The following is a 72089-nucleotide window of genomic DNA, read 5'->3' on the forward strand; positions in this document are numbered from 1 at the left end:
TCAAGAGATACATGAAAACTTTTAAGGGTTATGTCCGGAATCGCAACTATCCTGAGGGTTGTATAGTGGAGAGTTATATTGCGGAAGAAGCATAGAATTTTGTGCAGAATACATGTCAACCACGAATGCAGTTGGGGTTCCACTTGGACATGTGCAAAACCTATCAAAAGATAAGCCATTGTATGGTGGGAAAGTGGTACAAATTCCTCCACATTTACTATATCAAGCGCACCTGTACATCTTGCATAACACGCAAGACGTGGTACTATACATTAGGTAATTTGGTTAATTTCTTCTAGTCAAATCTATATAATTTATTTCTATAATTTTTAGTCTAACTTTTTCATGTTCTAGATCTTTAGTGACCATATGCAATGGCTTAAAACATGTTATCCATATCAAAATGACAAATGGTTGCAAGAAGAACACAATTGTAAATTTGCTGATTGGCTAACTGATAAGGTTGAAGCATGTGTATAATTAATTTTCACAAGGAAATCTCAACTTTTTTTTTTCACTTAGTAAAGATGTTTACTTTTCTTTCTTGTCTTGTTAGGTATATGACTTAATTGAAAAGGGTGATCACGTATCAGATACTTTGCATTGGTTATTACATGGGCCTCTTCCTTTTGTAACTAAACATAATGGTTATGACATTAATGGTTTCCATTTTGTTACACAAGATCGAGACTTAAATCAAGTAACTCAAAAATAGTGGAGTGAGTGTAGGTGATTCTGAAATATGTGATATGACATATTATGGAGTTATAGATGAGATTTTAGTACTTGACTATCATTTGTTGAAAGTCCCTGTGTTGAAGTGTAATTGGGTTCAAAGTAGTTGCGTCAACAAGGATGAGCTTGGATTCATCTTAGTGGACTTAAACCGATTATGATATAAATCTGATCCATTTATATTGGCTTCTCAAGCCAAACAAGTATTTTATGTAAAGGATCATATTAAAAAAACGTGGTTTATTGTATGTCATATGCCTACTAAAATTAATCCTAATCAAATAAATGAAGATGAGGTCAATAATGTAACAGAATATCCTTCCTTCACCATAGAATTTCCAACTAATGATTTGTTATGTTCCGCAAATGGCGATCGAGCAATCTATACAAAAAATAGCAAGGAGGGAATTTGGGTTACCAATTGATTAACTTTTTTGCAGTAAATGTTTATTTAATTATTCACTATCTATTTTACAAACTGATATGATAATAATTATATATTAGCTTCTTATTCTTATAGCTGATTGATTCTTATATAGCTTCATATTATCATTTAACTAATATAATTTAATTTACTTATTTTAGGTGCAATAATATGCCTAAGGGAAAACATGTTGTGGCTGATGTTGCTTCTGATCAGGACGCTTATTTAAAAGATGATTACCATGAATTATTTGCTGATAATGCTAATTTAGAAGATGCAGAAGACGATGTTGATTTTGATGGTGCTGAGATGGAAGGTGTTAAGTTTGATGGAGGTGATAATGATGGTGCTGATTTGGATAGAGGTGATTTGGATAGTACTGAGAGAGATGGTGTTAATTTCGTTGCTCCTAATGTTGATGTAAGGTTCCAATGGGCGTAAGGTTCCGCTAGAGACAAAGGAACGTTTGTGGAAATATGTTCTGGTAATTCTTAAAAATCCACTGCATTCTACTTAAACATTTTCGTGTCATTTTTTCAATTTTTATTAGTTATATGATTTGAATTTTTATTAACTGCCACTTAAAACAATTTTTATTATTCATCCTAGAAGTAAGAAGCAGGTGATACAATCAATTGGAACATCATTTCGAAACTTCAAGTATATACTGGCCAAAAACTATATCTTAAAGTTCAGAAATGATAAAAAGAAATTGTATGGACCCCCAATTGAGTACCCTCAAATAAAGCGTCTTGTTTGGATAAAGTTTGTCGACCAACGTTTGTCGGAATCTTTTGAAGTAAGTATTTTCAAGTTAGGAAAAGTAATATGTTAGTAATTACATTATATTTACCTTGTGTTATAACTAATCTAATTATGCAGAAAATTAGTCGTGTCAATAAGAACAGTAGAGCTTTGAACAAGTGCAATCACCGCCTTAGTCCAAAAGAATACGTTGGATTGATGAAAGAAATTGTAAGTATGTTAAATATTTAAATTTTTAATGAAAAAAATTATATATCAGTTAACTATTAAATTTTTTGCTTTGTTAAATATTTATTAAAGGTTTAGTTAACTACTAATTTTTTAACTGTTAACTAATCTAATTTCTTTATCAAACTAGCATGCAGAATCGGGTCTTTATGAAGACTTAATTGACAAGAGTGAATTATGGAAGAGAGCTCAGATGCTAAAGAATGAAGGATACCACTCTGAAACCAAACAAATCATTAAGAAAATGATAATCAAGTTTAACTAGAACAAACATTGTTATGATATTAGATCTATGCTCATTTAATAATATTAGTTTCTTTATGGTGGGCTATTAGGAAATGCTAGAGAAAGAGGACAAAAAAGACTCCTTAAATTCGGATGCAAGAAATGACTTACTTGAACAAGCATTGGGAAAGCTTCCTCGAACTGGTCATATGCAAGGCTTGGGCAAATTTATATATGCTTCTATGTACTTTCACTGCCTGCGTGGTGTTGTGCAAATTTTAATGTACTCGCAAGCGCACGAATCTATTGTAGTATAGATCAATGGTGACGAGTATCGATCCCACGAGGAGGTGGATTTTAATTGTGTGTAGAATTAATTTTGTAAATGGGTGATTGGATTTGTGGTGGAAATGATTTAAATTATCCTAAAATTGGAATTGAAATGGCAATAATAAATTCTAAAATTGGACTTGCAATGGCGAGAATAATTTGAAGAGAAATCTATTGAAATGACGTACTTGGGTACCTGGATCCGTATCAACATGCATCATGGGCTAAATATTCCTTATTAATGCCAATTAAATCATGAGGGGAGAATCCACACCTCATGAACCACGCTCTAATCAATATGGTGCTAAGGGCTTATCGTGCCAAATAATAATAACCTTGTACTAGAGGGCCGGTGAAACCAAGACGGTACTAGACAAGATTAGTATTATTTGTCGACGAGAAGTCAAAACATCCACAAAAACTAGAGGGGAAGAGAAAATAAATTTACCAAATAAAGCCCATGACACATGTTGAGACTTCACCTTTAACCCAAGCTTGAAAGAAAATTAGCCACTCATAATTGAACTAGGGGCAAAATGGAAATTTATTAAAATACGAAGAAAATACAAGATGGAGAAGGAATTACAGAAAATGGAGTCCAAAAATGGATTCAGAGATATCAAATTAGGGGGGGGAGGCCCCCTTTTTATAGATACATGGAGTAAATCATGGCCATCGGATTAAAAACAGTTTGGACGCTCAGGATTGCGCCACGTCATCAGTCAACAGTCCACGGTTTGACCACGCGGATAAACAGTAACACGGTTTGACTCGGATGAACAGTAACGCGGTTTGACTCGGGTGAACAGTAACGCGGTTTGGTTGAAAATAATCCTGTGTGATGCATGTACCGTACGCGAGATTTTTCATCCACTGATATGCTGCCACGTCACCATCAACAGTACATAAGAATTTTAGCCCAACAGGATCGTGACACCTCATCAGTCAATGCCACATCATCGGTCAATGCCACGTCATCGATCTGTCTATGTGAACAGTGTTGTGAACAGTAACGTAGTTAGTACCGTACACGTGAATAGTACCGTACATATAAATAGTGCCATTTATCCTTTTATACTCCTCCTAAGGTTTTCGACTGTCCTGAGTTCAAAAGTGATGTCCGTTTTGCCGTCTGATCTCTCCTTTATTGTGAAATGACTATAATGCCCTTAAAATACATAAAATACTTAATTAAAATAAAACACATGTAATTAAATCACAAGAAGGTTAAATACATAAAAGTAAGGATTGTTAGTAAGACTTGAAATGTAAAATGACGGTTTTCTCCTTTATAAATATGCATTTTCTAACACTCAACACGTGGACCCATCCGAAATTAGAGAGAGAGGGAGCTAGATGCTTGGAAAAAATCAATAGATGACCAGTTACGAGTAATTTGCAATGAATTGAAGAGGACACCTCGCTATTCAAATGTTGGAAGTTCCACTTTCCCACATAATATGATCAATGATGATGACAATGAGGGAGATGTACATTAGGTTACTTTAGTTATCTGGGTTACCCAAATTTTTCCTGGTTTAAGTATTTTTCCTTGTATATCTTCCACTCATTAGAGTTTAATTTATTTACTATTTATCGATAATGCTGACAGGAGCTGGATAATTTATGGAAGTTAGCTGTGAAAAAGAGGAAATGGATGTTTGGTCAAAGGGACGAACATCCTAAAGTATTAACACTAAGAAAGAAAGAAGAGACACCAAAAAACACAATTGCTGCCATTCTGATGAAGTCAGCCAAAAATGATGACAGTGAAGGAGATGCACATAAGATTAGTTTATTAATAATAAATGGTTGTATTTTTCCTAGACTATGATTTATTACCTTGTATATTTACTATTCAATCTAGTTTAATAGACTTACTATTTCATAATTAATCTTCATAGGACATAGATAATTCGGGCAAACCACCAGCAAATACCGTTGCTGCCATTCCGGTGAAGTCAACCAAAAATGAAGACAGTGAAGGAGATGCACATAAGGTTATGTTGATTGATTTCGAATAGATTGGTTTGTTGGGTTTGGGTTGGAGGGTTGCTGGGTATGTGGCTGGAATACCAGTGGTGTAGAAAGATGCTGGGTTGCTGCTGAATGTGTGTTGGAGTGTTGTTGAGTAAGTGGCTATTGGACTATTGCCATTAGAAGATGTATTACTGCTGGAGGTTTTGTTGGCTTGGTGGTTGGAATTTGAGTTGCTTTTATTGAAGTTTAATTGGACAAATGTTTCTTTTTTAAATTTGGGGTGTTGATTATATATGTATTGGTAGTGATGACAATATTAGATACTAGATGTATTTATTTTGAAATTAACTTATTGGAACGAATGGATGTTAATAAATAGTAATTGCTTTTAGTTTTTTTCATGATACTCATTATTATTAATTAATTAAATTTGTAAATAGGAATTCAAAATAAATTATAATCACAATTTTTTAAAAATAAATTTAACTTTATGAAGGAAATATGTTGTGCAAATTTTATTTAACTTGCAAGCGCACGAATCTATTGTAGAATAGATCAACGATGACGAATGTTGATCCTATGAGGAGGTAGATTTAATTGAGTGTAGAGTTAATTTTCTATGTGCGTGGTTGGATTTGTGGTGAAAGTGATTTAGACTATTCTAAAATTTAAATTAGAATGGCGAGAATAAATTAAAGTGAAAATTATTAAAATGAAAAGCTTGGGTCTCTGGATCTGCACTTAACATGCACTATTGGCTTAATATTCCTTATTAGTGCCAATTAAATCATGAGGGAGGTTTCCACTCCTTATGAACCTCACTCAAATAAATATGATGATAAGTGCTTATCGTGCCAAATAGTAATAACCTTGTGTTGAGTGTTAGAAAATGTATATTTATAAAGGAGAAAACCGTCATTTTACATTTCAAGTCTTACTAACACCTTTACTTTTATGAATTAACCTTCTTTTGATTTAATTCCGTTTGTTTTATCTTAATTAAGTATTTTATGTATTTTAGGGGCATCATAGTCATTTCACAATAAACGAGAGATCAGATGGCAAAACGGACATCACTTTTGAACTCAGGACGGTCGAAAACCTTAGGAGGAGCATAAAAGGAAAAATAGCATTGTTCACATGTATGGTACTATTTATGTGTACGGTACTATATACGTTACTGTTCACGACACTGTTCACATAGACGGACGATGACGTGGCATTGACCGATGATGTGGCATTGACTGATGAGGTGTCACGATCCTGTTGGGCTAAAATTCTTATGTACTGTTGATGGTGACGTGGCAGCATATCAGTAGACGAAATATCTCGTGTACGGTACATGCATCACACAGGATTACTTTCAACCAAACCGCGTTACTATTCATCCGGGTCAAACCGTGTTACTATTCATCCGCGTGGTCAAACTGTGTACTGTTGACTGATGACGTGGCGCAATCCTGAGCTTCCAAACTGTTTTTAATCCGATGGCCATGATTTACTCCATGTATTTATAAAAAGGGGGCCTCTCCCCCCTAATTTGATATCTCTGAATCCATTTTTGGGATCTATTTTATGTAATTCCTTCTCCATCTTGTATTTTCTTCGTATTTTAATAAATTTCCATTTTGTGAGTGGCTAATTTTCTTTCAAGCTTGGGTTGAAGGTGAAGTCTCAACATGTGTCATGGGCTTAATTTGGTAAATTTATTTTCTCTTCCCCTCTAGTTTTTGTGGATGTTTTGACTTCTCGTCGACAAATAATAATAATCTTATCTAGATACCGCCTTGGTTACACCGGCTCTCTAGTATAAGGTTATTATTATTTGGCACGATAAGCCCTTAGCACCATATTGATTAGAGTGTGGTTCATGAGGTGTGGATTCCCCCCTCATGATTTAATTGGCATTAATACGGATTATTTAGCCCATGATGCATGTTGATACGGATCCAGATACCCAAGTACGTCATTTCAATAGATTTCGCTTCAATTTATTCTCGCCATTGCAATTCCAATTTTAGAATTTATTATCGCCATCTCAATTCCAATTTTAGGATAATTTAAATCACTTCCACCACAATTTCAACCACCCATTTACAAAATTAATTCTACACACAATTAAAATCCACCTCCTCGTGGGATCGACACTCGTCACCATTGATCTATACTACAATAGATTCGTGCGCTTGCGAGTACATTAAAATTTGCACAACAAGTTTTTGGCGCCGTTGCCGGGGAGGTAATTTTAATTCATAGAATTAATTTTTGTGAATAATTTCTTTTAATTGTTTTCTTGTAATTTTTTTTATTAAAAAGAAAAAGAAAAAAAAGTGAATCTACATTTGAAGGTTAGTATTTCTTTTCTTTTTCTCTTCTTTAAAATTTTGTAATTTAATTTTCAATTTATTTTTCTTTGTAATTTTTTGTTTATTTTATTAATTTAATTTTTAGTTAATTTATTTTACGTATTTGTTTTTGTGTATTTTTATAGAAAGGTTGTAATAGCGCAATAAGGTTAGTATCGTAATTTCTCACTCTTCTTTATTTTTATTTGTTTTGTTCCCATCTTTATTTTTATTTTATTTGTTTTGCATGCATGGTCGTAGGTCATTATTACCTAATCTTGAACCTATAGACCTTGAATTAGAAAAAACATTTCGCACACACAGGCACATTAAAAATAAATTTGGAATAGATTTACAAGCATCACAGGAGAGGCCATTTAAGGATTATTTCAGTCTTTTAGCTAATTTGAGCACATCATGCATAAGATACCCAAATGTAGCTGCTAAGAGTTTTGAATTAAAACCTAGTGTGCTACATTGTCTCCCAACATTCTATGGCCTAGAAAATGAGGACCCATATAATCATCTGAATGATTTTCATGCCATTTGTCAAACTTGTAAATATGAAAATTTTTCAGACGATGATGTTAAACTCAGATTATTCCCATTTTCTTTAAAGGATAGAGCTCGTTCATGGTTAAATACTTTACCTGCTAATAGCATTTCATCATGGGAACAAATGGTAATAAAATTTTTGAATAAATATTTCCCAGTCCATAAAATCAATGCTATTCGCAGGGAAATCTCAGAGTTTACTCAGAGATAAGACGAGCAGTTTTTCGAAACATGAGAGCAATTCAATGGGCTACTCTTGAAGTGTCCATATCATGGGTACGAGAAATGGCACCAATGCCAATACTTTTTGGAGGGATTATTGCCGAATGTGCAAGAATGGCTAATGGCAACAAGTGGAGGAGAGCTAATGTCAAAAAGTGCATCAGAGATTTGGGAATTCTTCCAGTGACAAGCGGATAATTCCCAACAACGGAGTCGATCACTCAGGAATACTAGAAGAATTAAAGGAGTGAATGAGGTTCACATTGGCGAGTCAACTTCGGGAATCAAATAAGTCAAAGAGATGGTTGAAGGTCTTGCTCGACAAATAGCATCGTTATCGACTGCTAAATCAACAGAACCACATGACCATGACTCATACTCAGATCAAGCCAATGCCATAGGTGTAATGAGAAAGCCATCAAATTACAACCCATACTCCAACACATATAACCCTGGATGGAGAGACCACCCCAATTTTTCATGGTCCCAAGGAATCCAACATAATGGAAGAGCAGCTCCAGCTCCACCAATGCAACCAATTCCTCAAAATCCTCAAGCCTCTCAGCCCCCATTTAGACCATACAATCAAAACCAGAACTACTCACAACCTAGACCATGGGAGGATGCATTCTAGAATTTTAAGAATGTTACTCACTCCACGATTGAGCAACAGAACCGCACCATTGATGGACTATGAAATGAGTTGAGAGCATGCTTCAATTCACAAGCCCAATCAGTTTCAAGCCTTGAGAAGATGGTGGGACAACTTGCTTCTTCAGTTCAGGCCTTGGCAATGATCGTTGAGAAAGGTAAATTTCCAAGTCAACCAGTGCCTAACCCTAAAGGAGTGCATAAAGCAAGTACCAGTTCACCACAGCAGCATGGAGAGGTCAAAGCAGTAATGACCTTGCGAAAAGAAAAAGAAGTCGACAACAAAGTGGAGATGCTAGTGACAAAAGAAAATCAAATTGTACCTGTGAATGTTGATGATTCATCACCAGAGGAGAAAGAAGAAACCAACCCACGAGAATATATTCCCAAAGCTCCATTTCCTCAGAGGTTAGCTAAAGGAAAAAAAGGGAAAATCCACAGGTGAGATTCTTGAAATCTTCAAACAGGTAAGTGTTAACATCCCTTTGCTTAATGCTATTAAACAAGTTCCATCTTATGCCAAGTTTCTTAAAGACCTTTGTACTAAAAAGAGAAATATGCATGTTCAAAAGAAGGCATTTTTAACAGAAAACGTTAGTTCTATACTCCAACATAAAATTCCTTTAAAATGCAAAGACCCAGGCTCCCCCACTATCTCATGTAGTATAGGGAACCACACAATTGAAAATGCTTTGTTGGATTTAGGAGCTAGTGTAAATATGTTGCCTTACTCAGTATTTTTGAAACTTGGACTGGGAGTATTACACCCAACTCCAGTGGTGTTACAGCTTGCAGATCGGTCCACGAAAATACCTCGTGGTATTGTGGAGGACGTGCTTATCCAGGTAGATAAGTTTTATTTTCCTGTTGATTTCATTGTAATTGACACTCAACCAATACAGGATTCAAGGAAGCACATCCCCATTATCCTAGGCCGACCTTTCTTGGCAACTGCGGATGCTCACATTCAATGCAGGACTGGAAATATGCAGTTGTCCTTCGGCAACATGACTATGGAGCTGAACATCTTCAACATTGCCAAACAACCTCACAATGCCGATGATGGATTTAATTGAAACATTAGTTGATAACACTTTTCTTTCAAACCTTAGTGATGATCCTTTACAAACATGTTTAACTCACTTTGGTTTTGATTTTGATATTGACAGATCGGTCGATGAGGTCAATGCCCTACTTGACTCAGTACCATCCATGGACACTAATAAATGGAAGTCAAGAGTTGAACAACTAGCATCATCAGAGAAGAAACGCATCCCATCATCAGAATCACCACCGAAACTCGAGCTCAAACCATTACCCAACACATTAGAATATGCATTTTTGGGAGAAGAAAGTACTCTACCGGTAATCATCTCAGCATCCCTCAATGACGAACAAAAAGGTAAGTTGTTGGATGTTTTAAAAGAGCACAAAAGAGCATTAGGATGGACCATAGCAGACATTAAAGGTATAAACCCAGTAGACTGCATGCATTACATTCACCTTGATGAAAATGCTAAAACTACTAGGGAGATGCAACGTCGGTTAAATCCTAACATGAAAGAAGTTGTTAGAACTGAAGTCCTTAAGCTATTAGATGCAAGTATCATTTACCCAATTTCTGATAGTTCATGGGTCAGTCCTGTGCAAGTTGTCCCTAAAAAGTCAGGAGTCACAGTAGTTACGAATGCTGATAATGAATTGATACCCACTAGAGTAACTACAGGATGGCGTGTATGCATTGATTATAGAAAGTTGAATTCTGTCACACGTAAAGACCATTTTCCTTTACCATTTATTGATCAAATGCTTGATAGATTAGCAGGCCATGAATTTTATTGCTTTCTAGATGGCTACTCAGGATATAATCAGATTCCCATAGCACCAATAGATCAGGAGAAAACTACTTTCACTTGCCCTTTTGGCACATTTGCATATAGGAGAATGCCATTTGGATTATGTAATGCACCTGCTACATTTCAACGATGCATGTTGAGTATTTTTTCTGATATGGTTGAACGATTCCTTGAAGTCTTTATGGATGACTTTTCTGTCTTTGGTGATTCGTTTGATCAATGTTTACATCATCTAACACTAGTTCTGCAGAGATGTATCGAAAAGAACTTGGTCTTAAATTGGGAGAAGTGTCATTTTATGGTAAAACAAGGGATTGTTCTCGGTCACATCATTTCGAGCAAAGGTATTGAGGTTGACAAAGCCAAGGTGGATCTCATTTCTAATCTTCCTCCACCCAAAATAATCAGAGAAGTAAGATCTTTCCTTGGGCATGCTGGTTTCTATAGACGTTTCATTAAAGATTTTAGCAAAATTTCTAGACCCTTATGCAATTTACTTGCTAAAGATGTACCTTTTATCTTTGATGATTCATGTCTTGTGGCATTTGAAAAACTAAAGCAGTTGTTGACATCATCACCCATCATTCAGCCCCCAAATTGGAGCTTACCATTTGAGCTCATGTGTGATGCATCTGATTATGCAGTAGGAGCAGTATTAGGACAAAGAGTTGATCGAATTCCCCACGTTATTTACTATGCTAGTATGACATTGAATGATGCACAGTTGAATTATTCAACTACTGAAAAAGAAATGCTAGCAGTACTGTTTGCATTACAGAAATTTCGATCTTATCTCACTGGTTGTAAAATAATTATATTCACAGATCATGCTGCTCTTAAATATCTTCTCACAAAGAAAGATGCAAAAGCTAGACTAATTCGTTGGGTGTTACTTTTGCAGGAATTTGACTTGGAATTCAAAGATAAGAAAGGGACAGAAAATGTTGTGGCGGACCACCTCTCTCGTCTCCATTTTGACACAATTACAGAGCCATTAATATTGAATGAGTCATTTCCAGATGAACAATTAATGAGTGTGGAAGTATTACCATGGTATGCTGATATAGTTAATTATCTTGTTACAGGTCAACTTCCAGAGCATTGGACCAAGCAAGACAAGGCTAAATTCTTTGCAAAGATAAAGAATTTCTTTTTGGATGACCCGTATTTGTTCAAGTATTGTGCTGACCAAATTGTTAGACGATGTGTCCCAGAAAATGAAATTCAGAATAATCTTTCATTCTGCCATGAACAAGCTTGTGGAGGTCATTTCAGTGCTAAGAAAGCAACAACTAAAGTTTTACAATGTGGTTTTTATTGGCCAACTATATTTCGAGATGCTTACACTTTTTGTTCTTCATGTGATAGGTGTCAACGAATGAGGAGCATTACACGAAGGAACATGATGCCACTAAATCCAATTTTAGTGGTTGAGATTTTTGATGTATGGGGTATCGACTTCATGGGACCCTTTCCCCCTTCTTTTGGCCATCAATACATATTGGTTGCTGTTGACTATGTATCGAAATGGGTAGAAGTAATTCCATGTAGAACCAATGATCACAAGGTGGTGATAGCATTTTTGAAAAGCAACATTGTTTCACGCTTTGGATTCCCTCGAGCAATAATCAGTGATGGTGGTGCCCACTTTTGTAATAAAGCATTCAAAGCTCTTTTGACAAAGTATTCAATCACACACAAAGTGGCGACTCTGTATCATCCGCAAACCAGTGGTCAAGTTGAGATCTCCAATCGAGAAATAAAGCACATATTAGAAAAAACGGTGAGGCCAGACAGGAAAGATTGGTCATTAAGACTCGATGATGCATTATGGGCATACAGAACGATTTTCAAGACCCCGATTGGGATGTCACCCTACAGGCTAGTGTATGGAAAAGCTTGCCACCTACCTGTGGAACTCGAGCATCGTGCGTATTGGGCCATCAAGAAATTCAACTTTGACATGCAGCAAGCCAGTTCAGAAAGAAGATTACAACTGGCAGAACTTGAAGAAATTTGCAATGATGCATACGAAAATGCCAAGATTTACAAGCAACGAATGAAAGTCTTCCATGATAAGCAAATTATAAGAAAATCGTTCACTCCAGGTTAGAAAATGCTTTTATTCAATTCTCGCTTGCACCTATTCCCAGGTAAATTACGCTCTCGTTGGTCTGGCCCATTTATTGTACATACTATTTTTCCACATGGGGCAATTGAAATTAAGGACCCAAAGAACGGTGTCATGTTTAAAGTTAATGGTCAAAGATTAAAGCCATATCTAGAATACCAACCATATGGAGAAGACATCGAAATAAATTTGAGTGACCCACCAAATTTGAATTGATTTTTTTTTCTTCGGTGATTTGATTTTTTCTTTCTTTCTTTCTTTATATTATTCTTTTCCTAATTGAAATTATTTTTGCATAAGTGTGTTTGTTTAACTATTAAGTTTTCTCTTATCATTTTTAATCATGAGTACCTTACTTAGACCGTTCCTCCTAAACATTCTTAAACCACTTCAACGTGTCAAAACTCATCTCAAAAGGCAGATTCAATTTTGTAAAACACATCGCATTTGGGCTCTACAACCACCAGAGTTAGTCTCCTATGTTGAGGGTCTAGAAAGCCAACTCAGAGATATTGAGAGAAGTGTTTACGATATCCAGTTGGAGCTTGAGGTGAATTCAATAAGAGGACGATTTTAATTTTCTTTGTGTGTTTTAATTTGTTTTTCTGTTTGTGTGCTTTAGTTTGTTACCCCGGTGAAGTGGCGGATAACGGTACTCCGTGACAATCAAGTCGGTTATTTCAGTTTCCCATAATAACTGATATTCTGAGGCGAAGGTATGGACAGAAACGAGATTCTAGCGAAGCTTCACAAGCGATTCCCTTCACTTCCTCAGAATGCCCTCCTTACGATCTATAAAGCTCGGTTCGAACGCATGCGATTACTCATGAGGAATAACATACCTGCTGACATCCGTTGGTTAAGCGAGGCTAAAGTACGATCGGCAGGTGAGTTACCTCCAAAATTTATTGCATACATGCCTGGTTGTGGTAAAGGAAATTATGCAAGAAAACGACGAGCTCGAAGAATTTCGGTTGCTTGTCATAAGTGTGCCAGAATGAGTTGCAATAAAAACCCATGTTCTTTAGGAATGGTGTCTGATAACAGGGAAGATAAGATTCAATTCATTAGGGATGGCTTGAATAAGGAGTCATTGGATGATATCCTTTTGTCTCTTGAAACGCATCCCAGTGGATATGTGCAAGGAGCGATTCTCCAGTTATGGCCATTATTCCAAAAAGAGCATGCACGATATAGTCTCGGGAATCTGACTATAAATGACCCTATTTGCCAATTTATAAGAAAACTGGATGGGAATCCTATCCTCGACCCATAGAGGGCGTTCAAGCCGTTTCTGGACGTAAAACCAGAGGAAGATGTGAGCCACAGTCGTAACTACTTGTAAATATCCTTTCACTTGACTGTTATTTTATTTCACTATTGTTTTATTGTGTGCATTATTGTCTTTAATAATTTTATTACTGTTTGCTTTTTCCTTTTTACTGTTTTCTTTTTTACTCGCGAGCCACGTGCTTTACGCGTTATTTGACACTGACATGTTACCTCATACACAACTATGATCCACTGTCACCAAGATTCTTAAATGTGATTTCTTTTTTGCCAAGCACTCACAAATTATTTTTGAGAAGTATCACAATGACAGCTACTCCAAATAGACAATTCAAGAACATTTGTATGCTTTCTAGATTTACATATGGCAAACATAAAAAGTTCGTTGAGGCAGCCATCGATCTTGGTCAAAGTATAGCAGAGAGAAAATTACACTTGGTGTATGGAGGAGGTAACCGAGGGTTATCAAAAATGGTCTCAGAAGCAGCTTTTATCAAAGGCAGCCAAATGTTAGGCATCATCCCAAGAGTTCTAAAACCATTGGGCAGTTCGTCTGACTCATCAACTGGAGAAGGTTAGTCGTCTCAGGTATGCAAGAAAGAATAACTGAAATGCTTAATCATGCTGATGCTTTTATTTTCCTTCCAGGAGATCTTGCAACACTAGAGGCACTTATCACGCTAGCATCTTGGGCCCATCTGCACATCCACCAGAAACTCATCGGTTTGTCAAATGTCAATAACTTTTATGATGGCTTTATCGCATTTCTTAACCATGCAATAAAAAACTATTTCATTCCTTCTAATGTGAAAAGACTTTTTATTTGTGCTCACACTGCTAATGAGCTACTTGATCTGTTACAAGCTTATAAACCGGAGCCAGACCCCTGGACCTTTGTGTTGGAGCGCCCAAATAATGATGGTAACAGTAGCCACAGTAAGAAGTACAAATTAGATTTAACTCTTCGCTTGTAAATATTTTCTTTTGTGTTGCACCACCCAGGCGATGTCTTCTAAACTCTACTTCTTTCCTTTCAAACATTGAGGACAATGTTTCGTTCTGGTTGGGGGGAGGGAATAGTCGACAATTGTAGAATTTTGGTTAAGTTTTTACTAATTTTTTTGTTGTAGAAACTAACTGTTGCTAACTTTTTGTGTTGAAAATGGCTGAATATGGAGGGTAGTGACTCTAGAAACGCATCTTCATCGTTTTAAAAAAAAAATTAAAAAAAAAATTATTTTTCTTTATTAAGTTTTGATGTTCATTTTTCTTCTTCTTTTTAATTTCTCCTCTATAAATATACATTTTCCAACTTTTGAGTCGAAGATAGCTGAATATGGAGTGTAGTTCCTCTAGAAACACATCTTTTTTTTAAAAAAAAAAAACCATTTTCGTTTTCTATCATTTTATGTGTAACTTTTCTAATTAGTTTTTATGCATCATTTTCACATTTTTGCATACATATTTTCCTTTCATGCTTAGAATAGATTGGGGGGTAAAATGTTGTTTAAAAATAAAAAATTTGTGTGATTTGTTTTAATATTGGATGACATGATTAATTTCAAATTTTAGTATTTGTATTATCTTTGGTCTTAAGTGATGTTACGTTATGTTTGCTACTCTACATGTTGATGTCGGAGACAAATGTGAGTTGCTTGAAGGAATGAACATGTCATAATAAGTACCAAGTGAGTTTTTGAGCCTATTATTTTTCTTGGAGAATAACCATTTTGCCCACTCTTTATACAGCTTAGCATTTTATTATTTTACACACGATCTCTAAATTGCTTTTGAGTTAACCCTTAAAAAAAATTGTAAAATAAAAAAAAAGAAAAAAATGTGTGTTGTTACATTGGGAGGCCCATCTAACTAGTAGATATGGATGATTATTTAGAGCCCTAAAAGACGATGGAAAGGCCATCTTTGATCCGTTTGAGCCTTTCTAGCCATCCCTTTTATTAAATATCCATAGTTAACCCTTTTGAGCCTTTAAAAAAAAAAAAAAACCTTTTCTTTGTCAACTTATCATCTTGACCCACTCTGATTTGGAGTATTACCCGATGTCTTATAAGTTCCATCATCTATTTATGTTTGAGAAAAATGTAAATAATTATTTTGTTCAGTGAAGTTATGCAAAAAAAAAAAGAAAAAAACAAAAGTTGTTGTTTCAAAAGAATAAAAATAAAAATAATAGGTGAAATCCACCTTGCAACTTCAAAAAAAAAAAATTAATTCTCTGCATTTTTCTCAAACATACACTTTGTTTTCCTTATTTCTCTTCTTTGTTAACCATGTCCCTAACCTACGTTACATCCTAATAAAAGTTCTTCCTGATTTTAGGGAACTATAATCTGAAGTAGAAACTAGTTATGTGGGCTAAAAAGATGTAGTGGTGCATAATAAAAATAAATAAAAGAAAAAAAAAAGATAAATAAATTGGGTTGACTAGCATTTTTATTTGACTTGAGATCTATTATTTCTAAGCTGAGGGCATATTTATTTCATCTTGGTGAGAGCATGTGATATCACTTCTTTATTATTTTCTCTCTCAATTACTATTCATTCGAGTGACTATTTTTATTGGTTTTAATTTCTTTGTGAGAGTGTCACTACTTCCAGTGAGATTTTGGGGTTTGACATGTCATTATTGAAAGTAGCTATAACAAGGTCTACTGGGCTGATTCATGTGGATGGTTGATGTGGGTGTGATGTTGCTTTAGACTGGAGATAATGCTTATACTTTTATTTGATTGCTATCATTAATCTGATTGAATAAACACGAGTGTTTCTAAATTAAAAAAAAAATCATTTTGAATTTGAATTTTGTTTTCGCTTCATTTGCTAGGGACTAGCAATAAGCTGGTTGGGGGGTGTGTTGAGTGTTAGAAAATGCATATTTATAAAGGAGAAAACCGTCATTTTACATTTCAAGTCTTACTAACACCTTACTTTTATGAATTTAACCTTCTTTTGATTTAATTCCGTTTGTTTTATCTTAATTAAGTATTTTATGTATTTTAGGGGCATCATAGTCATTTCACAATAAACGAGAGATCAGATAGCAAAACGGACATCACTTTTGAACTCAAGACGGTCGAAAACCTTAGGAGGAGCATAAAAGGAAAAATAGCACTGTTCACATGTACGGTACTATTCACGTGTACGGTACTGTATACGTTACTGTTCACGACACTGTTCACATAGACGGATGATGACGTGGCATTGACCGATGATGTGGCATTGACTGATGAGGTGTCATGATCCTATTGGGCTAAAATTCTTATGTACTGTTGATGGTGACGTGGCAGCATATCAGTGGACAAAAAATCTCGTGTACGGTACATGCATCACACAGGATTATTTTCAACCAAACCGTGTTACTATTCATCCGGGTCAAACCGTGTTACTATTCATCCACGTGGTCAAACCGTGTACTGTTGACTGATGACGTGGCGCAATCCTGAGTGTCCAAACTGTTTTTAATCCGATGGCCATGATTTACTCCATGTATCTATAAAAAGGGGGCCTCTCCCCCCTAATTTGATATCTCTGAATCCATTTTTGGGATCCATTTTCTGTAATTCCTTCTCCATCTTGTATTTTCTTCGTATTTAAATAAATTCCCATTTTGCCCCTAGTTCAATTATGAGTGGCTAATTTTCTTTCAAGCTTGGGTTGAAGGTGAAGTCTCAACATGTGTCATGGGCTTAATTTGGTAAATTTATTTTCTCTTCCCCTCTAGTTTTTGTGGATGTTTTGACTTCTCGTCGACAAATAATAATAATCTTGTCTAGATACTGCCTTGGTTACACCGGCTCTCTAGTATAAGGTTATTATTATTTGGCACGATAAGCCCTTAGCACCATATTGATTAGAGCGTGGTTCATGAGGTGTGGATTCCCCCCTCATGATTTAATTGGCATTAATACGGATTATTTAGCCCATGATGCATGTTGATACGGATCCAGATACCCAAGTACGACATTTCAATAGATTTCGCTTCAATTTATTCTCGCCATTGCAATTCCAATTTTAGAATTTATTATCGCCATCTCAATTCCAATTTTAGGATAATTTAAATCACTTCCACCACAATTTCAACCACCCATTTACAAAATTAATTCTACACAATTAAAATCCACCTCCTCGTGGGATCAACACTCGTCACCATTGATCTATACTACAATAGATTCGTGCGCTTGCGAGTACATTAAAATTTGCACAACACCTTGCACTAGGGAGACGGTTATACCAGTGCAATATCTAGACAACATTATTACTATCTGTTGACGAAAAGTTAAAACATCCACATAAATAAGAGGGGAAAAGAAAGTAAATTTACCAAATTAAGCCCATGGAATATGTTGAGACTTCACATTCAACCCAAGCTTGAAAGAAAATTAGCTACTCAACGCCACATCAACATTTTAGTCCAATAGGATTGTGACACATCATCGATCAACGCCACATAAGCAGTCAATGCCACGTCATTCGTCCAATCGAATACTGCCACATCATCGGATCGTATATGTGAACAGTACCGTGAACAGTACTTACATTTGAACAGTTTTGTTTATCTTTTTATGCTCCTCCAAAGGTTTTTGACTGTTTTGAGTTCAAAATTGCTATCCATTTTGCTATCTGATCTCTTATTCATTGTTAAATGACCATGATGCCCCCTAAAATACATAACATACTTAATTATATTAAAACACACATAATTGAATCACAAGGGACTTAAATACATAAAATTATGGATTGACTTTTAGTGAGACTTGGAGTGTAAAATGACAATTTTCTCCTTCATAAATGTACACTTTCTAGCACTCAACACATCCCCCAACTAGCAAATTCAGCGAAAACAAAATTCAAACCCAAAATGTTTTTTCTTAAACAGTCGTGTTTATTCAATTAGACTAATGATAGCAATCAAATAAAAGTAAAAGCATTATCTCCAGCCTAAAGAAATATCACCCCCACATCAACCATCCACATAAATTAGTCTAGTAGACTTTGTCACAGCTACAGTAATCAAGCCACTTTCAAGAATGACATGTCAAACCCCAAAATCTCACCGATAGTAGTGATACTCTCACAAGAAAATTAAACCCAATAAAAGTAGTCACTCCAATGAATGGTAAATTGACAGAAAATAATAAAGAAGTAATATCACACACTCTCACCAAGATGAAAGAAATATGCCCACAACTTAAAAATAATACGATCTTAAGTCAAACAACATACTAGTCAAACCAATGTATTCATTTTTTTTAATGCACCATTACATCTTTTTAGCCCATATAACTAGTTTATACTTTAGACTATAGTTCCCTATAATTAAGAACAACTTTTATTAGGACATAACATAGGCTAGAGACATTGCTAACAAATGAAGGGAAATAGAAAAAACTAAATATATGTTTGAGAAAAAGTAGAGGTCTTTTGAAGATTACAAGGTACATTTCACTTATTTATTATTAGTAATTTTTTGTATGGCACAACTTTACTGAACAAAATAATTTTTTTATTTCTTCTTAAACATGACTAGGTGATGGAACTTGTAAGACATCAGGTAATATTCCAAATCGGAGTGGGTCAAGATGATAAGTTGACAAAGAAAAGTATTTTTTTTATATAAAATCAATTTGACAAAGAAAAGTATTTTATAGAATTGGTTAGTTTTCAAGTTCATAGTCAAATTGAAAAAGTTTTAAAACTACGAAAATAGATTGATTTGTAAAGTTTTATGACGATTTGGGCCATAGTATAATTATAGATAATTTTGGGGAAAAAATATAATTTTAAAAAATAGTTTCACTGTAGTTGTCACTGTAGCAAACTGCTAACCATTTGTGAAAAATAGCAAACCAATAATTTCCAGCAAGCATGTTCTACAAAGGATTGTTAAAATGATGATTCTGGGAAATAATAGTGAACCGTTTATGGAAATCAGTGAACCGATAAATTTCAGATTGCTAACCTTGAACCGTTTAGTGAGAACGGTTAAGCCAAATTTGTTTTGCAGGTCTCTGGAAATTAACGGTGAACCGATAGTGACAAACGGTCAACCGTTTATTTGAAATTCAGCTCAACGGTAACTTTGACTAGAATAAACGGTTAACCATTTATAGTTAACGACGATCCGTTTACAAGCAGACAGTTAATAACGGCTAGTTTTCAGCTCCAACTATAAATAAACTCAATCAAGTTCAAATAAGGGTGGATCACAACATTATCATTGAGCTTGTAATCGAGAATACAATATTTATTGAGCTTTAAATTCGTTCTTGATTCATTTATTAACACATTGAGTATAGATTTGTAATCATATATTTTGTGTGAGGGAAAAACACATTTGTCATATTTGTTTTGAGTGATTGTAAGTGTTGTGATACACTTGGGTTAAGAGATTGGGGATAATCTCTTAGTGTAAAGGTTGATTGACACATTAGAAGTCAATTGTAAGCATTTGAAGCCTTGGGAGGCTTGGATAGTGAAATCCTCAAGCCGGGTGAGCTTGGAGGCGTGGACGTAGGCGAGGATTGCCGAACCACATAAAAATCATTGTGCTTGTTTTCTCTTCCCTTACTCTATTATTATTGTGCTTTATTGAATTTATTGTTTTTGATTCTATTAGGGCATTAGATTAAATTGTTGTATGGTTTACTTAGTTTAATTTTTAAAATCCCAATTCACCCCCCTCTTGGGTTGCCTAGTTAGTATTTCACTATATTCAATATGTATTTACAAAGTGTGAAAGAAAAATTGAAAGGATAAGAGTAAAATGGGATGATCTCCAAAAAATGGCATAAGCTAGCCTATTAACCTAGAAAATTCATAAAATGTCACCTAAAATATCTTAAGGCTACCACATGTTGATCGAGGACTATTATAATAATAATGGCCCCTCCACCAAAATTGCTACATGTCAAAATGATATGGTCCCCATAGGGATCTTGTCAATCTATGTCCCCAACAATCACATGCACTAAGAGTGAGACAGAAAATCAACTCAACTGTCATATGACATACCAACAGAGGAATCAGCTACTCCAAAAGATCGTCTCATTTGAAATAAGCTAATCAGAGATTAAGACATACTGTTATTCATGATAGTCTCACAGCTGACACATTTCCAATTATAAAGAGGCTAAAAGGTTGAATTTGAATAGTCAAATTACCCAAAAATATCTACCTGAAGAGGGAAATGACTTATTGCAACTTGTCACGTGTCCAAACAGACACTAAGATGCCCTTAGGGGTACTTCTTATATAATGTCAAGTTAGTCTTAGCAAAACAAGTTCAACTTCTTCCCTGCAACTCTTAATTTTTCATTGATATTAGGGTTTCTAAAAAACCCAGCACCCACTCTCACACTTTCTGACTTGACCGTCAAATGTTATTGCCGATCACTGTTGTTGTCGCCTCTTAATGGTCGTTTTCTCTCATTTTTCAGGACCATCTCTTAGTTTTGTTCATCCTTAAAAAATTGTTTACAAAGTGAAGCAGCCTTAATTATTCACAAAGTCTACCTACAAAAGTAAGCTCTCATAATATTTTTAGGCTAAACTAAAATCAAACCAAAATACATATGCACCAAAGATGGGATAAAAACGAGCATCCTATAAAAAAACAATGAAGTTAGAAATGCTATCTTTTAATGGAAAGTAAATTTTTCCCTATAGGTTTTTAGTATTATTATATATAAATTAATATAATAATAAATTATTATGTTTATTATAAATATATAATAAACTTTATGTTTAAGTTTAAATTATTTATATTAATTATACATAAATTATTATTTATTACCTATTTATACATATAATAAATTATGTTATAATTTATTAATAATAAATAATAATTATATTTATTTATTATATATGTATACAGTTTATTTATTATATATGTATACATATAATAAACACTTGCCCCCATACAGTCTTATCCTATTATACAATAGTGAGCCTTAGCAAATTTCAACATTGAACATGTGCCAACGAGATTGAACATGAAGGTAGATGCATAGTAATATTTGACAAATTTAGCCTAAAAACATGCTTTTTAGGCCTTTCAGTGAATGTTAATCCCTTAATCAAAATCATTTTTTTTTATTTTACAAGTGCAATTAGAAAAAACTATCCTTATTGCAACAAAATTTTCATTTAATCTCTTAACCCTTCTAGTAGAAAATCGTGTTTGCAAAACTTAGTCTTTTACTTTGTCATGCGTATAAGTCTAAAGTCGCTATCAATGCAAGTCTTCATCTTGCTTTAACGTTTACAAGATTTTGTATCGCAGGATACTAATGTTAAACATCAATTAAAGGCATAAAGGACAATAAAAAATTTAGGAGTCCAAAAGATATAAAAATTGAAGATGTGGACTGGTTAAAACTCACGACATAAATATCTCACTCTATTGATGGAGGTTAAGATTGAAGGAGCAATAGCTAGCTCAATATTTTTGTGACTTAAAAAGTCATTGTGTTATTAAAAAAATTGTAGGTATTAAAAAAAATTGTAGGTATGAAAAAAAATTGTTAGTGGAGAAATATGATTTTTACATAATTTTGACAAAAAATAAATTATTATAGGTTTTTTTATCATACAAAATAAAATCAACTTAACCTTGAAACGACGATAGGAAGAATGAAGTATTTACCAAACCACAATACCAAGTAGGCCTGGGCAAATCGAATTCAGATTAACCCAATCGGGTTTGGTTGGTCGGGTTGGACAAAAATTTATTTGAACCCAATCATAACCTGTAACCCAATCAGATCCGATCTGAAACATATTCTGATCAGATCAAGAGAAAAAGTCAGGGAGAGTTCGGTTTGGATCGAGTTTGGATTAAAAATGATTCGGATCGGGTCTAGTAAATCCAAGTTAATTCGGGTCAATTTGGTTAATTCATGTCGGGTTAAATTGGATTAAATATGGTTCAAATCAATTTGGGTCAAATAGGGTCGAATCGAGGTTCATGCAATTTTAAGCTATTTTTTTCTTATTTTGAGCTTTTTAGATTGCTTTGAGCTATTTTTCTTAGTTGTAGTCCCTTTTTACCAACTTTCAACCAAACAAAAAAAAAAAGAAAAAAAGAAAACTACTATGAAATCAAATGAATAAAAATTAGAGTTAACACAAAGTCCAAACTTAAAAAAAAAAGCACAAAGTCCAAAATTAATAGTCTCCATCCAAAGCACAATGTCCAAATATTAGTCTTTAAAACGTAAGGTCACAAAGTTTAAACATAATCAAATAGTTTCTAAAACACAAATCACAAAGTCTAAAACACAACAAAGTTTAAATATAAGTACTAAATAACCTTCCTCCATCGCTCCATGCAACCACTTTGACAAGTTCTAAATTTAGCTTCTTGTACTCCAAGTTGAAACATCGATCCCCCAGAGCAAAATTGAAGAAATAATGTGCAATAACTACTTTCTTTAAATCGCACTACAAATAAAGGTACATAAAACACAAACACAAATAAATAAACCCAATTCATATCTCTAATTTAACAGACCATAACTACCATTTGAATTCCAATTCAATGGCTAATAGTAAAGTTTAATATTTGAGTAAATAAAGAGCACCATTAGCTGAAAATCAAAAGGGCTGTTACAATCTTTCTAATTTCTATTATATCATTAGCATATAACATGCTTAGCAAATTCTTCAAACAAAAAAAAAATTTGATTGGATATAAACATATAAGTCAATCATGGCTTATTTTATGGCATTCATTACCAGGTCAAGTTAGTAATAATCTTAGGCAATACGATTCTACCAACTTCAATTTGCCTAACTAAAACAATCATAATGTTAAAACTTAAAATGTAAAATTATAACAAGTATAATTATAGTTTAAATTATAACCTAAAATTATAATATGAAATTATGAATAATAATATCTATTAAGATTTTTCTTTCAAATATCCATAACACCATGTTAGCGCTCACTGTTTCCACCGTTGAAGCTTATGATCTTACAAACTTTTTAAAATGCAAAAAAAAACGTTAGCAAGTACCTTAAGTACTTGTAGATGTTATTCATAAAGTTATAATACATTTTAAATATATTATGTATTTAATGTATGAGAGAAATGTTACCTTCTTATAGCTCTATATGAAACATTTGGTCTTTAACTCTTCCTAAAGGTTATAGACAAGATTGGCAAAAAGTTTAGATTGCAACTAATTTCAATACATATCAATGCCTCAATCAAAGAAAGGGCCAAACAACTCCTATACTCATCAATAGCACGAAGCCCAATGCTAAAGGTAAACTCAGACGTCACTGTGGAAACAGGAATAGCAAGGACATTTCCTACAATTTTCTTTAATATTAGATAATTTGATCATTCACCTTGTACCAAAGCAAAATATTGAGTTTAATACTACTACGATCTTCAACTGAGTCAATTAAGTATCTTTCCACCTTAGATGCTACTTTCTTGCCCTCATTCTAAACAAAAACCTTTTTAGCATATCTAAGGAAAGGGCAAGCAAATCAAAAAGTGTCATCATCTGTACCATCAACGATCTCCACCAAACTAAACTTAATTGTAATGTATGGTGTTGAGTGTATATTTATATAGAAGAAAATCGTCATTTTACACTTCAAGTTTCACTAACATTCTTATTTTCATGTATTTAAGTCTCTTGTGATTTAATTATGTGTGTTGTATTATAATTAAGTATTTTATGTATTTTAAGGGCATCATACTCATTTTACAATGAATGAGAGATTAGGCAGCAAAACAGACATCATTTTTGAACTCAGGACAGTCGAAAATCTTAGGAGGAGCATAAACACAAAAATGGCACTGTTCACATGTACGGTATTGTCCATGTAATTGTTCACTACACTATTCTCATAAACAGAACGATGACATGGCATTGACCGATGATGTGGCATTGACCGATGATGTGGCATTGACTGATGAGGTGACACGATCCTATTGGACTAAAATTCTTATGTACTGTTGATTGGGACGTGACAACTTGTTAGTGGACCAAAAATTATGCGTACGGTACATGCACATACACATAATTATTTACAACCAAACCGCGTGGTCAAACCGTATCACTATTTAAACCACGTGGTCAAACCATATTACTATTCAAACCACGTGGTCAAACCGTGTACTATTGACACGTGGCGCAATCCTGAGCGTCCAAAATATTTTTAATCTGATGGCCATGATTTACTCAATGTATCTATAAAAAGGGGGCTTCCCCCTAATTTGGCATCCCTGAATTCATTTTTGAGTTCCATTTTCCGTAATTCCTTCTCCATCTTGCATTTTCTATGTATTTTAATAAATCCCCATTTTGCCCCTAGTTCAATTATGAGTAGCTAATTTTCTTTCAAGCTTGGGTTGAAGGTGAAGTCTCAACATATGCCATGGGCTTTATTTGGTAAATTTACTTTCTCTTTCCCTCTAATTATTGTGGATGTTTTGACGTTTCGTTGACAAATAGTAATAATCTTATCCAGATACTGCACTGGTTTAACCAGCTCCCTAGTACAAGGTTATTATTATTTGGCACGATAAGCCCTTACCACCATATTAATTATAGTGTGGTTCATGAGGAGTGGAAACCCCCCTCATGATTTAATTGGCATTAATAAGGAATATTTAGCCCATGATGCATGTTGATGCAGATCCAGATACCCAAGTGCTTCAATTTCAATAGATTTCACTTTAATTTATTATCGCCGTTTTAATTTAAATTTTAGAATAATCTAAGTTACTTTCACCACAAATCTAACCACCCACTTAAAAAAAATTAATTCTACGCATAATTAAAGTCCACCTCCTCGTGAGATCGACACTCGTCACCATTAATCTATTCTACAATAGATTCGTGCACTTGCGAGTTCAATAAAATTTGCACAACATATGGAGAAGAAGCTATACCATCGTAACTGCCACTAGGAGCACTCTTAGTATATGTTAATGATGTAGAGCACAATGGACTATATGCATTATAAAGCTTATTCAACAATTTTTTTGGTGCTTTGGTCATTTCTTCAATCTTCAAGATATTAGTGCAAAAAATGATCTCAAAGATATATTTAGCAAAGTCCATTTTCGCCCGTGGATCAAGAATGAAGGCATGAATCAACATATTGTTTATCTTCCCCATGGACTTGCAATATTTATCAAATTTATCCCTCATACTATAAGCCATAAAAGCTACACTCAAAGTTGTAAAAAACAACAATGTGGCATCATAAAATACGTTCAAGAAGCTATACCATCGTAACTGCCACTAGGAGCACTCTCAGTATACGTTAATGATGTAGAGCACAATGGACTATATGCATTATAAAGCTTATTCAACAATGTTTTTGGTGCTTTAGTCATTTCTTCAATCTTCAAGATATTAGTGCCAAAAATGATCTTAAAGATATATTTAGCAAAGTCCATTTTCGCCCGTGGATCAAGAATGGAGGCATGAAAATATATTGTTTATCTTCCCCATGGACTCACAATATTAATCAAATTTATCCCTCATACTATAAACCATAAAAGCTATACTCAAAGTTGTAAAAAACAATAATGTGGCATCATAAAATACCTTCAAGAAACTTTATAATTTGTTCAACACTCTTTTAATCCTTGAGTCTAGCAGCCCTAACCTTTTATTTTTTCTTCTTAAGAAAGTATACCTTATAAGATTTATCCACTTCTATCATTCTATCAAATGTTGCTTGAAAATTTAACACAATCATCAACATTAAATAGGTAGAATTCTGCCTAGTAGGACAATTGAAAATAATAGCTTCGTTAGGGACCTTTCACCTACTCAACACATTATTTAAATGTCTACAACCTCATAGTGGAGGATCTCATATACTTTACAACATTCTAAAGAGCAGCAACACTAGTATATAACTCATTTAACCCTAAAAGAACAATCAAATTAAAAACATGTGCACAACAATATACTATCCTACCAACACAAATGCATCATCATTCCTCCAAGCAAGCAATTGCATATTGACATAACTAATAGCAACACTACTAGAAAAATGGCCTTTACTGACTTTAAAATAATGTCAGAAATTACTTTTACTGACACTTGTTAATTGTGTCAGTAATCTGGGAGTCAGAAAAATAGTGACACTTGTAAGTGGTGTCAGTAATTACTATTACTATAGTATCACTAAAATAATAACACCATGGTATCAAAATATTACAATACTATATTAGTATTTGTGATTACTGTTACTATAGTATCATTACTTTATTTATTATTTAAAAAAATAATTATATAAAATGACATGTTGCCCATTGATTTGTTGATAGAATTAAAAAGTTGTGAGAAATAAGAACAAAAATCAATTTATATATCAAAACCTTTCATAACATTTAAATATTATCAATATATATTACACAATCCAAATACTTCAATACACAAAGACGTCTTATTACAAGACATCTTATTCTTATAATTGAATAATCTTAACTGCTATTATCCAATCAAATACCTTCTACTTGTAGCTGAATTTAAGGGCTAAATTTACCAAATCTAAAAGCTAAATTTAGAAGGATTATTATTTTTCTCTCCATGAACATAAGTACTGCGATCATGCATTATCACGGACAGCTTCTTCATTCGATGAATTTGATCAAACAAGCAAGTACTTCTCTGATCTTTGAAAAAAAAAAACTTTTGATTATTTCAGCAAACACCATAGTCCATAATCCCCCAAAAAAAAAACCAAAGCGAATGACAATATATTATTATTTATTTCTATTTTTCCTTCCTATATATTAATAAAATATGAACTGACCTTATAAAAAGTTTACAACTTGTTGAGTCACCCGAATGGCGTCCTCTGTGTGTGGAATTGCTTTTGGCCCCCATTCAAAAGCATTTTTCTGCAGCATATTTGGTCAGTCTTTTCCTCTAAACAGAATCAGTTGCATTACTAAGAAATTTGTTTAGGAAATACCTGACTTGGAGAAACAGGATGAATACAAAAAAATATTTTCTCATAGACCACACAGAAATAGAGCTTGACCAGAAAGATGTAACACATGACATGAATACCAAAAACAAATTGTAGCTTGGCTTGAAATCAAATCATCTTGAGAGAAATAAATAGTGTTGCCAGACAGCTTGTCCACAACATCACACACATCTAGAGTTTAGCACACAAATGTCGCTCAAAAGGTTTGATTAACCAGATTAGTCTGCCATATTAAACTTATCAATTTTGTAAATGGGGTGAGCTAAAATCATTGTTAAGAGCATTGAAGTTAATACCTCTGGATGCCATTGGAAGGCGGTCACATGATAGTTATAAGCTTGCACTGTCGAGACATAGACCTGATAATGATTAATAACAGAAGTTAGAATTGATAACACTGGATAAATTGCCATTAAAATATCAAGCATTCAGGCATATATCCTGAGTTTGTGTTTATATATAAAATAAATTCAACAAAGGAATATTTACTTTTGTACCTTATTATATTCATCCACGCTTGTTGTCAAGATCTTAAAAAACTTAGCTAGCTCCTGGTTTGCTTGCATTCTTTCAGGTGAAATGCCATACTGTTGTAATGGTACAACATATAAAATTTCAGATCAACCAAATTATTTACTCAATCATCCATAATAATTTAATAAATCTAAACATTTTTAGAGTCCATTGTCTCCCAAAATTGAAGTGCACTAATCTAAGGAATCAATTGTACAAGAAGTCCATATAAATGGAATTCTTCCATGAATCAAAGAGGCTCACGACAAAGCAGGATTTCCAAAAAAGCTCGCTTATTAGACCCAACACTTTCATAGAGCTAGATATTCATGAGTGACTAGCATTATTACAGAAGATGAAGGAAATTAAAACAGAGAATTGAATCTAACAATAAATGCCACGCTGACTGTCATTTATTGCATAAAATATAAATGCCACGCTAACTGCCATTTATTGCATAAAATATAAATGCCACGCTAACTTGACTAATTTTACAAATTTGGTGATGATGCATTTAAGATTATGGTTTAAAAGAATAATTCAAAGATAGCAGTTTCAATTGCCAGATTAACAATTCTTTTATTTCTATTAAACATAAAAAAAAAGAAAGAAAAAGAATGCAAAGAAGTAAGGGAGATAGAGGAATACGGGAACTGAGGTCTACCACACAAACATCTTGAAGCATTTCAGGATCACTTTACTTGAGCTCAGTTTCTCCACGTATCATATCCTTTTCAGCAAGGGCTGCCCTTTCAAGTAGTGTTTTGCTCTCTTTCTTCATTAGCTCACCAGAAAGGTTCAGCTTATTTACATTTTTCTCGGCTCTAACAAACATTGCCTGTGTATATATTCGAACAATTACTGAATCACACAAAATTTTGAACCTGAGAGTTTACCTCAGTTGAAATGAACATGTTAAAAAAGAATTTTATGCAACTGTTACTTCTATTAGTAGGTTGATAGGGTAAAAATAGCATCTATAAATTAAAAGAGGTACATGCCTCCTCACTTCGAAGTCGATCAAAGGTATGACGAAACAAAAACCTTCTAGGCCCTGCAGTGAAATCCTCGAGGAATCAAATCTTATAGGATTTTGGAATGGCACATACCGATACATTTAATGCAGCCAAGAAGTATAAAATGCAAGAAAAAAGTGTGCAAAGATGGCCAGGGCAGAGCACGTCCAAGGGATTCCATATTCAAAAATATGCTAGAGAGGCTTATTTAAATGGTTGAAACCTAAGAGTGGATATATCTCACTACCAGCACTAGTGACGGGAAAGCTGAACATATTCATCTTTGGACTTCAACACTGGACAGCATAAACAAATAAGGAAACAGTCATACAATATGGTTGAAATTATCAAATTAAACTGAAGTCAAGAGTAACAACCTGCGGCCCATTGATGACCAACATTAAGCATGCTTAACATTCTGTTAGACTAATCAGCAGCAGTAGTGTTCAAGATCACAGCAACAGTGACAACAAAAAGTGTCAAAGTACTAGCAGCAGTAGCAGCAGCAGCCGTGGTTACAAAAGTTCAATTATGATCTTGTTATTGCTGTAGGAAAATAGAAAGAAAGAATAAAAGAAATGCTGAGAAATTAAAAAATTTATCAGCTTATCCACTCTCACTCCAGTCCCCTCATCCTTGCCATTTTCTTTCTTCTCTCAATAGTACCACTGCCGATGATGACAAGACCGTCGATGACGACACGGTCATCGCCAAGTTATTTATTTCATGATTTCTCTCTTACGCACTCATACATAGTTTCCATGTACTATGAAAGAAAGACACGTAAAACATTAGATTATCATTTTCTACTTGTGCTAATTGACATCACTGATCTCAGGTTTTCTTCTAAAACAAAATCAAAGCAAAAGTATCTCATCACAAAGAGTAAGTACACAACAAAAGTAAGAATTTTTATTCATAAAAGCTTAAGCCTTTTTCCGTTTAATGTATATAATAAAAACAGAGGTACTTCGTTCTCAAAACAACGAGTCAATCAAAAGCTAACAAACTTTTCCCCCTAGTGAACCAGTTGCTTATCTCCTCCAATAACATTTTGTTCATCCATTCGAAAGAGTAGATAAGCAAGATCATAAAAGAAACACAAAACCCACAAAAATAGAAATCTTGTACACATTAATATAGAACAATGACATATCTACAAAAAATAATGAGGAGAGTGTAAATAGAGGGAGAAGAAATGTAGGGAATTACCCTGAAGAGAAGGGGCAAGATTAAGAGGAAAAACTTGAGTTGGATCGAGAGCAGGCTCAACCGCAAGGGAGAGGAAGCAAAACCTGTATTGTTGAGCTGAGCCAGCGAGATGATGGAATGCAATGGGATGGATGGTAGAGGACTGCTTGCGCCCAAAAGCGATGATTCACTGCGGTTCCCTCCAGTCCGTTCCGTTCCCGGGTTGGGTTAGGGGAACATTCAAACGATTACCTTCGCGGATCCAAACGCGCTCGTCGGTACGCTTTCCGGCTCGCAACGACTCAAATGGGCGAGTCTTCCTCGTTTTCCTTTCTCCTTCGGGTAGTTGAAGAGAGACAAGATTGAGAGGGAAAAATTGAGTTAGATAGTAAAAGATTGTGTTGGATTGTAAGAGAAAGATAAGAGAGGAGTGGCTGAGAGAAGAGTCGGGGTTGATAAGACGACGCAGTAAGATTAGAGTTTTGTGAATTTGGTGAAGTCGGGGTTTTTTAGATTTGGGGAGTTTAGGAGGGACGAGATAGATTAAAAATTTTGTCTAAATTAAAAGTTAAAAAAATAATGTTTGGTTTAGAAGTTAGTTTTCTAAACTAGAAAATTTGAGATTTGGACGTCCTGGTCTTTTGTTCGGAACTTAAACGCTTGAGTACTAGAGGTTCTCGGTTCGAGTTTTATTTGGAACTTAATTAGAATTATTTTATTTTTATTACTGATACCTTAATGTCAGAAATCTCTGATGCCTAAGTTACAGACACTATAGTATCACTAATTTGTGATATTTTTATGTTAAACACGAAAAATGGTCCATATGTGTGAACATACTGATACTTTTTAAAAAATTGTCACAAACCAAGTGTCAGTAAAGACCTTTTTTCTAGTAGTGCAACATCATTTGTAGTGAAATTATCAACAGTTATCGCAAACAACCTCTCTATCCTCTAATCCTGTAAACAAGCTATAATATTATTGCCAATCATTTTCCCTCTATTATCTGCAATAAAGCTAATAATCCTCTAATTGAAATGCTAGTCACTATCAATAAGCCATGTAACTCATCTTTTGAATAGAAGTCTATATACCAGTTGTAAAAGACACTAACTATTTGTTGTCACAAATCAAACTCTTCAGCATTGTTGTTTTCTCAAAAAATAAATCCATAACATCTCTACCAATGACTCTTCAAGGTGCATAATGAACTATGGAATAACTACACAATAGAAATGCCTAACCCTTTGTTATCTACAAAAATAAGTGGCAACTCTTACAAGCGTCTTGACTCCATCCTTCAACCAAAACAATATAACTTGCATTTCCTTCGCCACCCTTAGCGGTCAAGTTCTGTTGACTGCCATCTTATTGTTCTCGGAATGTCTTGTATGCACCACAAACCTTTATATGATTTCTTATAGTTGTAATCCCATCAAGCCTTTAATGATGTTGATATTGTCTACCACAATAGTTGCACTTGCATTTGTTTAGATTGTCCTCAAGTAAAGTGCAATGATTCTATGTCTCATCTTTTCTTCATTGGTGGTCTTTTTTGTTTTGCCTTTTCCTTTCCCTTTTGGGTTCCTTCCATTTGTATGCTTTGTTCTTCATCATCACTTATCAAATTTGAACTTGCGTATCGAGTCATCTGAACATACAAAACAATAATTAGTAGCCATTAATTCAAAAATCAAAACATAAAAATATTATTAACATAATCTAATTAGTATTACAAATCATTTTAAATATTTGTTAATTGAATTATATGGTAATTGTTTAATTTGGCTTTTCCATTGTAATATTTCTATATGATTAGGTGTATAACTGTATATATATAAAAATTTAAAATTGTTCATACTCCCTAAAGGAAAAGCAAGAATTAATGATTAATTAATTTATAATATCCACTTATCCATTGCCCATAATAATCGAATAATATTTGCATATCCGTTTTCATGCCCACATTACATGTACTTACTACTTAACGACTTAACATCTACTTAACATACAATTAATTGAATTAGTCAATTTTTGTTGAGGTTGAAGCTACTGCACATATCATATCTAACAGAATATTTAGTTTTAATATTTTTGATCTACCTAATCTATTCATACAAAAAAAAAAAGATCAATTATTAACAATTAACTATTAACCAAAAAAAACTAATACATGAATTTTCTTGACTTTATTATTAAAATTTAATAATACATACTATTAACAAACCAATTAACAATTTACCGTATAATATATTATACATTACTACTATATACCATCAAAGCTTCGAAAGGGAAAATTCAAGTTGTCGCCTTGCTGTTGTTGGGTTCAAATGGAGCTTGGAAGAACTTGGTGGGCATAGCAGCAGATCCTATTGGCGTTGGCAGTGATTGCCGGCAAAATCAGGTTGCTATGTCTGCATTTGCGAAGTGCGGGCTGTACTGCGTTGGTGGCTGGCTGCTGCTTGCTTTTCTGATGTGTGTGTTTGAAACCATGAAGAGTGGTGAGTGTTTCTTGATCTTAAGAACTTGAGGCCATGAGGTTGAGGGAGGCTGTCGAGTGTCAGCTTGTGTGCTTCTGAATTCTGAGGGAGTATGTACGTGTATCGTGTGTCTGTCACTCACTTTATTGGCTCTCTAGTTTTAATTTCCATTAATTAATTTATTTTATTTTAAAGCCAATCCGACGAGGTTTTTTTCATCCGATCCAACGAGTTAAAAATGCATACGATCGAACATTGTTAACAATCTAATTTGTTCCAAGCCCAATATTTTTTGGACCCGATCGGGTTGAATTGAATTGGATATGATATTTTACCCAGCCCTAATACCAACAAGACCTAATTCACTTAAATTGGTGGCTTTTGTGGTGACATGCTAACCATAGAAGCTAAAAATCAACTTTTTAACCCCCGATATCTCTCAAAATTTAAATTTAAATGGGTAATCAAATAAAGTTGCTTGAAAATTATTGACCCCGAGCCCAAGGAAGCCTCGTTTTTAGCTAGATCTACATGTGCTGAGAATATTACGCGGTGACATGGAGTTTGTTGAGGCGTAAACCAGATTGTTGGGATTCAGTTGAGTATTGATGCGGGCTTACTTTCACTTATGTTGATCCAGCTTGTTCCAATGAAGTGAATCTCATCTTGGTCAAGCTTTTCACTTTTAAGTAGAAGTGAAATTCATTCACCTCATTTTCCCCAAATTCATTTTCATGCTAGTGCTTTATTAGTTGATCATGTATATAAGTTGCCCACAAATGGACGAAGGTCCCTCTTTTTGCTCCAATTGAGTCAGCATGGCTGAAATCCCAGCTGAGAGTCTTCACTTGCTGCAGGATTCTTCTTTTGTTAATGAAGCTATGCTGTATTAAAAAAATAAATAAATAAAGTCCCACCTTGCAAACGCTGTCGGTCTTCTCATTTTATTTATAAAAGGAATCTGAATCAATTTATTTTTGCATGTCATTCAAGTGGACTGGTCACTCGTGCCTTTCCAACTTATAAAGAGAGATTTTGTTCATTCTAATAGAATAGAGTTCACTAGCACAATCCTTTGTTTAGATTTGACTCGTAGAATGTGTCAACTATTTAAGTTGCCTATTATTTTTTAAAATGAAGTATTAAAACAATGATGCTATTCCACAAATATACATTTTGCACCTTACATTTTTTTCCATTAAGCAATTGATATGTGCATATTTTCTCCATATTCTCTATATTTTACTATTAATTTCTCCAACATTTTTTTGTTTTAGTCTTAAATACATTAATTATTTTAGTTAATTTTTAATTTAGTTATTTTATTAAATTATATTTTATTATGTTAATTTTTGTCTTAATTTTTATATTTTATTATTGTAGATTTTATCCTTAATTTAATATTTACTAGTTAATTATATTATTTTATTTCGTAAGGAATTAATTACATATTATAGATAAAAAAGATATGAAGAAGTTTAAATTTAGAAAGTAATCTAAATTAAATTGGAAATCAATTAAAAGACAAGAAAAATAAGGAAAAGAATTAATGAAACCGGTAGTCAACAAGAAAACTAAGACCAAAATTAAAGACAATTTCCTTAAGCAGTTAAGATGATGATGCATGCGATCAATTGAGGTGGCAAACAAGTAAGCATTTAGTGGACATGCATTTGGAAATAAAGAATTGGAATTGGCAATTGCACATGCATGGCACTATATATTATGGAAAGCAACTTGGAAAAAAGGAAATGGCCATATTTAAGCATGCACGTGAATTGCCTAAGCTAAAGTCAGTGGGTGCATGGCTTTAAATTGTAATTAATTGCTTTAAATTGGAATTAGAATCCAAATTGGATTCGGCCAGTCTTGGGCATTATAAAATGCCAATATTTGGGTTTTGAAGAAACACACACAATCGGCAACCAAGAGGAGAATTGGAGATTGCAGCCGCAAGAAGAGAAGATAAAAAAAATAAAAAAAAATAAAAAAAAGGAGGCAGCTGCTTGGATTAATCTACATGATTGGTTTTATCAACTCTCTTATTCCTAATTCAATTATGTTAGGTTAAATTTTCTATTTGGTTGAGGGTGAGTTCAAAACCCTAAATATGTCATATGATTAACATTTAATTTCTATCATTCAATTTATTTAATTGAGATTGTTTGTATTCTTCTATAATTAATAGTTATGATTTTATTCTTATCTTATTTGAGTGCTCAATTAGATAGGACTTGAATAAATTCTATTACTAGATTAAAATTCTTGATTTATAATTGTCTTGATATTTTAATCATTAGTAGTAGGTTGGAAACAATAATTTCAATTGGAGAACATAACCTAGGTTAAATAATCTGAGCTTGTTTGTTTATTGCCTAGATCAACCTAAATCTTTCTCTACTTAATGATTTCATTATCTTAAATTTAAAGAGTTTCTTTTAAATTATTTAACAGTTAGAGACTAGGTGAAGAGTTTGTTTTGCCTAACAACACATTAAGGAAAGATAGAGATTAACAGAGCTTATTGTTATTTTCGATTAATAGTTTGAATAGAAATTGACGATGGAATTGATATAATATGTGCATGTTTGGTGGCGGCGAATGATCCTTTAACCAAAGTTCTCATCATTATTATTTCTTTATCTTTTGGCTAGAGTTTTTATTAAATTATTGTTTTTGCAGTTTTACTTTCTTTACTTGGTATTTCGTTAAAAATTCATAAAACCCCCCTTTATTTATGTTGGATTTTCCTTTAGTTAGATTAATTCATATTATTATTATTATTATTATTATTATTATTATTATTATTATTATTATTATCATCTTATTATTATTATTATTATTATTATTATTATTATTATTATTATTATTATTATTATTATTATTATTGTTTTAGTCTTTGTTTTAGCGTTAATAATAAATACAACTAGCATAATTTTCGTGAAGATCGATTCTTACTCGCTCTATAATAGTTGTTTATATCATTAATAAGATTTTAAATTTGGTGTACCCTAACGACACTACCAACAATTATTCCTCATTGATGTTTTTTTTTTTTTTTTTTGTATAGGTTATTTTGTTGTTGTTGTTGTTGATGATGTTGTTGTTGTTATTATTATGATTATTATTGTTATTACTATTATTATTTTTTTTATTTTATGATTTGGGAGTTTTATGCATAGAAGATCATGCGCTTAGTTTTCTTATATGTGCATACTTTCAAAGGTGAGTTCAACCAGAGCCAATTACTATCACGGTGACTAAAGGATAAAAAGTCCAATAATTTCTTGAGACTATAAGGTTGTTTTGTAAGAGAGAAAATTAGGGATGGCAGAAATTTCCCTATTAGGAATGGTAGAAATCCTCAGAGGGATGGGGGTTTTGTGGTCAACTGCAACTAATATATACACAAATTCAAAAGACGATGGAAACGGACCCATGAAATCAATTCCCCAATAGTCAAATATTTCAATCTCAAGTATGAGATTTAAATGTATCATGTTTCTTTTAGTTATTGATCCCAATTTTTGACATTTTTCACAAGTTTTGCAAAATTCATATGTGTCTTTGAATATGGTAGGCCAATAAAATCCACACTGTAAAGTTTTAGCAGTAGTTTTTCTTGAAGAAAAGTGTCCACCACATGCTTCAGAATGACAAAAATTAATGACACTACTTACCTCATTATCCGGAATACATTGCCGAAAAGTTTGATCTGGGCAATATTTGAATAAGTAAGGACCATCCCAATAAAATTTATTTACTTCAACAAAAAATTTCTTCTTCTCTTGAGCATTCCATTGCAAAAGCATTTTATCTGTAACAAGGAAATTAACAATGTTAGCATACCATGACATTGAAGTAACAGAAAATAAAAATTCATCAGGGAAAGAATCATGGATGGGTGTTATATCAGTGTAGAATTCAAATGTGAGTTTTGATAGATGATCAGCAACGACATTTTTAGCACCCTTTTTATCTTTGATGGTAAGGTCAAATTCTTGAAATAACAAAATCCAACGAATCAATCTCGGTTTGGCATCTTGTTTACTCATCAAATATCTCACAACAGCATAGCCAGTAAACACAACTGATTTAGAGCCAAGCAAATATGAACGAAATTGTTTAATTCAAATATCACAGCAAGTAATTCTTTTTCAGTTGTAGAATAATTCATTTGAGCACTATCCAAAGTCTTACTCGGGTAATAAATCACAAAGGGCTTACCATCCCTTCTTTGTCCTAAAACCGCACCAACATCAAAATCACTTGCATCACACATTAATTCAAAGGGTAAAGACCAATCAGGAGATTGTATAATAGGTGTAGATGTTAAAAGACAAATTATTTTCTCAAAAGATTTTTGGCAATTATCGGTCCATTCAAAAGGTGCATCTTTTAATAATAGGTTACAAAGTGGTTTAGATATGGCACTAAAGTTTTTTATAAACCTCCTATAAATTATGCATGTCTTAAAAAGGATCGCACATCTCTAACTATTTTTGGTTGTGGCAATTTGGATATGACTTTTATTTTGATTTGTCAACTTCAATTCCTTTAACAGATACAATATGACCCAAAATAATTCCAGAAGTAACCATGTAGTGACATTTTTCTCAATTCAACACGAGTTCTTTTTTAACACATCTTTTTAATGCTTCTCCAAATTATCAAGGCAATCATCAAAAGAATTCCCAAACAACTGTCAAATCATCTATAAAGACCTCTAAACAATGTTCAACCATATCACAAAAAATTCTTAACATACATCTTTGAAATGTTGCAAGAGCATTACAAAGCCCAAATGACATTCTTTTAAATGCAAATGTTCCAAAGGGACATGTAAATGTGGTCTTTTCTTGGTCCTCAAGTGCTATAGGAATTTGATAATAACCTGAATATCCATCTAAAAAGTATTAGTAGGGATGTCCAACAACTCTTTCTAAGATTTGGTCAAGGAATGGTAATGGAAAATGATCTTTTCTAGTGGTTTCATTTAACTTTCTATAATCAATGCACATGCGCCAACTAGATGTAATTCATGTTGGAATTAATTCAAATTTTTCATTTTTAACAACAACGATTCTAGATTTTTTAGGCAGTACTTGTGTATGACTTACCCACTTACTATCAGAAATAGGGTAGATAATTCTCACATCAAGCAATTTAAGGACTTTTGTTTTGACTACCTCTTTCATGTGTGGGTTTAATCTTCTTTGAGGTTGTTGACATGTTTTAGCATTTTCTTTCAAATTAATTCTATGTGTGCAGATTAAGGGATCAATGCCTTTAATATCTTTTTAAGTCCATCCAATTGCATTTTTATGCCTTTTGAGAATAGTTAGTAACTTACCTTCTTGGTCGCTTGTTAAAGTAGAAGAAATTACAACAGGAAAAATTTGTTCTTCTCCAAGAAAAGCATACTTCAATCCTTCAGGCAAAAGTTTCAATTTCAATTTAGGTGCTTCTTGTTGTTCTGTCTTTTCAATAATTCCAAACTCCTTAAATTTTGGTTCGTCATCATAATTTTGTGAAGTTTGCACAAAATCAAGCAACAAATTTATATTAGAAATATCAAATTCAAGTTGCTTATTTGACTCAATTGAATTAACTAAACAAACATCAGAGAGTTCAGAAAAATCCCATTTTTGAATATTTTCCTCTATACAAGATGACACGACTCAAAAGTGTATTACTCTCAAGTATAAAAGTGTCTAGTTATAATATAACCGGTGAGACCGGGGTCGAACCACAAAGAGTTTTAAATCTAGTAAAACTAAGAAAATTAATTGTGGGGAAAAGAAATTATTTGAAATCAATTTAAAAATAAACTAAGGTTTAGGATCTACTCTCTGTATTCAAACTATAATTTTAATACTCTCTCATTTATATTTTGCTTCACTTTTACCAATTAATTATTATATCATTTAATTCTATGTGTATGGATAAATATAGAATAAAGTACCTAATGTGCCATACTATATTAATGTGTCGACATTATGTCAAAATACCATAAAGTCCAGTGAGATTTATAAATTAGCATGATATAAAAATAATTAGAAAAGAATTAAATAAACTTAAAAATTCATTTGAGAAAATAATAATAATTAATAGTTTAAAACATTGAGCTTCACCCTTCACCTCAGCTTAATAAAATTAGCTACTCATATTGAAAGAAAACACAATACTCTTTTTATTTGATAAACTTTTTGAAATATATTACAAAGAAAATTGATACAAATGGAAACAAGAAAAGAAAAGAAAAGAAACAAAGAAAGAAAGAAATTCTTCAGCTGCACTCTATTCTCTCTCAGCTTAAGCTCTCAAAATAGCTCTCCCTCTTCTTAGGCGTCTCCCCATCGCTTGCCACCCCTTTGCCTCTTATAGGCAAAGTAAATCATCTTCTTTTCTTTTCTTTTATTAATATTAATATTTTATTTTATTTTTATATTATATTATATATATATATATTGAATTGTGTGATGGTCAGGAGGCGTGATGGCCTCCTGACCATCACCAACATACTTTTGTTCTTTTTTTATTTTTTTATTTTTTATTATATATTATTACATCTCTTCAATTGTGTTCCAGTAGTTCTTCTTTGTTCCCGGTTTCAATTTCAATTCCATCTTTATTCCTAAAAAATATTTACAAGATAAAAATTAACAAATTACGAATTAATTTAACATAAAATATATTTGGGGAGTATTAAAATAATTTAGAAATAATGAACGCATTAATCGACACAATAAGTAAAAAACTAATAATTTTATCCTTATTAAATATACACTTTTTAGTGTCAATCACACGCCCCAACCAGCTTATTGCTAGGCCCTAGCAATTTAAGCGATAAAAATTTAAAGAAATTTCAAAACCAAATTGAAAATCTTTTTTTTTTTTGAAAAATTGTGATTACTTCCTTTGTCAGATTAATGACAACAATCAAATAAAAGTATAAGCATTATCTTCAACCTAAAGAAAATCACACCCGCTCAAAACAGTTCAGTAAAATCCTGTAAAATGATCAATCATCAGAGCTACATTAATCAAGCCACTTTTAAGAATGATACATCAAACCCCAAAATTTCACGATTAAGAGTGACTCTCTCAAAAGAAGATATACCCTAAATTAATTTGTCATTCTTAAAAAAAAAGATAAATTTGAGAGAATAATAAAACAATATCACACGCTCTCACCAAGATGAAAAAATAATGCCCACAACTTAGAAATAAAATGATCTCAAGTCCAATGAATTACTAGCAAAATTTATTTTTATTTTTATGCATCACCACATCGTTTAGTCCAATTACCAGCTTTTACTTCAGACTATAGTTCTCAAATATCGAGAATGACTTTTATTAGGACGGAACGTAGGTTAGGGTCATGGCTAACAAAAAAGATAATAGGGAAAACAAAATATATGTTTGAAAAATAGGGAACTTTTTGGAGATTACAAGGTGCTTTTTTTTTTTTGCTTGGATTTTTTTCTTTTTCTTTTTTCTTTTTTTTCTTCTTCTTTTTTTTTTCTTATATACATATCATCCCTTTTTTTTTGGTATAGCACCATTATTAGGAATACATAATCATCCCTATTTTCAAACATAATTGGGTGGTGGAAAACATAAAATATAAGGTGATACTCCACATTGGAGTGGGATAAGATAATAGGTTATCAAAGAATTTTTTTTAAAAGGCTTAAAGGGGTTAACTATGGATTCTTTATAGTAGGGTTGGCTAGAAAGGCTCAAACGGATCAATGATGGCCTATATAATCTTTCATGTCCACTAGTTCAATGGACTTTTAGATGCGGCTGCACAAACCTTGTTTTTTTTAAAGAAAATATTGAGATTTTGTACAATAAATTGTGAAGCTGTATAGGCAAATAAGGTTACTCTCCAAGGATAATAGGATCAAAAACTCGCTTAGTCTTTTCATAACATGTACATTCCTCCAAATGGCTCAATCAATTTCACTCATCCAATTTCTCAACTTGTGTTTCAACATGCAAAAGGAAAAACATAGTGTAACATAACTCAAGGCCAAAGATAATACAAATACCAAAATTTGAAAATCGTCATGTTATCCAATGTTAAAAGTTCACACCGAAAAAGAAAATTTTTTTTTCTTTTTTTTTTAAAGAAAACACAAAAAGAAATTGGGACTGATTGCAGAAACTTAAGGGAGATGATTAAGAGAAAAAGACCAAAAACAAAAAGTTAGAAACTTTTTTTTTTTTGGAAGAAAACACAAAAATTAAGAAGATGCGTTTCTAGAGACACTACATTCTATATTCTGCCATCTTCGACTCAAAGTTTTATCCAAAGTTAGTTTTTACAACAAAAATTAGTAAAAACATCACTAGGATTGAGACATTCCACAATTATCAACTATTCCCTCCCCCCAACCTGAAGGAGACATTGTCCTCAATGTTTAAAGAAAGGAGTAGAGTTTAGAAGATATCACCTGGCCACTACTGGAAATATTTACAGACGGAGAGTTAAATCTAATTTACACTTTTTACAAGAGTTACTGCCATCATCATCAATTGCCCAATCCAACACTAAAGTCATGGGATCTGGCCCTAGTTTGTAAGCTTGCAAAAGATCAAGTAACTCATTAGCAGTAGGAGTACAAATGAAGAGTTTTTTCACTAAGGATGGAATAAAATAATTTTTTATTGCATGATTAAGAAATGTTATTAAGCCATCATAAAAGTTATTAACATTTAACAAACCGATGAGTTTTTTATGGATATTCAAATGGGCCCAAGAAGCAAATGTAATTAGTGCCTCCAAAGTTGCAAGATCTCCTGGAGAGAAAATAAAAGCGTCAGCATGATTCAACATTTCAGATATTCTTTCTTGCATACCTGAGACAGCTAACTCTTCTCCAGTTGGTGAGTCTGGTAGACATCCTAAAGGTTTTAAGGCTTTTGGAATGATGCCTAGCACTTGGCTTCCTCGAACGAAAGCAGCTTCAGAGACAAGCTTTGATAACCCTCGGTCACCTCCTCCATATACAAGATGTAGTTTCCTCTCTGCTATAGCACGACCAAGATCTATGGCTGCCTGAACGAACTCCTTATACTTTCCATAACGAAATCCAGAAAGCACACAGATGTTTTTAAGTTGACTGCTTGAAGTTGCTGCCATTAGAACAATTCTAAAAAGAAACAATTTGTGAGTGCTTGAAAAGAAGTTCTTATTTAAGGATCTTGGTGACGGATGTTGTGCAAATTTTAATGTACTCGCAAGCGCACGAATCTATTGTAGTATAGACTAATGGTGACGAGTGTCGATCCCACGACGAGGTGGATTTTAATTATATATAGAATTAATTTTGTAAATGGGTGGTTGGAATTGTGGTGGAAGTGATTTAAATTATCCTAAAATTGGAATTGAAATGGCGATAATAAATTCTAAAATTGGACTTGCAATGGCGAGAATAAATTGAAGAGAAATCTATTAAATTGACGTACTTGGGTATCTAGATCCGTATCAACATACATCATGGGCTAAATAATCCGTATTAAGGCCAATGAAATCATGAGGGGGGAATCCACACCTCATGAACCACGCTCTAATCAATATGGTGCTAAGGGCTTATCGTGCCAAATAATAATAACCTTATACTAGAGAGCCGGTGTAACCAAGGCGGTATCTAGACAAGATTATGATTATTTATCGACGAGAAGTCAAAACATCCACAAAAACTAGAGGGGAAGAGAAAATAAATTTACCAAATTAAGCCCATGACACATGTTGAGACTTCACCTTCAACCCAAGCTTGAAAGAAAATTAGCCACTCATAATTGAACTAGGGGCAAAATGGGAATTTATTAAAATATGAAGAAAATACAAGATGGAGAAAGAATTACAGAAAATGGATCCCAAAAATGGATTCAGAGATATCAAATTAGGGGGGAGAGGCCCCCTTTTTATAGATACATGGAGTAAATCATGGCCATCGGATTAAAAACAGTTTGGACGCTCAGGATTGTGCCACGTCATCAGTCAACAGTCCACGGTTTGACCACGCGGATGAACAGTAACACGGTTTGACCCGACTTTGAACAGTAACGCGGTTTGACCCGGATGAACAGTAACGCGGTTTGGTTGAAAATAATCCTGTGTGATGCATGCACCGTATGCGAGATTTTTCGTCCACTGATATGCTGCCACGTCACCATCAACAGTATATAAGAATTTTAGTCCAACAGGATCGTGATACCTCATCAGTCAATGCCACGTCATCGGTCCGTCTATGTGAACAGTGTCGTGAACAGTAACGTATACAGTACCGTACACGTGAATAGTACCGTACATGTGAACAGTGCCATTTTTCCTTTTATGCTCCTCCTAAGGTTTTCGACCGTCATGAGTTCAAAAGTGATGTCCGTTTTGCCATCTGATTTCTCGTTTATTGTGAAATGACTATAATGCCCCTAAAATACATAAAATACTTAATTAAAATAAAACACATGTAATTAAATCACAAGTAGGTTAAATACATAAAAGTAAGGGTTGTTAGTAAGACTTGAAATGTAAAATGACGGTTTTCTCCTTTATAAATATGCATTTTCTAACACTCAACACACCCCCCAACCAGCTTATTGCTAGTCCCTAGCAAATGAAGCAAAAATAAAATTCAAATTCAAAATGATTTTTTTTTTAAATTTAGAAACACTCGTGTTTATTCAATCAGATTAATGATAGCAATCAAATAAAAGTATAAGCATTATCTCCAGTCTAAAGTAACATCACACCCACATCAACCATCCACATGAATCAGCCCAGTAGACTTTGTTATAGCTACTTTCAAGAATGACATGTCAAACCCCAAAATCTCACTGGAAGTAGTGACACTCTCACAAAGAAATTAAACCCAATAAAAATAGTCACTCCAATGAATGGTAATTGAGAGAAAATAATGAAGAAGTGATATCACATGCTCTCACCAAAATGAAATAAATATGCCCTCAGCTTAAAAATAATACGATCTCAAGTCAAATAAAAACTGTTAGTCAACCCAATTTATTTATTTATTTATTTTATATGCACCACTACATCTTTTTAGCCCATATAACTAGCTTCTACTTCAGATTATAGTACCCTAAAATCAGGAAGGACTTTTATTAGGATGTAATGTAGGCTAGGGACATGGTTAACAAAGAAAGGAAATAAGGAAAACAAAGTGTATGTTTGAGAAAAATGCAGAGAATTTTTTTTTTTTCAGAAGTTGCAAGGTGGATTTCACCTATTATTGTTATTTTTATTCTTTTGAAACAACAACTTTTGTTTTGTTGTTGTTCTTTTTTTTTTTTTGGTATAACTTCACTGAACAACATAATTATTTACATTTTCTCAAACATAAATAGGTGATGGAACTTATAAGATATCGGGTAATACTCCAAATCGGAGTGGGTCAAGATGATAAGTTGACAAAGAAAATATTTTTTTTTTTAAGGCTCAAAAAGGTTAACTATGGATATTTAATAAAATGGATGGCTAGAAAGGCTCAAACGGATCAAAGATGGCCTTTCCATCGTCTTTTAGGGCTCTAAATAAACTTCCATATCTACTAGTTAGATGGGCCTCCAAATGTAGCAACACACTTTTTTTTTTCTTTTTTTTTTATTAAGGGTTAACTCAAAAGAAATCTAGAGATCGTGTATACAATAATAAACTGTTAAGCTATATAAAGAATGGGCAAAAGGGTTACTCTCCAAGAAAAATGATAGGCTCAAAAACTCACTTGGTACTTATTATGACATGTTCATTCCTTCAAGCAACTCATATATGTCTCCGACATCAACATGTAGAGTAGCAAACATAATGTAACATCACTTAAGACCAAAGATAATACAAATACTAAAATTTAAAATTAATCATGTCACCCAATGTTAAAACAAATCACACAATTTTTTTTTTTTAAACAACATTCTACCCCCCAACCTATTCTAAACATGAAAGGAAAATATGCATGCAGAAATGTGAAAATGATGCAAAAAAAAAAAACAAATTAGAAAAAGTACACTTAAAATAATAGAAAAAGAAAATGGATTTTTTTTTTTTACTAAGAAGATGCGTTTCTAGAGGCACTACACTCCATATTCAGCCATCTTCGACTCAAAAGTTAGAAAATGTATATTCATAGAGGAGAAATTAAAAAGAAGAAAAATAAACATCAAAACTTAATAAAGAAAAAGAAAATGTCTAATTTTTTTTTTGAATTTTTTTTTTCCAAACAATGAAGATGCGTTTCTAGAGTAACTACACTCCATATTCAGCCATCTTCAACACAAAAAGTTAGCAACAGTTAGTTTCTACAACAAAAATTAGTAAAAACTTAACCAAAATTCCACAATTGTCGACTATTCCCTCCCCCCAACCAGAACGAAACATTGTCATCAATGTTTGAAAGGAAAGAAGTAGAGTTTAGAAGACATCACCTGGGTGGTGCAACACAGAAAACAATATTTACAAGCGGAGAGTTAAATCTAATTTGTACTTCTTACTGCGGCTACTGTTACCATCATTATTTGGGCGCTCCAAACAAAGGTCCAGGGGTCTGGCTCCGGTCTATAAGCTTGTAACAGATCAAGTAGCTCATTAGTAGTGTGAGCACAAATAAAGAGTTTTTTCACATTAGCGGGAATGAAATAGTTTTTTATTGCATGATTATGAAATGCGATAAAGCCATCATAAAAGTTATTGACATTTAACAAACCGATGGGTTTTTGGTGGATGTGCAGATGGGCCCAAGATGCTAGCGTGATAAGTGCCTCTAGTGTTGCAAGATCTCCTGGAAGGAAAATAAAAGCATCAGCATGATTAAGCATTTCAGTTATTCTTTCTTGCATAGCTGAGACGACTAACTCTTCTCCAGTTGATGAGTCAGACGAACTGCCCAATGGTTTTAAGACTCTTGGGATGATGCCTAACACTTGACTTCCTCTGATAAAAGCTGCTTCTGAGACCATTTTTGATAACCCTCGATTACCTCCTCCATACACCAAGTGTAATTTTCTCGCTGCTATGCTTCGACCAAGATCTATGGCTGCCTCAACGAACTCTTTATGTTTGCTATAGGTAAATCCAGAAAGCACACAAATGTTCTTGAATTGTCTATTGGGAGTAGCTGCCATTGTGATACTTCTCGAAAATAATTTGTGAGTGCTTGACAAAAAAGAAATCACATTTAAGAGTCTTGGTGATAGTGGGTCATGGTTGTGTATGAGGTAATATGTCAGTGTCAAATAACGCGTAAAGCACGTGGCTCGCAAGTCAAAAAGAAAACAGTAAAAAGGAAAAAGCAAACAGTAATAAAATTATTAAAGACAATAATGCAAACAATAAGACAATAGTGAAATAAAATAACAATAAAGTAAAAGGATATTTACAGGTAGTTGCGACTGTGGCTCACATCTTCCTCTGGTTTTACGTCCAGAAACGGCTTGAACGCCCTCTATGGGTCGAGGATAGGCTTCCTATCCAGCTTTCTTATAAACTGGCAAACAGGGTCGTTTATAGTCAGATTCCCGAGACTATATCGTGCATGCTCTTTCTGGAATAATGACCATAACTGGAGAATCGCTCCTTGCACATATCCACTGGGATGCGTTTCAAGAGATAAAAGGATATCATCCAATGACTCCTTATTCAAGCCATCCCTAATGAATTGAATCTTATCTTCCCTGTTATCAGACATCATTCCTAAAGAACATGGGTTTTTATTGCAACTCATTCTGGCACACTTATGACAAGCAACAGAAATTCTTCGAGCTCGTCGTTTTCTTGCATAATTTCCTTTACCACAACCAGGCATGTATGCAATAAATTTTGGAGGTAACTCACCTGCCGATCGTACTTTAGCCTCGATTAACCAACGGATGTCAGCAGGTATGTTATTCCTCATGAGTAATCGCATGCGTTCGGACCGAGCTTTATAGATCGTAAGGAGGGCATTCTGAGGAAGTGAAGGGAATCGCTTGTGAAGTTTCGCTAGAATCTCGTTTCTGTCCATACCTTCGCCTCAAAATATCAGTTATTATGGGAAACTGAAGTAACCGACTTGATTGTCACGGAGTACCGTTATCCGCCACTTCACCGGGGTAACAAACTAAAGCACACAAACAGAAAAACAAATTAAAACACACAATTAAAATCGTCCTCTTATTGAATTTACCTCAAGCTCCAACTGGATGTCGTAAACACTTCTCTCAATGTCTCTGAGTTGGCTTTCTAAACCCTCAACATAGGCTACTAACTCTGGTGGTTGTAGAGCCCAAATGCGATGTGTTTTACAAAATTGAATCTGCCTTTTGAGATGAGTTTTGACACGTTGAAGTGGTTTAAGAATGTTCAGGAGGAACGGTCTAAGTAAGGTACTCATGATTAAAAACGATAAAAGAAAACTTAATAGTTAAACAAACACACTTATGCAAAAATAATTTCAATTAGCAGAAGAATAATAAAAAGAAAGAAGAAAAAAAATCAAATCAACGAAAGGAAAAAAAAATCAATTCAAATCTGGTGGGTTACTCAAATTTATTTCGGTGTCTTCTCCGTGTGGTTGGTATTCTAGATATGACTTTAATCTTTGACCATTAACTTTAAACGTGACACCGTTCTTTGGGTCCTTAATTTCAATTGCCCCATGTGGAAAAACAGTATGAACAATAAATGGGCCAGATCAACGAGAGCGTAACTTACCTGGGAATAGGTGCAAGCGAGAATTGAATAAAAGCACTTTCTGACCTGGAGTGAACGATTTTCTCATAATTTGCTTATCATGGAAGACTTTCATTCGTTGCTTGTAAATCTTGGCATTTTCGTATGCATCATTGCGAATTTCTTCAAGTTCTGCCATCTGTAATCTTCTTTCTGAGCTGGCTTGCTGCATGTCAAAATTGAATTTCTTGATGGCCCAATATGCACGATGCTCGAGTTCCACAGGTAGGTGGCAAGCTTTTCCATACACTAGCCTGTAGGGTGACATCCCAATCGGGGTCTTGAAAGCCGTTCTATATGCCCATAAGGCATCATCAAGTCTTAATGACCAATCTTTTCTGTCTGGCCTCACCGTCTTTTCTAATATGTGCTTTATTTCTCGATTGGAGATCTCAACTTGGCCACTGGTTTGCGGATGATACGGGGTCGCCACTTTGTGTGTGATTGAATACTTTGTCAAAAGAGCTTTGAATGCTTTGTTACAAAAGTGGGCACCACCATCACTGATTATTGCTCGAGGGAATCCAAAGCGTGAAACAATGTTGCTTTTCAAAAATGCTATCACCACTTTGTGATCATTAGTTCTGCATGAAATTGCTTCTACCCATTTGGATACGTAGTCAACAGCAACCAATATGTATTGATGGCCAAAAGACGGGGGAAAGGGTCCCATGAAGTCGATACCCCATACGTCAAAAATCTCAACCACTAAAATTGGATTTAGTGGCATCATGTTCCTTCGTGTAATGCTCCCCATTCGTTGACACCTATCACATGAAGAACAGAAAGTGTAAGCGTCTCGAAATATAGATGGCCAATAGAAACCACATTGTAAAACTTTAGTCGCTGTTTTCTTAGCACTGAAATGGCCTCCACAAGCTTGTTCATGGCAGAATGAAAGGATATTCTGAATTTCACTTTCTGGGACACATCGTCTAACAATTTGGTCTGCACAATACTTGAATAAATATGGGTCATCCTAAAAGAAATTCTTTATTTCTGCAAAAAATTTAGCCTTGTCTTGCTTGGTCCAATGCTCTGGAAGTTTACCTGTAACAAGATAATTAACTATATCAGCATACCAAGGTAATAATTCCACACTCATTAATTGTTCATCTGGAAATGACTCATTCAATATTAATGGCTCTGTAATTGAGTCAAAATGGAGACGAGAGAGGTGGTCCGCCACAACATTTTCTGTCCCTTTCTTATCTTTGAATTCCAAGTCAAATTCCTGCAAAAGTAACACCCAACGAATTAGCCTAGCTTTTGCATCTTTCTTTGTGAGAAGATATTTAAGAGCAGCATGATCTGTGAACACGATTATTTTACAACCAATGAGATAAGATCGAAATTTCTCTAATGCAAACACTACTGCTAGCATTTCTTTTTCAGTAGTTGAATAGTTCAACTGTGCATCATTCAATGTCATACTAGCATAGTAAATAACGTGGGGAATTCGATCAACTCTTTGTCCTAATACTGCTCCTACTGCATAATCAGATGCATCACACATGAGTTCAAATGGTAAGCTCCAGTTCGGGGGCTGAATGATGGGTGATGATGTCAACAAATGCTTTAATTTTTCAAACGCAACAAGACATGAATCATCAAAGACAAAAGGTACATCCTTAGCAAGTAAATTGCATAAGGGTCTAGAAACTTTGCTAAAATCTTTAATGAAACGTCTATAGAACCCAGCATGCCCAAGGAAAAATCTTACTTCTCTGACTGTTTTGGGTGGAGGAAGATTAGAAATGAGATCCACCTTGGCTTTGTCAACCTCAATACCTTTGCTCGAAATGATGTGACCGAGAACAATACCTTGTTTTACCATAAAATGGCATTTCTCCCAATTTAAGACCAAGTTCTTCTCGATACATCTCTGCAGAACTAGTGTTAGATGATGTAAACATTGATCAAACGAGCCACCAAAGACAGAAAAGTCATCCATAAAGACTTCAAGGAATCGTTCCACCATATCAGAAAAAATGCTCAACATGCATCGTTGAAATGTAGCAGGTGCATTACATAATCCAAATGGCATTCTCCTATATGCAAATGTGCCAAAAGGGCAAGTAAAAGTGGTCTTCTCTTGATCTTTTGGTGCTATGGGGATCTGATTATATCTTGAGTAGCCATCTAAAAAGCAATAAAATTCATGTCCTGCTAATCTATCAAGCATTTGATCAATAAATGGTAAAGGAAAATGGTCTTTACGTGTGACAGAATTCAACTTCCTATAATCAATGCATACACGCCATCCTGTAGTCACTCTAGTAGGTATCAATTCATTATCGGCATTGGTAACTACAGTGACTCCTGACTTTTTGGGGACAACTTGCACAGGACTGACCCATGAACTATCAGAAATTGGGTAAATGATACCTGCATCTAATAGCTTAAGGACTTCTGTTCTAACAACTTCTTTCATATTAGGATTTAACCGACGTTGCATCTCCCTAGTAGTTTTAGCATTTTCATTAAGGTGAATGTAATGCATGCAGTCTACTGGGTTTATACCTTTTATGTCTGCTATGGTCCATCCTAATGCTCCTTTGTGCTCTTTTAAAACATCCAACAACTTACCTTTTTGTTCGTCATTTAGGGATGATGAGATGATTACCGGTAGAGTACTTTCTTCTCCCAAAAATGCATATTCCAGAGTGTTGGTTAATGGTTTGAGCTCGAGTTTCGGTGGTGATTCTGATGATGGGATGAGTTTCTTCTCTGATGGTGCTAGTTGCTCAACTCTTGACTTCCATTTATTAGTGTCCATAGATGGTGCTGAGTCAAGCAGGGCATTGACCTCATCGACCGATCTGTCAATATCAAAATCAAAACCAAAGTGAGTCAAACATGTCTGTAAAGGATCATCACTAAGGTTTGAAATAAAAGTGTCATCAATTAATGTTTCTATTAAATCCACATCAACAATTTCATCATCTGCATTGTGAGGTTGTTTGGCAATGTTGAAAATGTTTAGCTCCATAGTCATGTTGCCGAAGGACAACTGCATATTTCCAGTCCTGCATTGAATGTGAGCATCCGCAATTGCCAAGAATGGTCGGCCTAGAATAATGGGGATCTGCTTCCTTGACTCCTGTATTGGTTGAGTGTCAATTACAATTAAATCAACAGGAAAATAAAACTTGTCTACCTGGATAAGCACGTCCTCCACAATACCACGAGGTATTTTCGTGGACCGATCTGCAAGCTGTAACACCACTGGAGTTGGGTGTAATTCTCCCAGTCCAAGTTTCACAAATACTGAATAAGGCAACAAATTTACACTAGCTCCTAAATCCAACAAAGCATTCTCAATTGTGTGGTTCCCTATACTACATGAGATAGTGGGGGAGCCTGGGTCTTTGCATTTTAAAGGAATTTTATGTTGGAGTATAGAACTAACGTTTTCTGTTAAAAATGCCTTCTTTTGAACATGCATATTTCTCTTTTTAGTACAAAGGTCTTTAAGAAACTTGGCATAAGATGGAACTTGTTTAATAGCATCAAGCAAAAGGATGTTAACACTTACCTGTTTGAAGATTTCGAGAATCTCACCTATGGATTTTCCCTTTTTGCCTTTAGCTAACCTCTGGGGGAATGGAGCTTTGGGAACGTATTCTCGTGGGTTGGTTTCTTCTTTCTCCTCCGGTGATGAGTCATCAACACTCACAGGTACAATTTGATTTTCTTTTGTTACCGGCATCTCCACTTTGTTGTCGACTTCTTTTCCTTTTCGCAAGGTCATTACTGCTTTGACTTCTCCATGCTGCTGTGGTGAATTGGTACTTGCGTCATGCACTCCTTTAGGGTTAGGCACTGGTTGACTTGGAAACTTACCTTTCTCAACGGTCATTGCCAAGGTCTGAACTGAAGAAGCAAGTTGTCCCACCATCTTCTCGAGGCTTGAAACTGATTGAGCTTGTGAGTTGAAGCCTGCTCTCAACTCATTTCGTAGTCCATCAATGGTGCGGTTCTGTTGCTCAATCGTGGAGTGAGTAAGATTCTTAAGATTCTGGAATGAATCCTCCCATGGTCTGGGCTGAGAGTAATTCTGGTTCTGATTGTATGGTCTAAATGGTGGCTGAGAGGCTTGAGGATTTTGTGGAATTGGTGGAGCTGGAGCTGCTGGTCCATTCTGTTGGAATCCTTAAGACCATGAAAAATTGGGGTGGTCTCTCCATCCAGGGTTATATGTGTTGGAGTATGGGTTGTAATTCGATGGTTTTCTTATTACACCTATGGCATTGGCTTGATCTGAGTATGAGTCATGGTCATGTGGCTCTGTTGATTTAGCAGTCGATAATGATGCTATTTGTCGAGAGAGACCTTCAATTATCGCTTTGACTTCTTTAATTTCTGAACTTGACTCGCCAATGTGAACCTCATTTGCTCCCTTAATTCTTCTAGTATTCCTGAGTGATCGACTCCGTTGTTGGGAATTATCCGCTTGTCGCTGGAAGAATTCCCAAATCTCTGATGCACTTTTTGACATTAGCTCTCCTCCACTTGTTGCCATTAGCCATTCTTGCACATTCGGCAGTAATCCCTCCAAAAAGTATTGGCATTGGTGCCATTTCTCGTACCCATGATGTGGACACTTCAAGAGTAGCCCATTGAATCGCTCCCATATTTCGAAAAATTGCTCGTCCTCTCTCTGTGTAAACTCTGAAATTTCCCTGCGAATAGCATTGGTTTTATGCACTGGGAAATATTTATTCAAAAATTTAGTTACCATTTGTTCCCATGATGAAATGCTATTGGCAGGCAATGTATTAAGCCATGAACGAGCTCTATCCTTTAAAGAAAATGGGAATAATCTGAGTTTAACATCATCGTCTGAAAAATTTTCATATTTAAAAGTTTGACAAATGGCATGAAAATCATTCAGATGATTATATGGGTCCTCATTTTCTAAGCCATAGAATGTGGGGAGACAATTTAGCACACTAGGTTTTAGTTCAAAACTTCTAGCAGCTACATTTGGGTATCTTATTCATGATGTGCTCAAATTAGCTAAGGGACTAAAATAGTCCTTAAATGGCCTCTCTTGTGGTGCTTGTAAATCCATTCCAAATTTATTTTTAATGTGCTTTTGTGTGCGAAGTGTTTTTTCTAATTCAAGGTCTATAGGTTCAAGATTAGGTAATAATGACCTACGACCATGCATGCAAAACAAATAAAATAAAAATAAAGATGGGAACAAAACAATTAAAAATAAAGAAGAGGGAGAAATTACGATACTAACCTTATTGCGCTATTACAACCTTTCTATAAAAATAAACAAAAATAAATACGTGAAAGAAATTAACTAAAAATTAAATTAATTAAAATAAAATAAAAATAAAAAAAATTACAAAGAAAAATAAATTGAAAATTAAATTGCAGAATTTTAAAGAAGAGAAAAAGAAAAAAAATACTAACCTTTAAATGTAGATTCACTTTTTTTTTTAATAATAAAAAAATACAAGAAAACAAATAAAAGAAATTATTCACAAAAAATTAATTTTACGAATTAAAATTACTTACCTCCCCGGCAACGGCGCCAAAAACTTGTTGTGCAAATTTTAATGTACTCGCAAGCGCACGAATCTATTGTAGTATAGACTAATGGTGACGAGTGTCGATCCCACTAGGAGGTGGATTTTAATTATATATAGAATTAATTTTGTAAATGGGTGGTTGGAATTGTGGTGGAAGTGATTTAAATTATCCTAAAATTGGAATTGAAATGGCGATAATAAATTCTAAAATTGGACTTGCAATGGCGAGAATAAATTGAAGAGAAATCTATTAAATTGACGTACTTGGGTATCTAGATCCGTATCAACATACATCATGGGCTAAATAATCCGTATTAAGGCCAATGAAATCATGAGGGGGGAATCCACACCTCATGAACCACGCTCTAATCAATATGGTGCTAAGGGCTTATCGTGCCAAATAATAATAACCTTATACTAGAGAGCCGGTGTAACCAAGGCGGTATCTAGACAAGATTATTATTATTTGTCGACGAGAAGTCAAAACATCCACAAAAACTAGAGGGGAAGAGAAAATAAATTTACCAAATTAAGCCCATGACACATGTTGAGACTTCACCTTCAACCCAAGCTTGAAAGAAAATTAGCCACTCATAATTGAACTAGGGGCAAAATGGAAATTTATTAAAATATGAAGAAAATACAAGATGGAGAAAGAATTACAGAAAATGGATCCCAAAAATGGATTCAGAGATATCAAATTAGGGGGGAGAGGCCCCCTTTTTATAGATACATGGAGTAAATCATGGCCATCGGATTAAAAACAGTTTGGACGCTCAGGATTGTGCCACGTCATCAGTCAACAGTCCACGGTTTGACCACGCGGATGAACAGTAACACGGTTTGACCTGGATGAACAGTAACGCGGTTTGGTTGAAAATAATCCTGTGTGATGCATGCACCGTATACGAGATTTTTCGTCCACTGATATGCTGCCACGTCACCATCAACAGTATATAAGAATTTTAGTCCAACAGGATCGTGATACCTCATCAGTCAATGCCACGTCATCGGTCCGTCTATGTGAACAGTGTCGTGAACAGTAACGTATACAGTACCGTACACGTGAATAGTACCGTACATGTGAACAGTGCCATTTTTCCTTTTATGCTCCTCCTAAGGTTTTCGACCGTCATGAGTTCAAAAGTGATGTCCGTTTTGCCATCTGATTTCTCGTTTATTGTGAAATGACTATAATGCCCCTAAAATACATAAAATACTTAATTAAAATAAAACACATGTAATTAAATCACAAGTAGGTTAAATACATAAAAGTAAGGGTTGTTAGTAAGACTTAAAATGTAAAATGACGGTTTTCTCCTTTATAAATATGCATTTTCTAACACTCAACAACGGACATAATGATATACATCTATAAATGGAGTGGTGTGTTTGTCAAATAACGCGTGAAGCTTTTAGCTTAATAATTCAAAGACAAATAGTGAAAAGAAAAAGCAAACAGTGATTAGATAAAATAAAAAAAAACACAATAATAATAATAATGCAAAAGATAAAGAACAGTTAAATAAAAGGATATTTACTGGTAGTTGTGATTGTGGCTCACATCTTCCTCTAGTTTTACGTCCAGTAACGGCTTGAACGCCCTCTATGGGTCGAGGATAGGCTTCCCATCCAGTTTTCTTATAAACTGGCAAACATGGTCTTTTAGAGTCAGATTACTAAGACTAAACTGTGCGCTTTCCTTTTGGAACAGCTTCCACAAATTTTGAATTTCACGTTGAACATATCCGCTCGGATGCGTCTCAAGAGATCGTAAGATATCATCTAATGATTCTTTACTCATGCCATCCTTAACGAATTTGATTTTATCTTCACAGTTTACAGAAACCATTCCTAAAGCTTTACAACGTGGATTTTTGCAAGTGAGTCTTACACAGTGAGAACATTCAGAGCCAAGTCGCTTAGCTCTTCTTTTCTTAGCAAATCTACTTTTACCAAAACCAGGCATGTAGGAAATGAATGGATCAAAAAACTCACCTGCCAATCGGACCTTTGCTTCAATTAACCAGCGAATGTCAGCAGGAATCCCATTGATCATTAACAAACGCAATCGTTCACAACGAGTTTTGTAAATCTTCTTAAGAGCATTTTGAGGGAGAGAGGGAAAATGTTGATGCAAATTTTATTGTATTTCTTCCATGCTTGACATTGAGGTTTCAGTTATTGTGGAAAACTGAGAATACCGACTTAAAAAGTCACGGAGTACCGTTATCCGCCATTTATACGGGAGAGTGAATAAAAAAAAAATCAAATCTGCAAAATCAAATCAAAAGTGAAAAAGAACAATAAAACAAAAACACACAAGGAATATAACTCGCCTTCGTCCTTTTATTGAATCCAGTTCTAATTGCAGATTATAAATACCATCCTCTATTTCCTTGAGTTTTCTTTCTAGATCTTTCACATGAGATACTAACTCTGGTGGTTGCAGATCCCAAATGGGGTGTAATTTACAAAATTGGAGCAATTTCCTCAGGTGAAATTTTACATGAAAAAGCATTTTAAGATGATCAAGAAGGAAATTTCTCATGGAGGTACTCATGACAAGTATAAAAATTTGGTGAGCTAAATCACAATTGTCAAACAACACATAATTAAAACAATGCAATGCACTCCATTCAAGACATAGGGAAAAGGAAAAGAAAAGAAAATTAAATAATTCAAACGATAAAGTAACAGTAAATCAAATTCACAAAACGTTAAAATGAAAAGGCTTAATCAAAATTTTGGTGGGTCACTCAAATGGATTTTGATATCTGCTTCATATGGTTGGTATTCCAGATATGGTTTCAATCTTTGGCCATTAACTTTAAATGTGACACCATCCTTTAGATTCTCAATTTCTATGGCTCCATATGGATACACATTTTTTACAACAAAAGGACCATTCCACTTTGACTTTAACTTTCCTGAAAATAAATGAAGACCAATTTCAAATGTTTTCCGAAAAATTCTTTTGTTATGAAAAAATTTGGTTCTTGCCTTAATAATTCTGGAATTCTCATATGCATCATTCCTTAATTCCTCAAGTTCATTTATTTGCAATTTACGCATATTGCTAGCATCATCAAGATTTGACTTAAAAGCTTTAATGGCCCAAAATGATTTATGTTCAAGTTCTACTGGTAAGTGGCAAGATTTTCCATAAACAAGCTAATAGGGTGACATTCCTAAAGATGTTTTAAAAGCAATACGATATGCCCAAAGTGCATCAATTAGTCGAAGAGACCAATCTTTACGGTTTGGATTAACTGTCTTTTCTAAAATTTGTTTTATCTCCCCATTTGCTAATTCAACTTGACCACTTGTTTGAGGGTGATAAGGGGTAGCAACCTTATGTATAATTCCATATTTCTTCATTAAGGACTCAAATGGCTTATTACAAAAATTCTTACCTCCATCACTGATAATGGCTCGAGGTATTCCAAATCTGCTCAAAATATTTTCTTTTAAAGAGCGGATCATAATCTTGTGATCATTGTGCCGACAAGGAATCGCCTCAATCCATTTTGAAACATAATCAACAGCAACCAAAATGTATACAAATCCAAATGATAATGGAAAATGGCCCATAAAATCAATTCCCCAACAATCAAATATTTCAATGATAAAGATGGGGTTTAAAGGCATCATGTTTCGCTTTGAAATAGACCCTACCATTTGACAATTCTTACACATTTTACAGAATGCATGTGAATTTTTAAATAATGTAGGCCAATAAAATCCACACTGTAATATTTTTGCAGCTGTCTTTTTTGAAGAAAAATGGCCACCGCATGCTTCAGAATGACAAAATTGAATGATCCTACTTTCCTCGTCGTCTGGTATGCATTTCGAAAAATTTGATCGGAGTAGTACTTGAACAGGTATGGTTCATCCCAGTAAAAGCTTTTTACTTCTGTTGAGAATTTCTTCTTGTCTTGGGAACTCTAGTCACATTGCATTTCACTTGTTGCAAGATAATTAACAATATTAACATACCAAGGCATTTTGTTTATAGAAAACAAAAATTCATCAGGGAAAGAATCATTGATGGGTGTTGTGTCAATTGAAGACTCATTTGTAAGTCTTGAAAGATGATCTGCAACAACATTTTCAGCACCCTTTTTGTCCTTGATTGTCAAATTAAATTCTTGAAGTAGCAAGATCCATCGTATCAACCTTGGTTTGGCATCCTGTTTTGACATTAAATATCTCACAGCAGCATGATCAGAGTAAACAATAGTAGATGAACCAATTAAATATGAACGAAATTTATCCAATGCAAATATTACAGCAAGTAGTTCTTTCTCAGTTGCAGTGCAATTCATTTGAGCATTATTTAAAGTTCTACTTGCATAATAGATGACAGAGGGCTTACCTTCCTTTCTTTGACCCAGAACAGCGCCAACGGCATAATCACTAGCGTCACACATTAGCTCAAAAGGCAAAGACCAATCAGGGGGTTGCATTATTGGGGCTGACGTCAAAAGGGTAGTTATTTTTTTAAAAGCTTGTTGACAATCATTAGTCCATTCAAATTATGTCTTTTATTAGGAGGCTACAAATTGGTCTAGATAAGGCACTAAAGTCTTTTATAAACCTCCTATAAAATCCTACATGTCCTAAAAAAGAACGAACTTCTCTAATTGTCTTTGGTGAGGGTAATTTCGAAATGACTTCAACTTTGGCTTTATCAACTTCGATTCCTTTTGAAGACACAATATGGCCTAAGACAATTCCAGAAGTGGTCATGAAATGGCATTTTTCCCAATTTAAAACTAGTCCTTTTTCTTTGCACCTTTCCAAAACTTTTTCTAGATTATCAAGACATGTATCAAAAGAATTACCAAATACAGTTAAATCATCCATAAAAACCTCTAGACAATTTTCAACCATGTCACTAAAATTGCTTAGCATGCACCTTTGAAATGTTGCAGGAGCATTACAAAGTCCAAATGGCATTCTCCTAAATGCAAATGTTCCAAATGGGCATGTGAATGTGGTCTTTTCCTGATCTTCTAAGGCTATAGGGATTTGGTAATAGCCAGAGTAGCCATCAAGAAAGCAGTAGTAGGGATGTCCAGCCACTCTTTCGAGAATTTAGTCTAGAAATAGAAGGGGAAAATGATCTTTTCTAGTGGCATCATTTAATTTTCTGTAATCAATGCACATGCGCCAACTAGATGGAATTCGTGTTGGGATCGGTTCACCTTTTTCATTTTTTACAACAGTTATTCCAGATTGTTTTGGTACTACTTGTGTTGGACTTACCCATTTACTATCAGAGATAGGGTAGATAATTCCTACATCTAGTAGTTTAAGGACCTCATTCTTTACCACTTCTTTCATATGAGAGTTTAGTCTTCTTTGTGGTTGACGGGTTGTTTTGGCATTTTCCTCTAAGTGTATTCGGTGTGTGTAAATTAAAGGATTAATGCCTTTTGTGTCTTTTAAGGTCTAACCAAATGCAGTTTTATGCCTTTTTAGTACAAATAACAACTTACCTTCTTGATCATGTGTGAGCTAAGAATAAATCACCACCGGATATGTCTGCTGCTCTCCAAGATAGGCGTACTTCAATTCTTCTGGTAAGGGCTTTAATTCGAGCTCTGGTGCTTCCTCTTCGTTTGGTTCCTCAGGTTGCACCGTATCTTCAAAGTTCGATTGGTTATCGTCACCTATAGGTACCTGCATAGAATCAAGTGTAGGGCATGTGTCAGCAGTATCACAATCTAATTATTTACTTGATTCAAAAGAACCAGCAAAACAAATTTCAGCAGGGTTTGTAAAATTCTCATCCTGAATGTGTTCCTCAATGATTGGCTCGATGAGATCAATTTTCTCATTCTCATTATCATCATCTTCTTGGCGGTGAGGTTGTTTACACATGTTGAACACATTGAGTTCCAGTGTCATGTTACCGAAAGATAAATTCATTAATTCATTCCTGCAATTTATCAAAGCATTAGCAGTAGCTAAAAATGGTCGACCTAAAATAACAGGAATTTGTTTGCATTCATTAGCAATTGGTTCCGTTTCCAGAATAATAAAATCCACAGGATATATGAATTTATGGACCTGGACTAATACATTTTCAATTATTCCTTTTGGAACTTTAATCGATCTATCAGCAAGTAAAAGAGTGGTAGAAGTTGGTTTAAACTCACCGAGATTGAGTTGTTGATACACTGAGTAAGGAAGCAAATTAACACTGGCACTAAGATCAAGTAAAGCATGTCCAATTTTATGATCCCCAATAGTGCAAAAAATAGTTGGACAACCAGGATCCTTGTATTTCAAAGCACTATTGGTTGAGAGAATAGAACTTACATGTTCTGCTAGAAAAGCTCTCTTTTGCACCTTATGTTTTCTTTTCACTGTGCACAGATCTTTCAGAAATTTAGCATAAGAAGGTACCTGTTTAATGACATCCAGTAGAGGAATGTTGACCTTAACTTGTTTAAAAGCTTCATAAATTTCTGGACTGTGGTTTGATTTCTTTGACTTGATCATTGCTTGAGGAAATGGGGGTACAAGAGGAGAGTTGGTTATTTTTTCATTGTTTAAAGGTTCGACAAACTCTTCCCTATTTTCTGAAATTGAATCTTTACTAGTTTCACGAGGATCCACAATGTGGTTTTCGACTACTTTACCACCACAAAGGGTTATAACCAATTTGACTTGACTCATATTTTGGTTTCCTGAATTTCCCATTTGAGGATGTTGTTGACTCTTGGGGTTTGGTTCAGGTTGAGCAGGAAACTTTCCTTTTTCATGTATGGTCAGAACAGATGTAAGTTTGGAGATAGTTTCTGTCAAATTGGTTAAGGTTTGCATCGTTTGTTTATTGATCGACTCTTGTTTTTCAATAAACGAATGCAATGTGTCTTCTAGATTTTTTCTTGGTGGTGGGACATATGGTGGGTAACTCTGGGAGTTTTGAAAATTTTGACGTGGAGGAACTGGTTGTGAAGGTTGTGCATGGTTGTCATTTCTCCAACTGAAATTTGGGTGGTTTCTCCAACCATAGTTGTAAGTTTGGGAGTATGGATTTGGATTTGGCCTTTTGAAATTGTCAACGACATTTACTTGTTCATGCAGACTTTCTCTCAGAGCTGGTAAAGTTGGACAGTCCTGCGTAGAATGATCAGTAGAATCGCAAACATAACATGAAATATTTTGAACAGACTTTACATGATCATTTTTTTTTCGACTCTAATGCTTCAACTTTTATAGCTAATGATGCAAATTTGGCTTGAAAATCATGGTCTTCCAGTTTCTCCTGGTTTTTGAGTGAAAGTGGTGATTTGTCTTTTGAAAGAATTTGTTCTGTGGGTGGGAAGAATTTTTTCAAAAATTGTGCTTGCATTTCATCCCAAGTTCTGATGGATTCTGACCTAAGATTTTGTAGCCAAGTTTTAGCTTTATCCTTAAGTGAGAAAGGAAAAAACTTAAGCCTGATTATATTCATGCTACAATTTTGATCAGTACATGTGTTACAGACTTTCTCAAATTCCCTTAAATGCAAATATGGATTTTCAGACTCAAAACAATGAAAAGTAGGAAGAAGTCGAATGATACCAGGTTTGAAATTAAAATGTGATGCATCAGGAGGGAAAAACTATGCATGATGGTGACCCTGTTCTAGTAGGATGCATGAAGTCTCTAAAGGTCCTAGGTTGTTCATGAAGATTTTGCAAGGCTTGGTCATTTTCGTGCTCCGAAAAATTTTCAGCGCCTATGTCAGCCATATTTAAGGGTGGTGAAGGTGATTTTCTAATTAATCTACCACTATTTGTACGAGACCAACGACGCATGCAATGCTAATGATGTGTGCTAGACTAGTGATGCAAAAACACTAAATGAATATTGCGAAAATAAAAATAAACTGGAAATTAAATAAGCAAAAAAATGCAAAATAAAAATAAACAAATTGAAGATAAATAAAATAAATAAATTAGGCGGTGAAACCAGCCATAAACAAAGAAATTAAAAGAAATAGTTTAGGCGGTATTTTAAAATCAGCCATATAATAAAACATAAAATTAATTAAATTAATGCACAAAAATAAATAAACTGAAATTAAAATGCTAGGCGGTAGAACCGACCATATAAATAAATTAGCAAAGTGAAATTAAAATGCTAGGCGGTAGAACCGACCATTTAAACAAAAATACATAAATTAACAAAATTTAAATAACAGTCAGGTAGTAGAACCGACCATTTAAAATAAATGCGAAAAGTAAATTGCAGAAATTTAAAGAAATAAATTTGATTTGGGGACTGATTTGCAAAGGTTTCTGGGCTAAGATGAAGTTTCTCACAAAATTTATAGATAATGTTAAGGTTTGAAAAGAAGAGGGGTGCTAACTGAAGTTTTACAAAAAGAGAATAAAATAGAATCACGTAAAGATGTTAAAGACAAAATAAAAAAAATAAAAATAAAATAAAAATAAAGTAAAGACAAACTAATACCAAATTTAGAAAACTCTCCGGCAACGGCGCCAAAAACTTGACATGACTCAAAAGTGTATTACTCTCAAGTATAAGAGTGTCTAGTTATAATATAACCCGGTGAGACCGGAGTCGAACCACAGGGAGTTTTAAATCTAGTAAAACTAAGAAAATTAATTGTGGGGAAAAGAAATTATTTGAAATCAATTTAAAAATAAGCTAAGGTTTAGGATCCACTCTCTGTATTCAAAGTATAATTTTAATACTCTCTCATTTATATTTTGCCTCACTTTTACCAATTAATTATTATATCATTTAATTCTATGTGTATGGATAAATATAGAATAAAGTACCTAATGTGCCACACTATATTAATGTGTCGACATTATGTCAAAATACCATAAAATCCAGTGAGATTTATAAATTAACATGATATAAAAATAATTAGAAAAGAATTAAATAAACTTAAAAACTCATTTGAGAAAATAATAATAATTAATAGTTTAAAACATTGAGCTTCACCCTTCACCTCAGCTTAATAAAATTAGCTACTCATATTGAAAGAAAACACAATACTCTTTTTATTTGATAAACTTTTTGAAATATATTACAAAGAAAATTGATACAAATGGAAACAAGAAAAGAAACAAAGAAAGAAAGAAATTCTTCAACTACACTCTATTCTCTCTCGGCTTAAGCTCTCAAAATAACTCTCCCTCTTCTTAGGCGTCTCCCCATCGCTTGCCACCCCTTTGCCTTTTATAGGCAAAGTAAATCATCTTCTTTTCTTTTATTTTATTAATATTAATATTTTATTTTATTTTTATATTATATATATATATTGAATTGTGTGATGGTCAGGAGGCGTGATGGCCTCCTGACCATCACCAATATACTTTTGTTCTTTTTTTATTTTTTTATTATTTATTATTACATCTCTTCAATTGTGTTCCAGTAGTTCTTCTTTGTTTTCGCTTTCAATTCCAATTTCATCTTTATTCCTGAAAAATATTTACAAGATAAAAATGAACAAATTACGAATTAATTTAACATAAAATATATTTGGGGAGTATTAAAATAATTTAGAAATAATGAACGCATTAATCGACACAATAAGTGAAAAACTAATAATTTTATCCTTATTAAATATACATTTTTTAGTGTCAATCACAAGATTCAAACAACTCCTTTTGTTCATCAGTATCATCTTCATTCTCATTTTCTTCATTAGGTTGCCTGCACATGTTGAAAACATTCAATTCCAAAGTCATATTTCCAAAGGATAAATTCATTAAACCATTCCTACAATTAATCAAAGCATTATCAACTGCTAAAAATGGTCAACCTAAAATTACAAGAATCAATTTATAATTATTCACAACATGTTCAGTTTCCAAGACAGTAAAATCCACAGGGTATATGAATTTATCAACTTGTACTAAAACATCTTCCACTATTCCTTTTGGTACTTTAACTTATCTATCGGCAAGCAAAAGTATAGTTGAAGTTGATTTTAACGCACCAATATTAAGTTGAAGATAAACTGAATATGGAAGCAAATTAACACTAGCACCAAGATCTAGTAAAGCATGCTCAATTATGTGATCACCAATAATACAAGAATGGTAGAACAATCACGATCTTTATATTTCAACTTGTTATTAGTAGACAGAATTGTACTTACCTGTTCGGCCATGAAAGTACTCTCTTTTACCTTCAATTTTCTCTTAACAATGCACAAGTCTTTTAAATATTTGGCATATGAAGGTACCTGCTTGATTGCATCTAATAGAGGAATGTTAACTTTCACTTGCTTAAAGATTTCATAAATTTCAGAAGAGTTGTTTGATTTCCTTGGTTTATTTAATGCATGCGAAAATGGTGGTTTAGGCGGAACACTAGTTATTTCTTCACTAGGTGTAAGTTCATTTAGTCCTAACCCTTTGAATTTTCATCATCTTGACAAGGTTCAAGTATAGGTCTATCAACAACCTTACCACTACGAAGAGTTATAACTGACTTGACTTGGTCCGTGGGTGGATTTTGTTGAATTTTAGGATTTTGTTGTGGTTGGGCTAGAAATTTTCATTTTTCTTGAATTGTGAGTGCATAAGTAATTTTAGCAAGAGTATATTTCAAATAAGAAAAAAGTTTATGCATTTTGATTGTTAATAACATCTTGCTTTCTAATGAATGAATGAATTGTGTCTTCTAGATTTTTCCATGGTGGTAGAACATATAGTGCATAAGGCTGAGTATTTTGAAAATTTTTTGGAGTTGGTGCTTGTGAAGATTGTGCATTATTATTATTCCTCCAACTGAAATTTGGATGATTTCTCCAACCAGGATTATAAGTCTGTGAATTTGGGTTTGCTTTATTGAAAGTGTTAATGGTATTAGCTTGATCATTTAGACATTCTTTAAGTGCAGGTAGAGTGGGACAATCTTGAGTGAAATGATCATTAGAACTACAAACATCACATGCAATTTCTTGAACAAATTTTACTTGATCACTTTTTTGTTTTCCAAAGCTTCAACCTTCCTAACTAGGGATGCAAATTTTGCTTGTAAATCATGATCTTCCCTAAGGTTATAAATTCCTCCACTAGATAGAGATGGTTGTTGCTTATTTGTCAATTCAAAAGTTTCAACAGTATCCCAAAGTTGTGCATTTTCAACTAATTAGTTAAGGTAATTTAGTGCATCTTCAGGATTTTTATCCCTAAATTTACCATTACACATTATTTCAACAATCTGTATACTTTGGGGTATTAAACCCTCGTAGAAATAAGTGATCAATCGCCAAGTTTCAAAACCATGGTGTGGACATATGTTAAGCAATTCTTTAAACCTATCCCAACATTGGTATAACATTTCTCCATTTTTTTGAGTGAAAGAAGTGATTTGCCTTTTAAAAGAATTGGTTCTATGAGGTGAAAATTTTTTTTCAAAAACTGTTCTTGCATATTATTCCAAGTTCTTATTGATCCAGATCTAAGATTCTGTAGCCAAGTTTTAGCTTTATCTTTTAATAAAAAAAGAAAAAAACTTTAATCTAATTATGTTCATGCTACAATTTTGGTCTGTGTATGTATTACAAACTTCCTCAAAATCTCTTAGATGCAAGTATGGATTCTCAGATTCTAAACCATGAAATGTTAGTAAAAGTTGGATAATACATGGTTTGAAGTTAAATCGAGATGCTTCTAGAGGAAATATTATACACGATAGTGCTCCGGTTCTAGTTGGATTCATGTAGTCTCTTAAAGTTCTTGATTGATTTTGATCACATACATGTTGAGAATGGTTGTCTCCCTGCTCAATTTAAGGATTAGGTTTGCCCAAAAGGTTTTCGTCTTGGACCTCGTCCGTGATTGGTAACACAAAAACTAAATGAAAATTGCACAAACAAATGAAAATTAAATATGCAAATAATATAAGTGTACAAAAATTAAAAAATTAAAATTAAAATTAAATTGCAATTTTGGTGGTTGAACCCACCAATATAAAATAACAAAATAAAATAAAGCAATAAATAAATAAATAAATGCGAAATTAAATAAATACTGAAATTAAAAAAATAAATAAAAATTAAGAGTTAGTAGTTAGAAAATTAACAGTTAGTAACTAGAAAATTAAGAGTTAGTAGTTAGTTTGTTTGTCCAAATTAAGTCCAAATTGAGTCCAAATAAGTCCAAAATGTAAGTCCAACTCTGATTATTGTGAGAAATTTTGTCTAGGGATCTTATTGCAAATTATTTATAATTTTATGGCTACACCACAAATTTTGGAAGTTTAGAATTGAGCCATGTGGGATAAAAGTGAAGCTTCTAAAAGCTTTCGGGTCTGAACAAAATTTTGGAAAAGGAAAAAGGGGTATAGCTGAAACTTTACACAGAGAGAAAAAACCAAAAATGAAAAAATAAAACAAAATAAAAACTTTTCCCCGATAATGACCCTAAAAACTTGACACAACTTAAAAGTACTTTTTTACTCTCAAGTATAAGAATGTCTTGTTATATTATAACTCGGTGAGTCCGAAGTCGATCCTCAGAGAAAAGATTTAATTTGTTTATTTTATTTTATCTAAAAGTAAAAATAAAACTTGAATATAAATAACTTTATTTAAATGAAACTATGAAATTGAAATAGTTAGGGTTGTGGATCCACTCTTAGTAGTAAATAAAACTTAATAAATTCTTTTTGCCATTTTTTTAGATTTATTGCCCAAAAGATTAATTATATAAATTATTATTATTTCCCTTTAATTTTATGATGGATTAAGTATTTATTGCGCCAAAATTTAATTTGTCTACAATAAGTCAAAATACCATTTACCATACCTTAAATTAAGATATTAAGAATTTATTGTGCCAAACTCCCTTGTTTGTCTACAATAAATCAAAATTTCAAAATATAAAAAATATATAAAATTAAATAGAAAATAATTTAATTTATAAAATAAAAAATAGAATTTGATTAAATCATATTTATTTCCTAAGAATTTCACCTTACTATAACTATTATTATTTAGTTAAGCATAATTGAAATAAAAAAATTTATTAAAATTAAATTACTTATAATTAAAAGTAAAAAAAAACTAAAATTGAAAATAAAACTAAATTTATTTTAAAAAATAATTATACAAAATATTAAAAACACACCTAAAAATCAAGATTACAGGGAGATAGAGAAAAATTGAGAAGAAGAAAGATGTAGAGAGATGATTAAAAACATAAAAATGAGGCTCTATTTATAGAAAAAGAAATTCATAATCCAGTGCTTTGCAGTCCATCATAACCTTCATGCATGCGCTCTTAGCAACCATTAGATCAAGATCAACGGATAGTCAAACTTCCAAAGTCAACATCACACGTGGCATCATTTGACTTGTCTGATTTAGCCAAAGAACGGTTGAGATTTGGAGGGTTAATGAGTGGATCGGGTCGACTCGAATACAAAGATTCGGATCCTACAACTTGCTTCATTCACCATTGCCACGTGGCACAATCATGGCCATTGAATCATGAACGGCTGAGATTTAGTCAAAATTGCCAGCTATCCCATGCACTCATATCTATTGTAAGCTCATTTTATCATCCAATCAGTGCTCCGTAAATAGGAAAAGTCAACTCTTTTTACACAAGCCCAATTTTAAGCCGATCTTGACTCATAGTAAGGTTTTCGGACCTCCGGAATCTAAATTTGACCTCCGTTTATCTGTTTGGAGCCTCGAATTACATGAAATTAATATTTTACCTAATAAACACACAAAATTAGATATATTTAAAATATAATTAATAATTCATAATATATTACACAAACACAAATATAAATTATAACATAAGCACAAAATAACATTATTATCGCTTGATAATTAAAATTTTTTTAATACTAATCAATAGGGATGGAAAAAAAGCCGAACCGGCCCAGTCCATTCCCACGAACTTTGGCTGGGCCTCCCACATGAGGGTCTGGACAAGGGTTTAGAAAAAAAAAAAAGCCCAACTCAGGTCTAAGCCCTCTATTTTTTCAAAAACATAAATCTATTAATTAGAATAATAAATTAAAATTTAAAAATAATAGAAAAACAAGAAAGATTAAATCCTTAATTCATATATAAATAATTAATTAAAAAACTTAAAATTATAATACTAAACTCTCTTTTAAGTGTTAATTAAATAAGAGGATGCTTGTATTAGAGAATGCAATAATAAAAAATTAAATCTCTAAACTTTGATTTTCTTCATTTTCTTTATTTATCATTTAATTTTGAAATATTATTTTTTTATTCATTGTTGATTATAACAATTTGATTATTATTAACTCATTTCAAGTTTATAACAATTTAAAAAAATTAAAAAATAAGTGAAGGCCAAGTTCGGCCCGACTCACCCTTACACTTCCACTCTAATGGACTTGGGCCTGAGCTTGAAAAAGAACGGCCCAAGCCTGTATTTTGCCATCCCTAAACCTAATGATGCGTTTACTTCATGGAATGAGAATAAGGTGAAATGGGAATGAGGTGGAATTTAATTGAGGAATGAGATTGAGATTTCAATTAATATTTACTTGGTAAAAATAAATGGGAATGAGAATGTGCTGGAATGCCATTAATGTGTTTCCTTGGCAAAACAAATGGGAATGGAGAATGGAAATGAGAATCAATTTACCAAAATAACCTAATATTAAATAATGTAATTTTCATTAACTAGATACATGTATAAATATTATTATAAAAATGCTATTAATTAAAAAAATAAATTTAATAATAATAATAATGACATTTAAAATAATAAAAATTAATTTTGATTTGAACGAGAGTAATTTAGAAAATATGAAAAAATTATAGGGATATAAAAGTAAACTCATGTTTTATTCTCATTCCTTCATTTTCATTCCCAACCCCCTATGGGAATGAGATTCTCATTCTTTATTTCCAAATTGTGTGGAACCCACATATTTTATTCTTATTCCCAAATTATATTTTGTTAAGTAAACATAAGTTTAATTCACATTCCTTCATTCCCATTCTCTAAACCCTCAAGTAAACACACTCTAAATGTCTTATAACTTTATTTGATTCACCACCTAGGTTTGAATGTTTAAATAAAGTTTTGGAGCTTGGCAACATTAAAACAAAGTCTCAAGGGCAATGCAAGATTGTTTTCAAGCATATTTCTTTATTTGGTCCTCATTTTCGAATATTTATATGTACATATAATGAAAAAGAAAACACCTTTTAGAACGAAGTCCCAGGGGCATAGAAAATAATTTTTAAACAGATTTCTTTATTTGACCACTAATATTCAAATATTAGAGGATGTAAGAATTAAAAATAATAATCTAGGCTTTACGGCTCCCTCTAAAGATAATGTATAAAGAAAAAATGAAAAATCAAACATGTCCTTACAAATTGAAGGAATAAAAATATAATGCTCATATATTGCACGCTCTTAATTCTCCCTTTTATTATTGCTGATATAAAGGGAAGCACGCAGGTGACGCTTCAACCATTGAACTTGGAGAGATTCAAGGTCCCTCGTACAGTGAAAATAGTTAACCGTTTTCTATTTCTATTATGAGAGAGATACATTATATAGCAATGAAAGCATTTCCATTATACATTTGCAGTGAGAACACTCTTTTCTCCTCGATCAAATTTTTGATTAGAGGAAGAGAGAGTGTGTAGAAGAATTAAATATGAGAAAAGGAAGAGTAATCATAATATACGAGCGTGACAATGAATTTAATTCAGAAGGTAGATTGACAGGACCTATGCTGATAATTTGCATTGCTGTTGCTTCAGCTGGACTTATGTATGGGTATGATATTGGTATAAATGGTAAATCCTCTCACTATCCTTGTGCATTGTTAGTCTATTTTATGGGAAATTAGTCATTATGATTGAGTTCGACATTTCATCTAACTACGCTTAGGATATTTTTGTAACTGTCAGGTGGCATAACAAAAGCAGAATCATTTCTGAAGAAATTCTTCCCATCAGTTTTGCGTAGCCAGAAAAATGCGAAAGTTGTGGATGGCTTTTGTTTATTTTATAGTTGGAAACTAACAGCATACAACTCCTCTTTGTATATTGCTGGTATCTTTTCAGCCTTAATGGCAGGTCGCTTGACAACGTCAGCAGGTCGTAAAGGCGCCTTAATCATTGGTGGTATCATTTACTTGATTGGTGTAAGCCTTCATGCATTAGCAGTAAATATGGGAATGCTCTTTTTAGGTCGTGTCTTTACTGGATTGGGAATTGGTTTCATAAATCAGGTGTGCTAATAATTTATTTGTTGCTATATGTGTAATCACTTGCTAATGTTGTTGAATGGTGGCTATAAACCGTCATTTTATGTTGATGTAACCACACTACGTAAGATGATGGTCTTTCTTAGAATTGTCATAAAAATGGAAATGTTGAGATTAGTCTTTTGAGTTAAATATTTAAAAATCTTAGGCCCATCTACTAACAAGTGGAAGATATTAGTAGTCAAAATATGGTGGTAGAATAATTTAGGTGCGTCAGATGAAAAGACCAAGGTCTCGCAGTCGTTTCATTCAAGGGGCATTAGATTGTGTCCCACATTAGCTAGTAAAGGAGAGTTACTTGGATTTATTTGTAGAATAGATCACTCCACCCAATAAGTTAGTCTTTAAGGTCGAATACCAAAAAATCCAAAGTCCAGCCCCTTAAGGGAAGTTACATGATTTCCTAACATAGGACAAGTTATTCCACTCAATAGGCTAGTATTTTGAACTGAATACCTAAAAATCCTAGGTTCAGCTCCCCAACAACAACAATGATGACAATTTTAAGACTATTATCTATATTCGTTTTGAACTGTCATTGCTAGATGTTTTTGTAGTATTGGCTTACTGATGGTGTTAAATGGTGATTATATACAGACAGCTCCAATATATCTAGTCGAGATGGCTCCTACGAAATGGCGAGGTGCAATTGGGATAGGCTTCCAAATATTCTTCTGGTCTGGGGTGGCTGGCGCAAGTTGGATTAATTATTTTATAATGTCCTCCTTAAATTCCAAGAGATGGCGCATCGCCGTAAGTGTATCTGGATTTCCTGCCACTATAATGACCATCATAGCTTTTTTCATACCCGACACACCAAGTAGCCTTATCCAACGAGGCAAAGTGCAACAAGCTCTTAAATCCTTGAATCAAGTCCGTGGCACTAAATTTGATTCTGAAAATGAGTTGAAATACCTAATTAAATACAATGAAGACATGAGGATTGCCAGTGAGACACCATACAAGATGCTTTTGGAAAGGAAATACAGACCCCACCTCTTGTTTGCAATCGCTCTCCCAACATTTCAAGCACTTACAGGCTTCAATTTAAATGCCGTGGTTGGACAACTTATTGTTACATCCCTTGGCATTAGATTGAAAGATGTTTTTCCTATACTTTTAATACAGAGCACAATTTTTTTTGTCTGCCTGCTTTTAACGGGTTATTTGATTGATAGAGTTGGACGTAGGATCATGTTAATAGTGGGTGGGTGCCAAATCTTCATTTGTCAGGTTAGTATCGTATTGCAACTATTTTGTTCTCCTTTCTTTCAAGGGAAAATGACCTTAGATCCTAATATTTCTCCTTTTTTTTTTTACCACTCAAGTTCTCATTTACTTTTAATTTTTTAATATAACACTTTACATCTTTCACATTATAATTTTAATATTTGAATTTTACTTTAAAAAAAAAATCCGTTTGTAGCGAATCATTTATTAAGAAAAATCGATAAGCTTTATACAAAAGCAGAAAAAGAAATAATAATAACTTGGTCCTAGGCATCTACCAATAAATCTGATTGTTAACAACTCTTCATATCATTTGACAAACATGTCACATTAAACTAGTAATAAGATTATAATTGTAGAAAAAATTTATAAGCCTATAATTTTTCATATTATAGTTTTAAGTTGAGAGTTGAAATAAATAATAAAAAAAAATTAGGGACTAAAACAAGGGGGGAAACATTAGAATAAATTATCTAATGTTTAAAATAATTTGGCGCTTCTTTATTTAGATTATCTATCTGTATCATTTTCCAGTTTATCTAATATATGTGTCGGTTGTGCAGGTAATACTGGCAATCTTAATGGCATCAGAATCACGGTCACATGGAACTTCAATATTCTCGAAGCGCTCAGCCTTTGTGGCGCTAATCTTAAGATGCTTCCTTGGTGTAGGAATGGCATTGTCTTGGGGGCCGCTACCTTGGATTTTGAACTGCGAGATATTGCCCATTGAGGTTCGCTCGGCTGGTCAAGGATTAAGCACTGCCATCAGTTTCGCAGTCAATTTTATCACAATTCAAACAGTCTATCCAATGTTATGCCACTTCAAGTATGGGGCATACTTATTTTATGCTGGATGGACTCTCATTATGACGATATTTGTGGTTTGGTTTCTGCCTGAGACAAAAAGGATTCCCTTAGAATCCATGGACATAATTTGGCATGGCCATTGGTATTGGCATCGATTTTTTGACCAAACCATGCTAAAATCAAAATTAGTTGAGTTATCCGAATCAGAATCAGTTGAGCCATCAGAATCAGTTCGGTCGTCAGAATCAATTCACCTAAAGAGTTGATTATGGAATAAGACAATACAATGTTGTGACTATCTAGAAAATTACTGTTGCACACAAATTTTTTTTAATTAAAATGTCAGAAAAGAAAATTAGTGGCTCCCAGGTGAGAAAGTAGCTCTTCAATCATCACAAAATCGGCAGGAGCATCATCAATTATCATCACGATGAATAGCTACCATTTGCAAGGTTATTTTTACATTCCTCTCCTAAGATTTCACATATTTATAATTTAGTAGAAAGTATGAAGGTGTTTTTACGGGCCTCCCTTGCTGTTGGTGTAAAATTATGT

General features: G+C 33.7%; 2 protein-coding genes, 2 long non-coding RNA genes and 2 other non-coding genes across 7 annotated transcripts in view; 4 read left to right on the forward strand and 2 right to left on the reverse strand.

The window, feature by feature from the left end:
• Positions 1-27546: 27546 nt before the first annotated feature.
• Positions 27547-30468, reverse strand: LOC127899214 (uncharacterized). Of its 2 annotated transcripts, none has more exons than XR_008051175.1 (4): positions 28911-30468; positions 28231-28320; positions 28030-28092; positions 27547-27641 (listed from the first exon to the last, which is right to left on the reverse strand). It is a non-coding gene; the product is annotated as an uncharacterized LOC127899214 (long non-coding RNA). The 2 variants fall into 2 exon arrangements; XR_008051174.1 differs by having other exon boundaries at positions 28895-30468.
• A 21791-nt stretch (positions 30469-52259) lies between these two features.
• On the forward strand, positions 52260-52363 carry LOC127899532 (small nucleolar RNA R71). The gene has a single exon (XR_008051409.1). It is a non-coding gene; the product is annotated as a small nucleolar RNA R71 (small nucleolar RNA).
• Positions 52364-54825: 2462 nt separating this feature from the next.
• LOC127899320 (uncharacterized) lies at positions 54826-60059 on the reverse strand. The gene is made up of 6 exons (XM_052432672.1): positions 59680-60059; positions 57616-57674; positions 57510-57529; positions 57205-57454; positions 57137-57172; positions 54826-55235 (listed from the first exon to the last, which is right to left on the reverse strand). The coding sequence occupies exons 1-6, from the start codon at positions 60057-60059 to the stop codon at positions 54826-54828; spliced, it is 1155 nt and encodes a 384-aa protein (XP_052288632.1).
• A 4429-nt stretch (positions 60060-64488) lies between these two features.
• Positions 64489-64597, forward strand: LOC112496530 (small nucleolar RNA R71). Its single transcript, XR_003063091.2, has one exon. It is a non-coding gene; the product is annotated as a small nucleolar RNA R71 (small nucleolar RNA).
• Positions 64598-68879: 4282 nt separating this feature from the next.
• Positions 68880-71457, forward strand: LOC127899321 (sugar transport protein MST1-like). Its single transcript, XM_052432673.1, has 4 exons — positions 68880-69021; positions 69136-69458; positions 70092-70191; positions 71288-71457. Exons 1-4 carry the CDS (start codon positions 68880-68882, stop codon positions 71455-71457), a joined length of 735 nt encoding a protein of 244 aa, XP_052288633.1.
• A 420-nt stretch (positions 71458-71877) lies between these two features.
• LOC102623717 (uncharacterized) overlaps positions 71878-72089 on the forward strand; it is a 960-nt gene continuing 748 nt past the window's right edge. The window contains exon 1 of the long non-coding RNA XR_372627.4: positions 71878-71986. This is a non-coding gene — a long non-coding RNA (uncharacterized LOC102623717). The remainder of the gene's footprint in view (positions 71987-72089) is intronic.

The sequence above is a fragment of the Citrus sinensis genome, chromosome 8 (assembly GCF_022201045.2).
Source record: "Citrus sinensis cultivar Valencia sweet orange chromosome 8, DVS_A1.0, whole genome shotgun sequence".
Lineage (NCBI taxonomy): Eukaryota > Viridiplantae > Streptophyta > Magnoliopsida > Sapindales > Rutaceae > Citrus > Citrus sinensis.

Coding starts and splice junctions, on each gene's coding strand:
- LOC127899320 (XM_052432672.1), bottom strand. CDS start 60,059: ATGCAAACCTTAACCAATTTGACAGAAACTATCTCCAAACTTACATCT. Junction 57,530..57,615: donor TGCCGTTGGCGCTGTTCTGG/GTCAAAGAAAGG, acceptor ACTGCAACTGAG/AAAGAACTACTTGCTGTAAT. Junction 57,455..57,509: donor AAAGAACTACTTGCTGTAAT/ATTTGCATTGGA, acceptor ACTATTGTTTAC/TCTGATCATGCTGCTGTGAG.
- LOC127899321 (XM_052432673.1), top strand. CDS start 68,880: ATGAGAAAAGGAAGAGTAATCATAATATACGAGCGTGACAATGAATTT. Junction 69,022..69,135: donor GTATGATATTGGTATAAATG/GTAAATCCTCTC, acceptor TGTAACTGTCAG/GTGGCATAACAAAAGCAGAA. Junction 70,192..71,287: donor GTCTGGGGTGGCTGGCGCAA/GTTGGATTAATT, acceptor TCGGTTGTGCAG/GTAATACTGGCAATCTTAAT.